General features: G+C 35.0%; 3 protein-coding genes across 7 annotated transcripts in view; all 3 read right to left on the bottom strand.

Annotated features, from left to right (window-relative positions):
- The window catches only part of LOC128548005 (uncharacterized), a 17,323-nt gene extending 2,640 nt beyond the window's left edge, over nt 1-14,683 (bottom strand). The window contains exon 1 of the mRNA XM_053522252.1: nt 14,360-14,683. Coding sequence (XP_053378227.1) covers nt 14,360-14,468 — 109 coding nt within the window. The 5' untranslated portion in view covers nt 14,469-14,683. The remainder of the gene's footprint in view (nt 1-14,359) is intronic.
- A 28,021-nt stretch (nt 14,684-42,704) lies between these two features.
- LOC123537963 (uncharacterized) lies at nt 42,705-51,722 on the bottom strand. Its single transcript, XM_053538326.1, has 2 exons — nt 51,507-51,722; nt 42,705-45,354 (listed from the first exon to the last, which is right to left on the bottom strand). The coding sequence occupies exons 1-2, from the start codon at nt 51,613-51,615 to the stop codon at nt 44,198-44,200; spliced, it is 1,266 nt and encodes a 421-aa protein (XP_053394301.1). The 5' UTR covers nt 51,616-51,722; the 3' UTR covers nt 42,705-44,197.
- Nucleotides 51,723-62,067: 10,345 nt separating this feature from the next.
- On the bottom strand, nt 62,068-71,607 carry LOC128555581 (protein unc-93 homolog A-like). 5 transcript variants are annotated; one of them, XR_008370189.1, is made up of 6 exons: nt 70,871-71,606; nt 70,045-70,185; nt 65,765-65,884; nt 64,628-64,844; nt 63,600-63,903; nt 62,068-63,566 (listed from the first exon to the last, which is right to left on the bottom strand). XR_008370189.1 is itself a non-coding variant. In XM_053538316.1 (3 exons), exons 1-3 carry the CDS (start codon nt 71,295-71,297, stop codon nt 63,851-63,853), a joined length of 621 nt encoding a protein of 206 aa, XP_053394291.1. In that variant the 5' UTR covers nt 71,298-71,607; the 3' UTR covers nt 62,068-63,850. The 5 variants fall into 5 exon arrangements, 1 of the variants encoding a protein (XP_053394291.1); XR_008370188.1 differs by having other exon boundaries at nt 62,068-63,903; XR_008370191.1 differs by lacking the exon at nt 65,765-65,884 and having other exon boundaries at nt 62,068-63,903; nt 70,871-71,607.
- Between the last annotated feature and the right edge of the window lie 482 nt (nt 71,608-72,089).

The raw sequence follows: 72,089 nt of genomic DNA, 5'->3' as shown, positions 1-72,089 counted from the left end.
ACCCTTTTCGATTACAACGTTTCAACGCATAATATTATCATCTAACCTCGCTATATGTACCAACGTTACATGTACTCTGTTTCAGGCAGGGTATTGTTTTACACAAATTACGATGGATGAGACACACAGGACACTATAAACAAATGAAACATTTGAAGCGATAAAGGTGGAATTATATCATATTTGCAAACAAATACACTGATTATCAGCATAGTTAAAACAAAGCGTAAATAACTGAAATTATTTTAATAATCACGTGTTGTACGAACTACAACATTGGAACACAGCTCTCGCATCATAACTAGGGCATCCAATTATAGTCAGTACCCCTGTGTTGAATGAGCCCTATTTGTCTAGCTTGAGAGAAAGTGTACAGTATAAAATTCATACTCGAACCAAAATGTTTAATATGTGATCACTCTTAAGCCTTATTATCAACAACATAATAGCAGTTTATAGACAGAACGTTATTTATTTCACGAATAATTATTCAGTGATTTATCTTGTGTTTCTTTACGCTGCACGTGGTGCGGTTACGATACTGTCATTAGTTTTCGCCACGATGGCCGAACCGGCAAAAGACCCAAAACCAGGAAAAGGAAGACATGGAAACATTAAAAACAAGTTAATTACTGGTTCCTCTTCTAGTGGAAAAGCACCTTCGAAGAAAGTGCCTGCAGCTGATAAAATGATAGTGTTTGCAGTGATATCGTCAAACAGAAAAATGTGCAAAATGAGGCAATTGCTGAATGCCCGAAATCTATGCAGTCCACTTGAAACGCATTGAAGAAATTGAAAAGTCAGATGATTATTCTGCGGACTATGATTATTCTGACGACAATAAAGACTTGAATAACTATAAGGATGCCCCACCGACCGAACGACCTCGGACGGAGTCCGAGAATGAACCTCAGTTATCAGTGGTAGTGACTATAACAACAACCCACCAGTCAGCTGATTTTCTAGCCTAGCAAACACATTTAATCTTACTGAATTAACCAGCCCAGATGTTGACTCTGTATTGGCAGACAATGTTTTTGAATTGTTCAGGAAAGGCAAGAGTGAGGAACATTTTGATAAAATGACCAAGGATGAGAGTTCAGTCTTAGCGTCAACCTGTGAGGCACTAACTGAAGTACTAGTGAATAAGTTATTTTGGGACGTAGTCTCAAGCAGGGCTCGAACCAATGACAAAAAAATATTCAAAATATAAATAGTCTATTGTGGAAGCTGATGTTTTTCTCACTAAGAATATGGATAAAGCTGCTAAATTAAGAATATTCTTAGTGAAAATGATGTTCATATACTGTGTTAATAGAAGGCTGCAATGATGCGCTAGCTTTGATAGGCCATGCAGATTACCAAGTCAGCATGGCACAAAGGGCATTTTTGAGACCTGAACTACGAGCAGAATAGACCCATTTATGTTCTTACTCACTGCCCTTTACATCAGAGTTATTTAGTGGTGACGTCTCAAAGACTGCCAAAGAAATTGAAGATTGCAACAAAATGGACAACAGAATGCACCACAGTCTGTTTGTAAGAGGCAGATAAGAGGACGTGGCAAGATTAGAGGCCATTTCTGTGGTGGCCGTCGACCAGTATATGGTTATAATGGTAGAGGTCAACCAAGATTTGGCCACACAGTTGGGCCAAAGAATTTGGTTTGCAGAGGAGCAAGGAAATACACACCAATCAGGTAAATACAGAAATTAGAGCTGAAAGATTAGATATTCTTTCTCTAAATGGGAACAAATAACAAATGACCCATTTATTCTAGACATAGTGAAGCAATGGCAATCATAAACTACTCAAGTTTAACAAAATCATTTAGTACTAGTGTAGATAATCGAATCTAAAATCGAAACATTATTACAGATATTAAGAAGTAGCTTATACAAAAAGGTCAATTTATTTCTCCAATATTTCTCAAGAAAAGAATGAATAATACAGACTAATTCTCAATCTAAAAGAATTGAACAAATTTATTCATACCATCATTTCAAAATGGACTGTATTTTGAAAGGGCTGTAAATCTAATCACAAAAGATATGCTGATGGCCAACATCGATATTCGTCATGCTTACTATAGTATAAAAATAGCCGAAGAGCATCAACAAATTTTACGGTTCACATTCAGAAACAAAATGTTCCGGTTTCGAACAATGCCAAATGGTTTTGACTCATGGACCATTGCTTTTCACACTCCTCTTAAAACGAGTGTATGTTTTCTTTTAAGGTAGTTCTGCACGTTTGAAAAACCGGAAGTGATGGCGTAACATCATTTATCCGGAAAACGTAGAATAAAGCCTGGATTCTGCGTATAGAAATGAAAATCAGTTTATGAATTAATCCTGTGAGTAAATTTATTACAATGGCACTTTTTCTATATTTCTGGAGTCAAAATATGATGTTAAAACATATGAGACGTTAAAAAATCAAAATAATGTCTTAAAATTAACGTGAAATGTCCGGTACCCTTTAATCATGGTCAAATATCTCAAAATAAGCACAAGGACGTATACATTTTATTTAACCAAATTATAGGCCATGTGTTTATTTATAACTGTGAGAAGTTTCATAAAAATCTGCAGAAAACATTCTATTCGAGAAAATGTTGTGAAAGTTATGATTTTCCCATAGACTTACATTATGAAATATTACGCGAGGTCCAAATTTTTCAAATCAGTCTAGCAAAAAATCAAGCACACGGCCCTACCTTTTTATTTGCTGAATTTTCTAGGTATATTCTGAAGTTTTGAAAAAAAGAGTTTAATCAAATTCTACATTGTAGAAATAATTTCGAACCAAACGTGCAGAATCACCTTAAGAAATCAAGGCCATATAAGTAGTGTCTTTATAGACGACAGTCTGTTGGGCGGAAAATTGGTGCAAGGATGCACTGACAACATTTCTGATACAAAAAGTCTTATGGTCAGTTTAGGATTCCTAAAAAACAAAGACAAATCAATATCAGTACCTACAAAATTTATCAGAAATTTAGGAAATACGATTGACTCGGAACAAATGATTGTGTACTTGCCTGATGACAAAAAAGATCAGATGTCAGTGAATGTCGTAAATTATATTTCAGTCATAGGGCTACTATCAGACAAGTAGAGAAGCTCATAGGCCTTATAGTGACATCCTTCTCAGCTGTTGGGTATGGCAAACTTTTTTTTTTATAGAAATCTTGAAAGAGCTAAAGCTAATACCCTTCGAGAAAATAGGGCGATTTTTATTATTATATGTATACATCAATTAGCATGAAACAAGACCTTCAGTGATTGTTTTATAATGTTCACAAACAAATTGGACAATTGCACAAAAGGAATCCTGACCTTGACATTCAGATTAATCGCTCACACTTAGGTTTGGGTCTTGTTTATGTAGAAATAAAATGAAATAGGAGGTAGATAGACAAACGAAGGAAGAGCTTTGGCTGATAAAATCTCAAACAAACACATAATTTTTTTATATAATTCTACTACTGCAGTTTGCTATGTCAATAACTTCGGATGTTGTAAGTCATTTGCCTGTAATGAAGTAAGCAGAGATATCTTGTTATGGTTTCTGGAATATAATGTAGTGACAATACTGAGTGAGTGATCAGAAGTGACTTATCTGTAGAATTTGCAAGATTGATTTATTTGTATCTAGACTTAATCATAAGGTCCAAAAAGGTACTGTTTGTTTAAACCAGACCGTTGTTCTAGCTTCATAGATGCATTCAGCTTTGATTGGAGTGTTTTTACATTGATATATATTTTTTTTCCTTTCTGTGTAATCGGTCGCTGCGTGTGGAAGATCCAACAAGACCAGGCACAAGCAATAATAATTTTACAACTATAGACAACCCAACCGTGATTTCCTGTTGTTATGAAAATGCTGACAGACAGACCAAGAGTAATTCCCAAAACAAACCTCTGCTGAAAATGGCACACTCGGACCAAATTCATCATGTGTAGAGAAAAATGAATATGATAGTTTGTCGTGAATCAGGGACTTTTTCCGAAGCAGAGGTCTTTCTAGCAACCTCTATACTCCTTGCATCATGGCGACAGTCAACTAGGAAAGGATATAAATCATACATCACTAAGTGGCTTATATTCTGTAGTAAACAAAAGATTAATGAAACATCTCCCTCTGTGAATTTTTGACATGACTATATGATAAGTTTTGGATATAGTGTTCTAAATACTGCCAAGTCAACTTCATCTGCATTTGGAATCAGCATATGATCTTTTTCTTCCGGTCAGCATTCTTTGGTGAAACGTTTCTAGAAGGGAATGTACAACATCAGGCCGCTAAAGGCACGTTATTCTAATATTAGGGATGTGAATTTGGTACTACAATATCTAAGAAAATGTTCTCTAGTAAGACCTTTTCCTCTCGAGGATTTAACACTAAAATTGGTTACCTTGATGGCCATTACAAACTCAGCTCGTATACATAGTTTACATTTACTGAGTATCAGCTCTCTAAGTAAGACGACCATTACTTAAGCAAAGTCGTCTGGGTGAACAGTTTTGGTTCATGCGTTTTAAAGCTTATCCATCAGATAGGCGAGTATGTGTTTACTTTGTTATAAAGAATATCTTAATCGTACAAGAACTTTAAGGAACTCTGGGGTACAAAGTTCTTAATAAATTATGTGAAGCAACATAAACAGTTTCAAAGGACACTATTGCAAGATGGATCAAGTCTGTAATGTACCGTGAATGAATTTGGGCTACACAGTATTTGCGCAGCAACAAATTCGAAAGCCCACTCAAAAGGTGTACCTGTAGAAGACATTATTAAATACAGTAAGCGGGATGGTCTAATGCGGGAACATTCCAGAACTTCTATAACAAATCAATTACAAAGAAGACAATTGAATCGGAGTTTTGCAGACATAATGGTAAGTAAAAAGAACACAGTTCTCAATAGTGTGACCAAACTGACGCGTGTCTCTGTGAACGAGTTAAATACCCGCCAAAAATGATAATTACATCAATATTATCTGACATGCATAATTAAAGAGAAATATACCGGTATATTTTTTATTACTTCATTTGCTCGTTTGTCTTAGTCCGAAATATTTTTATGATTTTCTGTGTTAAAGTCTCATTTTAAAGGAAATTTTATTTCTAAACGAAATAGAATTTAAAAATTAGACGAGACTTACCTGTAAGTTGAAGTATAATTTGAATGAGTTAGAAATAAAAGGAGGTCTGAAATCCCTCCACTCCTCACCCTAAACTCATAGAATCAACTTCTCAAAGAGAAAAAAACAACATTTCTTATTACTCTACCTTGTAGAATCACATAAAGTAATTCCTATTGCACTGTGTCCTACTTCCAGTTAAATAGCAATAGCTATTAGTCGGATATTAAACGTACATAGTTAGCTATTTGTTAGGAAAATCAGAAAATATTTTTAAAAACTGATTTCGCATGCGCATTTTAGACATTCTTTTATTTCTAACTCATTAAGTTTATAGGTAAGTCTCGTCTGATTTTATCATTATACTGAACAGCAAAAGAAACTATCCAGATGTATATCTGGAATATTTTGAAATAAAAATTATTCTTTTCAAATTTGAATTGTTTCTTCATACCAAAATTACACTTGAAGATCTTCATGTTATAATTTTTCAAAAATCAATCAACCATCAAGTCAGTAGTCCCACAATAGGCGTTTGAAAGGCTATATCTTCTGCGCGTCAATTGCATTGTAACATCCCAATTTGGCGAGCTAAATTTGATTCAGTCATGCAATGAAACCAACAATATTTTTTAAACTTTATGCTGTTTTTTGAGTTAGCCAATTATTAATATTTCCAATGACAATAAAATTTCACAAAGAAAATTGTTAATTACAGGCACACGTGAATTTCGTGCAAAACCGCTATTGTGGGACAACTGACTTCACGGTTGATTGATTTTTAAAATTTTTACATTCAAGTGTAATGTGAAATGAAAAACATAAGTGATTTTTGAATTGAAGTTATTAGATAAAAAAACCCCCAGTTATAAAACTGATTTCTTTTGCTGTTCAGTATATATAGTAAAGAAAAACAATAGATAGCTGAAATTGATAAATGTGAGTGTGTGTAATCGGTATATACGTAAAATTGATTAAAAACACAAATTTATTTAAAATAAAATTATTGAGGGTGTTTGTTCCATATATATCCTTTCGGCTACCATAGCAGACTAATACGTACCATAAAAAGGGGGTCGCTATTACCGCTATCATACACCGACTGACTACCGCAGACGCCTAAAACGTACCATCAAAACGGGGGTCCACATTACCGATATCGTACAGCGTAGGACTACCGGAAATTTTTAGTTTTTCTTTGTATCTGGGGGGAATTTGAATGCTTTTCATTTATTGCAGAATTTCATCTCGAGTGTAAACTTTCATTTATGTTATTAACAAAACGGTATGAAATCAGTTAATCTAATAAGTTAAGTCATTCATATAACATATAAATTAATATTACGCAACAAATTACAGGTGTCCACTAAATTTAAAAACAAAATCAAACGTCTCGTGCGCAATAATGTTCTAAAATCATTTCTATCGCAATCTGTTGATAAAAAAATCCTTTTCAGGCAATTAAGGGATTATTACTCACCAAAAATACCAATTAGTTTTGAAGGTTGCTCGTCGCGGTAATTACCAAACTCAGTTTTTAAAACTTAATTAATTACTCATTTCTACGCTGCGGTATTCAAAGCTATTTTAATGTGTCTGCATTATGCGGCTCCGGCATTCTAGGAGTCTGAAAACCACAGATCTGCCACTGATGCACACATCGCTTCTTCCAATTGCATACTAGACCTGTGTAAATTTATCCACTATAAAAGTATAGCACTTTTCAAATTTAAAACTCAAACATTATTTAAGAATGCATTTAAATTATCCCAAAGTACACAATGGTAATTTTGGCTTTGAGCTCCATGCATTATGCATTATAATGCATAGAGACTCTGGAATGCTTTATAAATGGTACAGTATTCAGTATTTACATGTGCCTTTGTATACTCCTTGTATTCATTTATAGTCCGGGCCAGTAGTGTAGGAGATACATTCGTGCACTTGTAATCTCTGAAACCTTTACTGACGGAGGGTCGCAGGTTCGAGCTCTGCTACCGACTAGGATTTTTTTATGTGAGAAAGTAGGCAGTTGCTTACGGACTTTGGCGTCTAGTACTGGTCTTTCCCAGGAATGATGGTTAGATGAACTGGCTGCCTGATATAACTGGAATAATGTTGAAAGTGGCCGTAAATCCAAACAAAAACAAAGTTGTTATTTATGTACTCTGATACTGTGGCAAATTGGCAATTGTCTTCAAGATGTAAAATCTTCATTGCGAAGTTTCAGCAATTCTACCCTATCGACACTATGTGTAGAGGAAATACTTTAAATATTAAAGTATAGTGATTATATACATTTGCAATATGGCCTGGCGACATGTGTGATTCCACTGGGGTCTAACACTCAATTTATTTATTTATTTATTTGGGTTTATACGGCGCACTAACACCCAATCTCCCATTTATGAGCAAGAAGTTCTAACCAACGAGCAACGGACTCGAGGTAGAATAAAACCTTTAACTCCAGAAGAGAGCCCATTACCGGAAAGTCCCATACATTATTCAATTAAAACCAAACAAAAGAAAAAAAAATTAAATTTATTTTACGTTTCTTTTGTCAAAAGTCGGTAATATCGCATGTTGATTTCAATGAAGCCAGCGCATGATATAATCAGATGTTCTTTTATAAGTCTTGTCCCGAAAAAAAAACAATCGAATTTCCTAAAAGAAAAAGTTTGTAATCATTTCAGTCCTAGAAATGTTAAAATGAACTGTTTCCAAAACCGTACATGAATGTGTTTTCGGTGAAATGAGATCTTACAATTCTTTAATTGTGACTTTAAAGATTATCAACGGAATACAGCTCGCAACTTGGATACGTTCTAATTAAATACAATGCTATTAATAAATTTAGTTAGCAATAAGGCATAACAAACTAAGAAAAAGACACTTCTAGCTACTACTATAAGTTTAACCACGAAGTGTCATTCGACATTTTTGAGTTTTGTTTTGGCACTTGCATCATATACACCACAAAAAAGATTATGAATATGTACAAATTAAAATGAACCTGAATAACATATAGTTGACGCGTTTACATGATAAACAGTCAAACTTATATGGTCCGATCCGCTGACAAAACTGGTAGGGGACTAAAAGTGAAATGCAGCAAAAACATTTTCTTTGTATTTACAAAAAAACTTATTAAGAGAAAAGAATAAAATTAACAACAGTACAGGCAATTCCCTATGAACGGGTATGAGTAAGGAAAATCATATATCAAATGCTACACAACCTGAACAACGTATTTTCGACTAAATTTCATGATTGACAGTCATACCTATAGTCCGATCCGGAGAAACCGGTAGTAGACTAAAAGTAAAACATCAAAAGCAAACAAAAACATATGACAGAAAATAACAAAAATTACAATTAAACGAAAGCAAGTTGTAAAAGCTATAACAGATGAGGATCATTTATTACTTACAGATCATCGCAAAAAGGTAACATAGAGCATAGGTAATGTTACAAAATCAGTTCACTAAAAGTAATGAAATAATTCCTGTTTCTTTGTTTTTGTTTTGTTGTTGTTGTTTTTTTTTTCTTTTTTGCTGAATTTGTACTGTCGTCCGCTTAAACTGAGTTAGAATGAAACAATTTTGTTAACAACTTACGACAATAACCGTCCATCTATATATACATGTATTTTCTGAATATCTGAATATAATCTTACACAACATATTAGATATGAGCCGTCTAAATGCAAGGGGTGTTTAGGGTAATTAGCATTGTTAATGACGAAAAGAAAGATAAAATGTCCACATTTAGTGATTTACAATGATGATATAATTTATCATACTGAAATAATCGATTTTCTGGAGTTCCCAATTTCGCTCTTGTTGCCATAAGTTTTGCGGGCGTTTCCGGATTGGAGGTCTGTATGGACTCCTCAGCCATCACGCAACATGATGATACGGAAGAAAGCATTCCCTGAAAGTATTATCTAAAAGATCGCGGGGATTAACACTGAAAATAGATGACAAATATTTTTATGTAAGCAAGACATTTTGATTTTCAACTGCAATTATTGCACAACATATCTAGACCTGGCTTTTGTGCTTAAGGGCTGGATTTCCCGTAACATTTAATCTTGTAATAAGAACATAAACATGTTATGAGCAGTCGAATATATAATGCAATAACAGATTTTTCCTCTTCTTAATGCTTAAATGTTTCGATAAAGGAGAAGGTTCACTTTTGCCTCAAAATGGCCTAAAAACTGAAAGTTTCTAAATGGAGCAAATAACACGTTTTCCTTCACCTATATTCTTTTATCAAACTGTACGAAACAATTTACAATATATTCATTATAGAAGAAAATATTTGACACAACTGAAAATGCGTTTACCATTATGGGTATCACCGTATGGGAAACCTTCAATTTTTAACAGAATTTTTAAACAAATCTGAAATTTTCAGTATGAGCACAGCTGTCGACCACAATGAAAAAAATGACCATAAATTCAGTGAAAAAAGCTGGACCTATGTTCAAAATATGTTTGTGGTCCTTGAGTGTGCTCACTATTAAAAATATTCCTATGTGACCTAAATATGGCAAAAAATGCCCATTTTCTTAAAAATCTGCGATTTCAGCAATATTCAGTGATATGTGTTGAACAAAATAATAAATCTGTTTATAAAAAAAACTTAATTCCTTACAGTAGATAAACATTCTGGTAGCAAACAATATATAGATTTTCAAATTTAGCCAATTTAAAAATTTTCAAAATTGCTTAGGCCATATAAGGCTTAAGTGAACTTTGTCCTTTGACCCAGAGGGATAATTTGAGTACATTTTTTTTATTTGAGCGAATTGTTATGTTATCAGCACTTCGTTTAACATAGTAATGACTCAATAACACCATAAAATCTTTAAAACTACTCATAAGATCAATATAACTTTCTAATAAGAAGAGTATTGTTATACCTGTGTAAATTGTCTTTACACTGCTTACAACCAAATGATGACGTTGATGTTCGGAGACCACCGGCGGTTTTTAGCTTCTTCATACTGCAAAACCGACAAGCTCTTGTTTGCCCTGGCATTGAGATAATTTAATGCGAGTCTGCAAACTCTCGGTCAATGGTGCCAACGACCTGCGTTTGTTTAGGTTTCCTAATTCTTGAACGGTAACCTCCAATTGGTCTTTGTACCTTGTAGCTACTTCGCAGGTTATCGTACCCATCCACGCCCTCAGGTACTTGCTGAATTAAACAATAGCGAGTGGACAAGGGTATACCCTGTCTTTCCATTTTCCTTCAGGATTGACGTGTATCCTGGTCTTTAGGAGCTGGATTGAAACATGTATTCAAGTTTTAGACATGCCTTGAATCCTTCCATACTATATCTACCATTTCTCCATCTTTGATTGGACGTGTCATATGCTGTCCTTTGTTCAATGACCTAACCGAATCATCCTTCTGTCGGACTCATTTCTGTGGTGTCAGTCATATGGCCAGAATTTCCCCCCAATATTTAAAGACCCACAAAGATGGGTTGAGCTGGCAAGGAACGCCTGTCCCAAAGGAATGTGTCTAGAAACACTATACGGTTCACCCAGATGTTCAACAACCTTCCTCGTTAGTCCTACTTCTTTTTTCCCTCTAATATAAACTTGAAACTTCCAAAGATATGCAGAAACGGCATCTGCTGACACGAATATTTTAAAGCCTGTCTTTAATAAATACTATTATCAAAATGTTTACTCCGCAAATAAGTACCAAAGCAGACGTTTGCAGGAAGAACGAATTTCAATGTAGTACCGCAGTGTAGTTTTACTCGACCCGTTACTATAAACTATAGTAGACTTTTGCGAGAAACTTGAATTTTAAGGCAGTGCCATAGTGTAGTTATACATATTAAATGAAATTAGGTGCACTTCCACAGTGCTGAGAAAGTAACTAGTAATCAAAACTTATCCTGTAGGCATTTTTTATTCCTCCGATTACCACAGTAGTTTAATGCAGGACATGCGAAACTCAAAACAGTGCCGCAGCGTATTAATACATATTCACACAAAATAGCTTGTACTGCCACAGTGATGCAGTGAGCGTTTAAATATGTGACTTTTAATAAATAACATTAACTGAATGTTGTATCTGCATATAAATACCATAGCAGACTATTGCAGGAAGCAAGAAATTATCAGTAGTGCCACAGTGTAGTTATACCAATAACCATACAATGGACATAACTAGCATAGCGTAGCACCCGTTTTACATAAAAGTTACCGCAGCGTAAAAATGTAGTATATTTTTGGTAACTCCTTCTATTTTCAATAGAGAAAAAATACGATTTTTACCTAGATACTGCATTATGCGCTATGGAAATGAGCAACCCCATTTTTCTGGTACGTATTAGTCGTCTCCGGTAGCCCGCCTGCAAAACAGTAGTGGTAATGGAGAACCCCAAAAATACAGTCTGCATTTAGCGGCTCAGGTAGTGCGTCGGTGTACGATAGCGGTAGTCGAAAGGATATATTTTCCTTCATATTTTTATGATTTCATGAATGGCGGCCATTTTTAATAATTTCAGCCATTTTAATTTTTTTCGAACTTCCTTTCACTTTGAATTTAAGACACTGTATCCCCACTTTGTACCAAGTTTGATGTGTTTTTTTCGACATAAAGCATGATTTATTTTATCACCATATGCTTGCACTATTAACCAATGTGATCTGTAAATAAACAATCGGTATATTTTGTAGACAATCAAAGTTTGAACATGTCTTGTTTCCTGAATGAAATCATCATTACTTTTTTTAACAGAACAAAGCTAGTTTGTATTGACTATTTTCCACATTAATGACGACATAAAGCGAAAATGAGATAAGAAATCTAAATCCATATGGAACAGCTGCTCGTATGTTGCACAAAAGCGTTTATACATGTAAACGCTTTACTGTAATAATTACAACAGAAGTAAACAATAGGTTAATGATGACCCTATATCGCCCACCTGTTAAACGTCAAACTTGGCTGGCCTTGGAATCAACAAGATAAACATTCTGACCAAGTTTAATAAAATAGTGTCATAATTGTGGCCTCTACAGTTTATAAAGCTTTTCCTTTGATTTGAGTTGTACGCTAGTTTTTGACCCCACACGACCCAGTTTCGAACTTGGCCTAGGACTCATAAAGAGGAACAGTTTTACCAAGTTTCATGAAGATAGTATCATAAATATGGCCTCTAGAGTGTTAGCTAGCCTTTCCTTTGATTTAAACGGGTGACCTAGTTTTGGACCCCGCATGACCAGCTTCAATCTGGGCCTAGGAATCATCAAGATAAACATTCTGACCAAGTTTCATGAAGACAGGTTCATAACTGGGTCTCAAGAGTGTTAACAAGCTTTTCCTTTGAGCAGGTGACCTAGTTTTTGACCCCATATGGCAAAGTTTTTAACTGGCATAGGAGTCATCAAGATAAACATTCTGACCAAATTTCATGAAGACCGGGGGACACAGTATCAAACTTGGCCTAAAGTCTTGGTGGAAACTTTTGCCCCATTCAGGGTCAGTAACTTTAAAACCTATGGTGGAATCTGGCAGGTTTTCAAAAGGAACCGATACCTTATTGTGACTTAAGTTGTGTTTAAGTGTGGTTAAAATCGAATTGAAAATGTCACTTCTATCGTGTTCACAAGGGAAAAATTTACAAATTTCGGCTCTTTCAGGGGTCATTTAGGGGCCGTAACTCCGGAAGAGTTCGCACAAGCTCACATTGAGCTAAAAATGAAAAAAAATGTTATGTGAACAAAACATTTGACACAAAATATGTCAGTTTATCTTTTTTTCCGTTGTTGATATTTAAGGAAAATGTATATGTTTTCCGAATAGTTGTTTTTCAATAATGCTCTTTGTCTAAGGCCTGGAATCACATTATTTTTGTTCCACACTTTTCATTTTGTTTATTTGTAAAGAAGTGTTACTTCTTGCACTATGGTTTATTTTTTGGAATAAGAATATCGTGGAGTGAAATTAAGGACAACGAAACAATAAAAAGTGCTACATGAAATTTGAAATAGGATTGCTAATAACCAAGTTTAGAGATGGCACCTAAAACCTCAAATGTGTCTGATATTACTTTCTGTTTCTGGCTTTCGTGTTAATCTTATATAGAAGTGAACAGAATATAATGAAAACCGGGAACAAGTTTTGACAGGTCAAATAAATAGTACAATACCTCAATTATATAATTGTTAAACTTTCATACTTCAGTTCCCATGCTGAAAGGCAATATTTAATCCAAACTATTTAGTCCTACTTGGAAAAGTGAACCCAGTGAAAGAAAACTCTTCTAGGACTATTTAGTTATCTGAACAAAGTATGCATAGACTCGGGTGTGTTTCCCAAAGGTATAGTTTACTTCAAGATCTATGAATAACATTCAAACAAAATAGTTTAGCATTTTCTTTAATTTTCAAACTAATTCAAAGACAATTGTTTTTATTTATTACTGCCGCCAATTTACAGATATGATATGATCATAGGAAAGAAAACATTATTCGTGAGAAAAATATAAACAAACAATATGAATTTTACACATTGCGTATTGACCGAGGCGTGCGGAATCGCATTTACCTTGCGGAATCTGCCGTTACAGAGTAGCCTGGGAATCCAGTCTGTCAATTTCTAACCTTTTATTTACCTGCAAATTGACAATATCAGAAACTCGATGAATGCCAATTAACACTAATTAGCGCAAATTAAATGGCATCTTTAATGCATAAATATTAGGTATGATTTCGCCTGACAAAGCATAAATATTATCAACGGCGTCCCAGGCTAGTTACAAAGGAGTCTGTTAATATAATGCAGACGTCCTTTGCTTGTGTTATTTAAAATGAAATGACAATCACCTTTCTTTAAATAATGTTTGGCGTGACTTGTTATGTTAACTGTCTGCCTTTCAACAGATTTTGTATGGCACTGATAGTGTACATTTGTAAGATGCAAATAATGGTCAAGCATGCATTAACACTGGGTTGATTAATGCTGACTCAAATGACCTATTATTGAAAACTTACATATAATAATAATAATATTTTTCCGTATCCGTGTTTATTCAGAAGCATTTAAACTCGCTAAATTTCATTTGATGAAAAAAGACTTTCCTATTTTAAAAGATTCATCTTCCACATACTGTGAAATTTTCTAATTATGGTTATTACTTCTAACCTAACTAATCTAAAATAAAATTAGCCATACCTTTACACCATATACATCTTTTCTTGAAAATCAAGTAAGCAAAACTTATTCCCAAACTGGCAAACATCAAACGAGTCGGAGAGAACTTTCGCTTTAAAACAAGCATCATTAGTTCAGTAGTTAAATGAAATTGAATATATAAAATTGTATAAGCTCATATAACATATAAGTTAAATTTCGATAGGAAAATTCTACTCCGTATCTATATCATGTATACGATATCCGATCTTTGCTAGGAGAAAAACCATGCAGGTGTCACATATGATTATAAAGATGTCAGCGAAAGAGAATTAGTGTTAGGTGCATGCAGTTAAATTTTATATGCCCGCAATTCCGGGATACTAAATCGAAATTATGAATTAAGTGTCTCGCAATGTTCATGAAGTAACTCAGTGGCAGTCAGTCCGCATGTCAAAAGCCAAAAATGTTTATGACTTATTTCTCTTAATCTCATGAGCTTGGAAGTAATTTTATTGACTCTTTGTAAAAATGTAAAGTGGATATATTTATCTACACGTCCATACATATTGAACATATATTAATATACACCAATATTTGACTTACCCTAGCTTCTACAGCAACTATTTCATACTTTATCAAGGATATATACAAACATTTGCATGTATATCAAGTTCCAGTGGTAAGGTCTCGAACCAGGACGCAAAAATAAAAGTAGTTTTAACACTACAATGTCATCTTATATGACTTCTCCTTAAAATCTTTGCCAGGTTCCATAACTACACGTTAGAATAGAGTATGTCTATATGTCCATGCTATTAGCTCAATCTGGGTCGAAAGCCTTCCAGGTGATACTTTTGAGAGCTATTACCTTTCATCTTATACTCTCCAGGTTATCCGAGGACTACACAAGGTACCTACTCAACAAATCTATATATACTGCAACAGTTAGTATCTCGAATGTTAAAATTAATTGATAACACCCACCTGACATTAACGCTCTGGAGTATAAGTCGATACCTGAATTCTAAATGTCATTACCTGGCGTAAAAACAATACGAAAACCACACCATATGTGATATCTATTGATGTGTTTTTTGTTACGTAAAGTGATTTTCTGATTGTCGCATATGTTTTCTCTTTTTCGGATACAATCTTTGTTTGCTTTATTTTTGTAACATTCTGTTACATTCTTATTGTCTCTATATTATATCCACTTTCACTGTCAATGTTGCCATTTTCGTGGTGTTGTAAAAGTTGATTTATGTCTATGTGCTATAAATGCCTAAGATTAAATATACTTTCTAATCTGTTCTGTAATGCAGAAGATCAAAATCCGTATCCAAATTAAATTTAATTCATATATTGCCGATTATCATATGTTGAAGTTTTCCATGGCCAACAAATTTATCGTCATTCTTTTTGCATTATTATTGTCATGATTATTATTTTTATTATTATTAGTTGCAGTGGTTGTGATGATGATGGTGGTGGTTTTTGCGGTGATAATGGTGGTTGGTATGAAAGTGGTAGTTTATGACAGCGGCGCCAGAAGCATGCATTTAATACTCTTTTGAAGCGCTACTATAGTTTTATAAATTCAGAGAGTTAACTTGTGTTTTGCTATCCACAAAAACAGCTTTTCAAAATAAATCAAATATTGTGTACAAATAACTTCATGATCATTGTCTCTCTTTGCATCATCACGGAGAATATAGTTATACATTGTTCTGAATTCTGTTTTGTTTGTACCTGAGATATATGCCATCAGTTGGGGTTAAAACGGATGCAACATCTTACGTGACTATTGATTGTATTTTACCTAGACATTGTGTCTTCAGTGATGTATAAATCATAAAAGTCTACATACAGATAACGAGGACGAAACATTCCGTCTTGGAACAGCCTGTGGCAAAAACACTACTGGTGAACTTAAACCGGTAAATTGATAGCATCGAAACTCACTTTTAATCTCATTCGGTATTTGGTTTACACAGGAAGGGACAGTAATTGTCGTGAAGACAAAGTGCAAACGTGATCAAATTGCTAGTATGCAAGCCAACACTAAGTGGAAACGCCAAAGATCGCTCAACAGGACAAAAACAAAAACGTTGCTTGCTCGGTTTGATTCAGCTTGTTCATGGACGGTAATGAAAATGCATGCTACCGTCCATGCTCTCTAGCCCCGGGTTGAGCAGACCTTGACATTCTGCAAGTATAAAAAACCTTGACATCCGCAGATATTCAATCTAGCCTTTAGTGTAAAACTTATACGTTGTCTAAAATTTGTATAATGCAAAATCTGACATATGTTTGATACAGTATGAGCTCCGTTGTATGACTGAGAATTATACAGATGTACACAATACGAAAACGCTGTATCAAATTATTCTGTTCGACAAGGATCTGTTGACTGTGAGCAAACACACAAACAACTGCTTGTGAAATGAGATTTGGCTCAAGCTGCATAATATATCAAAAATGCCAAGCTTCCACTGATTCTTTAGCTGAAGTATTTGAAAATTTCGTAAATTGTAGAGCATTTGTTGTTATATGTAGTAGGGTAATGTATAAGGGTGCACTTATAATTCCTTGCTATTAAGCTAGCTTTTATAGTGACGTGGTAGGGTACTCGCATTAGGTGTGAGAGGTCCCGGGTTCGATTTCCTTGCTAAAAAGCATTTTCATGTCAGCAGCCTATCAGAAACTGCTGAACCAAATGTTTCCGAACTCCACAAACATCTTTGGCATCGCATCACATAGCAGGTGGCACAAGTTTGGCATAAATCTTCAAAATTATGCTTCGTTTAAACTTTGGCATTTTACTGACAGTTTCGCATTTAACTTTGTAGTTTTTCAAGAACTAGTTTGCTGAATGCATTGAAACTCTTATTAGTCTTTAGTATCATTAAATGACCATTCTAAGCTAGGTTCCATAACTCCGACTTAGAGTTTACAAAATTATGCACCTTTGTATCATAGGTAAGTCAATTGAAATAGTCGAGCGCGGTCTCATTATACAGATTTTATATTATTCATTGTTCTAATGATTTATGATCCAAACGTGAACTATTACGTTGCTTGATTGTTTTTCTATGCTTTCAAGGGATGTTAATAAAAATTGTGTAATTGTGACAGGACTAACGAACCGGGGACAACATTACCAGAGCAATTTAACACTCCTTACAATATTTACAAGTTTATCTACAGAAAATGATTATTTACAATGAAAGAAGGAAAAAAACTAATTAGAAAAAAAGAACGAAAAAAAAAACTAAAAAAAATTCTGATCTCAGTATCTGTTTTCTAGAAGATGTGCAGTCCTATTAATTACAGTTCATTTCTATCTTGACGTATCACAGGTGTTTCATTTTACTTCTAACTTAAAGTAGCGCTAAACGAACTAAACATATAATAATGTCCCGCTAAACCACAAAAACGTTGACTCCTTTTTGACTCCCCATGTCCAGTGTTTGTAGGTGTTTATATCCCTGAGCTGTCTCAGTTGACTACAAAAATCAGCGTCTTGGCGGTTAAGGCACGGCCATGGGACGAAGGATCTCTGCGCTGGGAAATCACATTCTGGCGAGTAACGACCAATAAACCTCGGGTAAAATACTTCCGGGTCGTGACATCATCACCAGGTAAAAAGTCGTCTGGTGGAAGAAGCTAAAATATATAACATATGGTAAGCACCATAGCAAATACAAACTAGAGCTATCACTAAAGGTGATGAATGTACCCCCCGCATGCACTGACACAGTACATTGCAATTTGACGCACACAAGATTGCATAATTACGTGGACTATATGTATATAGACTGTATGTATACAGTAAAGTAACAAAAAACAAAGTCCCATAACTATGCAGAATATTTATCTAAAAGAATGTAACATGCACCATGCACAACTAGGGTTGGTACTGATCACTTGTGTGAAGTTTCATTAAATTGTGTGTAAGGGTTTGGTAGATTAGGCGTGCACAAGACTGCATGTGCAGACTGTATGTACATAGTATGTTAACAAGAAACAAAGTCCCATAACTCTGCAATTTTTGTCGCTGAAAGAACCTAACATGCCCCATGCACAACTACTGTTGATACTGATCACTTGTGTGAAGTTTCATCAAATTGTGTCAAGGGGATGAGGAGAGATGGTGCGCACAAGATTGTGTCTATGTATATAGTACAGTAACAAAAAAACAAAGTCCCATAACTCTGCAAATTTTTTTCTGAAAGAACCTAACAAGCCCCATGCACAACTACTGTTGTTACTGATCACTTGTGTGAAGTTTCATTAAATTGTGTCAAGGGGATCAGGAGAGATGGTGCGCACAAGATTGTGTCTATGTATATAGTATAGTAACAAAAAAACAAAGTCCCATAACTCTGCAATTTTTTTTTTCTAAAAGAACCTAACATGCCCAATGCACAACTACTGTTGGTACTGATCACTTGTGTGAAGTTTCATTAAATTGTGTCAAGGGGATGAGGAGAGATGGTGCGCACAAGATTGTGTCTATGTATATAGTATAGTAACAAAACAACAAAGTCCCATAACTCTGCAAATTTTTTTTCTAAAAGAACCTAACAAGCCCCCTGCACAACTACTGTTGGTACTGATCACTTGTGTGAAGTTTCATTAAATTCTGTCAAGGGGATAAGGAGAGATGGAGCGCACAAGATTGCGTCTACGGACAGACGGACAGACAGACAGACAGACGGACAGACGGACAGACAGACAGACAGACAACCTGAAACCAGTATACCCCCCCCCCCCCACCCTTACAACTTTGTTGTCGGGGGATACAATAAAGGCATAAAACTGCTCCTTTGGGTACACCATACCTCCGTAGGTTCCCATAAATAATACGTGCTACTTACACAAAATATACGTGCTACTAATTTCATATGTCACGTGATTACAATACGTCACTTATTACTTCCATTATTTCTCAAATTAATTACTTACAAGTCTAAAGTTAAGGTATGAAAAATATATAAAAAGATTATGATGAAAAGTTATAGATATGATGATAATAACTACAGCTATTATTTACAACCACAAATTAACAAAATGCAATGTAAATTAAACGTTATGCCATAGCTGATATGAATGTAATATCGACTGCCATACAACAAAACGGACATTGTATAGATATGCTATAGACTGGTACACAATAATTTAATACACGCTTCTATACTTGCCAACACATACATTTATACATTACAATGCAATACAGTACCGGCGTTTCATAATTTATAATGAAAAGATTGACATATACGTTTTATGACAAAGGTAACTTTCTAATTACTATATTACACAATTTCAAATATAAATTGTACAAATTATACTAACGAAACATTTTAGATTACTCTTTCGAAATGAATAATTTACAAAATCTAATAAATTAGCCTGACATACCGAAACTAGCTAATCTCTTGCCGAAAAGTAAATGTTTTACAAAATTCTGTAGAATGAACAAAAATTTACTTAATAAAAAACATAATTCAAAAACTATACAAAAATCTAACAAATAAATTTTTTACCTCGATCGAGCAAAATTTCTAGCAAGAAAATCAAAGTGACATAATTTCCTCTGACTGTCAAAAATGTTGTGCACTAAAGATATCTAGTCCAGTCTATTTGTTAGGTTATGTCCCGCCAAATATTGGAATTCACGGGACTCACGGCATATGCCTGAACTAATGCTATTTCGATTTTTACGGGAATCACGATATAGCCGTGAAATCCGAGTTCTTTGGCCCGTTGTAGTGGTTTTGGGGATAAGAACATAAATTACTGAAGTTTGAAAAATTTCAACTTTCTTATTACTGAACCGAATTTAAAAAACTTTCATTGAAATTTAAGTTGTGAAATACAGAAAAAACATGAGAGGTATTTTATGCGTAATATCTGACATTTACCTCAATAACTCAAAAATTTACAAAATGATGATGCAATACCTGCATTTAAACTACAGATACATTGAGGCCCGTATGTCAGTTTGTGACAGTAACTTTTAATACGAATTTATAATGCCCCGCCTATTGCACCAGCAGCAGTACAGTCTTACAGCAGCATCATCATCAACAGCAGCAGCAATCAAGCATCAAGCAAAGGTCGCGAACGAGGTGCACTGTCTTCCTTCAGGTCGTCATGAAGACGGTTTCTACGTTGTTCTGATTCTGTTGTATTTTTGACGCTTCTTTATAATTTTAATTGCATTAAATGCAAAATGTGCGGTCGCCACCATGCCTGTTAAAATAACCAGTCAACGGGTATTCAGTGAAGTGAAACATAAATACATAGCAAATGTCAAATCTATAATAAATGTTCCTTTTAAACACAATTTACTTTATTGAATGTCATTTTCACTTGTAGCCACCAGTTAAGATGAGAGCACATATTTACGGATCGCGGATATTGAGCTGGATCTTTGCGAGGGGCATATGTTCTCCATGACGATTCAATAAACAACACTGTGTCCGAAATCTTTTATCCGTCATATAGAAAAGTTGGCAGTTACTTGCGAAGAACTAATTTTACATGGTACAGAATCCGGAAACCAAAATTAAACCCAAATCAAACAGTTGCGAAAACCATTATTACCAGAGGAGGGTTGTTAGCATATACAGTTACAAAACCGGAGATATCAAAATTGGAATGTTTAACGTCTAATTTTACTCTGAGCCCAAGAGATAAGCGTAAAATGTTTTACTATACTGTGCTATATCTCCTTGTAAAACTAAATTTTAGGTAGAGGATCCGTAAGGTCAATCGCCGATTTTCCATTTCATTACGTATTTCCCCTGTGATTTTGGCATTTACCGACAGGTAAGAACATTTATGTGCTTCTGGCCGCCAATGAATACCGAAGTAAGATATGGAGAATACGTAAATCCCAAATTGCCGATTTTTTTACCTTAAAATCTACAAATTTCAGCAATATAGGAAAAAACATTTAGCTTGAGGTAATAATTTGTATATATTGTGATATCAATGGTTTTGTAAAACATTCGAGCGAAATAGGAGTCAGAAGTTGCAAATATAATTATATCTCGTGACAGTTACAAATTTCAGTGAATTAACATTCTAACACGACGGGCAAATAACCTACATACCTGTAGAGCAAAATCTATCTCGGGTTATTCTGCAATGAACCACACGCGTGCAATGACGTCATCCGATCCAGGTGCGTAGCACGGTCGTAAAAAGTAGTTTCCATTTTTTCTAACACTGTTGATACTATTATGTCTTGTTAGAATCGAAATAATAAGTTCCCAAGTGAGATTTATCGTAGAATAATCCGAGTTTTTCGTTCTTATGCGAAGCAACATATCCACGGCCTTGGTGATATATTTTTACGCATAAGAACTCAAAACTCGGGTTATTCTACGATAAACCACGTTTGGGAACTTATTATTTCTTAAATATTCGAGAAAATACCAATTTATTTACTGCCTAACGGAGCCTTAAGCTATTCATACAATTCCGTGATATTCATTTATAACACATGTTGCAGCTTAATTTGAGGTGAAATCAATCAACAACGTAGTTTGCTTAACATGTGAATCTAAAAAAGAAATTTAAACGTTCGCCGCATGTTATGGTCATAAAGAATGTTTCTATATAGACTTATAAGCATGTGTCTCTAAAAATTATCCGTAAAATTGAAAACAACTATTTGAAAAAAGCAATAATTAAAACGCTTAAAAACTGCTTAACTCAGTTCTGAGAACACATATCTACGGATTACGGGCTGTGAGCTCGATCCCAGGGCGAAGCATATATTTTCTATGACGATTTGATTTAGGACATTGTGTCCGAATTCATTCGCCTTCCACCTCAGAGGAGCGGAGAAGTGCGCGAGAAGCTGTAATAGTAATTTTTGCATCTTTCTTTCGGTGTAATTTTGCGAAGATCAATATATTCTAGGATATGCAAAATAGTCATACAACGATTTTGATTGGTATACTGCTTGTACAAGTATTTTTTTCGGAATCATGTGAACAAAGCACAATCACGCCACTTGGAGATTCGAATGTCTAAGTCTTGCGTTTTCCCATACACCAAAGTGCCCAACCTCTTATTTGGCTTGTTTGGTAGACTTTAACGCTAATATTTCAGTTATGTTTAACCTAAAATGCTTCGCACGAGTTGTCGGACAGACGGATATTAAGTATACCAGGCGGGTTTGAGCAGCCATTCTGCAAGAGTTGATTGTAAACGGCCAAAGACCACAGCTATTTTTTACTATAATTATGTTCTATATAGACAGCGAACAATATTGCAATCATTCCTGCATTCCAAACGAAAAATACACGCACTAAACAGAACAGCAGAACTATTCAAGAGAAAACAGCTACCATTAACTTGAGATTGACCGGCTGTTCTGTCGACCATCAGGAAACAGATTACATGCAATGACCGCAAAGATGCAAAACTTGCCATATTAAAACGTCATGTTATGAATATTCTGACATTCTCATTTTATCCAATTGTACATGTACTTGTTATAACATATGTCCTATATTAAACTGTGTCATTTATTCCAGGTCGTTCATTCAAAATTTTTACAGATTGTATTACTTACTATAACTGTGGTCTTGTGTCAACTTGATAGGTTCTGTGTACAAGGCTGCGGTACATAAGGCAGATCGTCATCAGATCTTCAGACTAACATCAGCATATGAATTATATGTCTCCATTCCTGACATGTCTTTATTGAAACTTTAGACTGGATCGTTATCAAACTAACAGCATCGGGTTCAGAACCAACGGCCTGGATACATTCCTGACATACCTAAACTGACACTTTAAACGCGACTTAAATCCAAACCAAACATAGTAAAAGACATATGTTGTTATGATTAGTCAAATTAGTACATTAAAATATGTATGTGTTTCGTTTCTTTAGAGTTATTCTAAGTGATAGTGATATTGAAATGTAAGCTTCACAATTACTTTTTAATATTAACATGCAAAAAGTAGGAAATATGCAGCTGTTTGCACATGTTATGTGTTAGTCTTATTGTACCTTCATGCATATTTGGACGTACTGTTATACCAGATATTTCGTGTTGAATTGTTTGATATACATTTTAATGGATAAGTTCAAATCTTGGTTGCAAAGCTTTCTATACTGCATATAGTTTTCTAGCTTTTTGGTAATTAAATTAATTTATCTGGTAAAAATGACAGTTATCTCGATATTTAGCTACGTATTGAACATCAAGAGGTCGTAACTATATGACGATTATTATTAACAGCTTGACGATATCTAAAGCAGTTCGATACATAGAAGCTTTTCTCTTTTTTTTGTTGGATTTATCGTCGAACCGACACATGATAGGTCATATGGCAACTTTCCAGCTTTAATGGTGGAGGAAGACCCCAGGTGCCCCTCCATGCATTATTTCATTACGGGCGGGCACCTAGGTAGAACCACCGACCTTCCGTAAGCCAGCTTGATGGTTCCTCACATGAAGAATTCAACGCCCCGAATGAGGCTCGAACCCTCATCGATGAGGGGCAAGTGATTTGAAGTATGTCAAAACTCATTTTTTACTGTTAATATCTATACATGTTTTAAAATGTAACTCTTAGTAAGAGTGTTGATTATTACATATCGATGCATATCTTTCACCCTTTTATATTAATGTAGATCATCACTTTTTTACAATATTTAGTTTGATTTAAAATTGGATTGAACTTTGAACCTGCCATATACGTTTGATTTGGTTGACATTCGTAACCTGCCTCCATTATAACTGCATACTTAAATAATGAACAACGGCGAAAGTTCAAAGCTTGAATAGCTCAAAAAATCTATTCCTAATAGTACATTTTTGTATATATATACTACAGCATCTGTTATTTAACTAAATAACTAAATGTTTATGGTCCAAACAATGATGATATCCAACTGTTTTCGAGGTTAGAGTGCAGTGGTTCGCCAGTAAAGTGCCTTCATGCAAAAAGTTTACATTGGCCACTGTGACCTTGACCTCTGATCTTGTGACCCTAAAGTCAGTAGGGGTCGTGTACTCAATAAGTACTATCAGCATGTGAAGTTTGAAGGTCCTGGATGCAGTGGTTCGCGGGTAAAGTGCCTTCATGCCAAAAGATAACATTGGCCCCTGTGACCTTGACTTTTGACCTGGTGGCTCCAAGCTCAGTAGGAGTCGTGTACGCAATAAGTACTATCAGCATGTGAAGTTTGTAGGTCCTGGGTGAAGTGGTTCGCGAGTAAAGTGCCTGCATGCAAAAAGTTATTGTTGTGACGAACGAACTAACTAACGAACGAACGGATGGACAGTTGAAAACTAATATGCCTCCCTTCGGGGGCATAAAAATATTAGAAAATAATAATAGGTGGAGATTTTAACACAATTATTGGTATAAATTATGATAAAAAAAATTGCCGACAAGACTCCCTGAAATGAAGACGTAAGCTTACCTCGATACAGCAACATCAACAACAACAATATTTGTATACAAAATGCATTTGGAGGCATTCAAATGAAACAAGTTATCAGTAAACATGGTATTCAGAAACAAATCTGTCAATATTCTATAAGATTGACTTTTGTTCTTCGAGTTTCAAGACCGACCGTTCCATAACAATACAAAACGTAAATTCCGGTAACGTAGACAGATGACCAGCTTATTTTAAATGTAACAACAGTCCTTTATTAGATAAAGACTTCCAAATTTTGTTAAAGAGAAGTATTGCCGAAATAATTGAATTTAATACGGAAGCACAGCCTGGTGTTCTATGACAATGATTAAAGAAATATAAGGAACACATCGATAAGAGATTCAACTTATAGAAAGAAAAAAGGACAAGAGCTTAAACTTACAATAGAAATAAAGAATTAGAAAATAAACTACAAAATCAGAACATAGATATAAAAAAAATAAATATTGAAGGTTATGAAAAAAAATATCTAGTACTTCACAAATCTCGCAAAAAGATATGCAGAAAAAAAGAATTTGTAACTAATTTGGTGATAAGCCGACAAGAAAAGAATAATTAAAATATTCCAATCGAAGAAGTAAAATTTTATAAAAGTGTGTATAAAATAAACAGTAGTCCATGATAATGTTCTTTGAAGTATCTGATAACAAAATATCTTATGAAGACAAATGTAAATGCAAAGGAAATCTTACAATAAAGTATGCACTAAAGCCCTCTTCGACAAGAAAAACAAAGGTACCGACGGTCTCACCATAGAATTTTAAAAACTATTTTGGACAAACATTAAGACATGTCATACACGCCTTTAATAATAGTATGAGAAAGGGGTGGGGGGGGGGGGGGGGAATGGCAGACCTTCTTAAGACAAAGTATTTAAACATCATTTCACAAACCTTGAAATGACCAAACATTACTAAGAAATTAATATAAGCTTCATGTTGATTACAAACCTGCAACAAAAATTATCTCTAACCGACTTAAAAGCCGTTCACTACTTATTTTAAGTTATGAACAAACTGGATTATTGAAGGGTAGATAAATTGGAGAAAACGTGCACCTTAATTTTGAAATCATAGAATACATGGACAAACAAAACACTTCAAATTTCGGCAGTCATTCATAAAAGGGCCAGAACTGTCTTATAGCGATATCACCAGTCTAACCATTAATGATGTTTTTATCAGAAAGAGTTCAAATTGAACGTGGTATTCGACAGGATTGTCCACTTTCATTTTCGCTATTGTTTGCACGGAGTTATTAACTAAAACTATAAGAACAGATAAACACATTTAGTTACAAGAATTTGAAAATAACAACAGTTTAAAGCAAAGGAAGCACTGGAAGCTCTTTTAGGTAAAGCGTATATAATAAAAACTTTTGCTCTGCAAAAACTCGTATATCTTTTTATTGTCCTGCCGAATCCATCAGAAAATATGATAACAGATATAGTTCAAACGAATTTTAATTTCATATGTTATAATAAATCTGAAAGGTAAAAACGTAATGTTTTAACTGACAACTACGAACTCGGAAGGTTAAAGTTAAGAGTTGTTAGACTGTTTCTCTATTCCATTAAAGCATGCTGGGTAAAGCGATATACGTGACGAGAATAAAGGTCCATGTGAACGTTTTTATGGAAATGATCTTAATAAACAATCCTATTCTTTTCGAATGTAACTTAAATAAAAATGACATAGATTTTATCTGTAACTAGAGATGCTTTTGAGAAAAGCGCATGTCTCCCACAACTGCTCCTATGAAAAATGTTTAGTTTCTCTAGATGGTTTAGACGAGTGGACTCAATTAGATGGCTTGAACAAGTGGACCCAATCAGTAATTCAGGGGCCATAATTCGCAGATTTGGCTAGTTATCGAACTTGGCCGAGGTCTTATAGTCAAACACATTTTGTTCAAGTTTGGTGAAGATCCGATGAGAAATGTTTGACTTAGAGTGCGGACAAGCTTTGTGACAGACAGACACACATACAGACAGACGCACACACAGATTGGAGTAAATCAATATGTCTCCCACACCATTGCGTGGTGGGAGACATAATAATAATGTACTTAAAATCAGATACGTCATGGATATAACAATATAAAAAACGCAACCGCCCATACAGCACTCTACATGGAAATATGTGTATGTGCAAATGTATACACCCACACAGTAACTGAGCAAATGAACACAAAAATACAAATACGTGAAGAAAGAGGAAACACAGTAGGGCACTACCTTGGAACGGTTACAGTAGGGCACCGCCTTAGAACGGTTTCTTCAAACTTGACTGCTAGATACACATCAGAACATTATTTAGGTGGTAGAACACCGACCTTAATAGCTTCTCATATAAGAGAATACAACGAGAGGTTATTGAACCTAAAGTAGTGAGTATCAATTCATCCAAAGTCAATGACTTCAACCATAAAGCCACGTGGGCCTATTTCTTCTTCACGTATGGGATAAGATCTGTCTATTTTAATATCAGGATAGTGAGAAAACAAAACTATCATGATGGCTTTTTCTATGGCTTTTCCTAAAGCTCAGTGCATGTTTTTGAACTAATAATGTGCTAAAATTAAATCGAAATATTAGAATGACTCACGGAAATGACAGAAAAGGGACTATGACACTGTATAAGTAATGCACTAAAATGTGACAGGAGTGACCCCATGTGTTATAGATCACATACGTACATGTCGAAAGAACTGTAGTATCACATATAGATTTCAACCATTATATAGAATACAGTTTGGAACAATATCACTTATATTGACCTTTTTGAGTCTATATACAGCTGAATGTTGCTTTGTCCATAAATGATACCAATGATGCACGGTAAATGTATATTTCTTTTTCTGTCTTATATCTTTCCGTCTGTATAACTCCGTACACGCTCTTTGTTTCAGATACGGTAACCTTTCAATACTTTTACAAAGTTTTGTGAATGCCCCATCTTCTCTAACGTGATAAGGATCTATATTGTCCATGAAGTACTGTGAGTTAGGTACGTATACGGAGTTATTATCATCCTCCCTCAGTTCTCCCTTATAGAAATAGGGAGAATTGCTGGTCCAATCAGTTTTGTTCCTATTCGCGCCTATAGTACCAATATGATTATACTGAATAAACTTTTTTGTAACATACCTAGGCCCTGTGGTGTCCACTGGATAACCACTTGAACTGGCCCATCGTAAGTCCGATAAAAGTAACTTGAAAAACGGATGCTTTGCACGGCAACTCATGATGGCGTTATTCATAAAAAAGTCCATATTGTATAACAAAGCACTGTGCTCAAACGGTTCAACTGGAACAATACAAGTGTTTTTTACTGTAGTTAAGTTTAGGGGACGCAGGTTTTGCACGTCAAAATCTGCATAAAATCCGCCAAATTCATAGAGCACTGCATAACGAAGTAGATCGGATCGCTTAACACTACTTCCAAAATTGTCATATACCTTAACAAGATATGGATGGTGTTTTTGAAGCAGTCTACGACCTGATTCGTCCGTCCAAAATCGATACTCCCAAGTTGGATTGTGTTTTATAAAAGATTTCACATGATTTATATACATTTCTGGTATCATTTCGTCTGCATACACTTGATGTATAATGTGAGGGATGCGTGTTAATTGTTCATCTATTGTCGGAAATTCCTCCTCTTCTACTGACTGGAACAGCGGATATTCCGGATTTGACTTTACGTCATCTAGAATTTTCGACTTAGACTTGTCATGTAATAATTTTGTTTCGTTGTTCTGATCATTCTCCTGCACCGAACTGTTAGAAATTATGATATGTCTGTCGTTAGAATGGCTCTCTGCTAACGGTGACAATGTGGTTGTCGGGCTTGCAAATAAGGAACTTTTTGTACTGTTTCGAATTAGAAACTCGCTTTTAAATAATGTCGTTACAGTCAGTTGCTTAACTTTATGCAGTGAGTTTTCAGTTACTGTTAGGTGTTTATCTTTTAAGAAACCTTCATCAGTTGAACATTCTAGAATAGAAAGAGAATTGTACTGTAACTGAAACGTTGGTATTTATCTTGCTATAAATACACATTAAACGATTTCTTGATATAAACGATGTAAACCACATTATATACACATGTTTCATAAGATGCATTTACGTTTTCAAGAAATGTAAACTACATGTTACAATGCGATCAACTAAATTGCCGTGTATGTTTTATAATTAATGTAATAATTAACAAACACATACGTATCTAAGACATGGCTTTAAGGAGGTAGGTTACCTTGCTACCAGGGTAAATTCAAATGAGTTGAAACGCAGCAATTTTCTGTATTTCGCGTAATTTAATGTTTTCTGCTATAATCTCAATTTCGTTTATCTCTGTCCCTTCAAGCACAGTTTTAATCCAGCTTTGAAGTACATGACCCTCCAAAGGTATTTTATACTTCTCAGTGTATTTTGGTTTCATTTTTATCCGTAGAAGTCTGCATAATTGATAATTTTACTAGTATGCGCGTTTGCTTTCTAATATAAGCTTAAAATGTATATGTAGCGGGGCTCGTGGTTCCAAGGTAACGCATTTTCTGTCATTTTTTTTTAAACAAATATGTATGAAAACGGGTTTTTCGACGGCTTAAGTGCCATTTTGTTAATGACCAACATGGATTATTTGGGTAATATCATTAGCAAAATACAAAGCACTTTACATGGTACCCTTTTTTAACGTTTAAAGTAACCATGGCAACAGAGATGTTTAAAATAACTTTTATCTTGCTTTTTATCGTAATTTCTTATAATAAAAATATAACTAAAATTATCTTTCTTGTTAATGTAGCTTTAAAACATCTTATTTCTAACGAAAGTAATGTTTTCGTGTTATTTGCATTTATTTAAACAAATTTTACAGTTTAAAATACACCAGTACCCCTTGTCTGACATTTTTTATGGAAAAATCATTCTGCATGCTGCAATTATTCTCATGGATATTGTTGAAATGCAAGTGAAAAGCCAAAGCTGTGTTCCTTAAATAGACCAGTGTCAACGCTTTTGAATTTGACATTTAGATATATATGTCATAGGCTTCGTTTTCATATTAACATCAATCTAATTAAAGAAACCACAATTTGCTACTGAAATTTGAACAATTTTAGAGCTTAGTTTTAGTATATAAGTAGCAAGTTATCAAAGGAAACTGAAAAATAAGTATACAAATCAAACTGCCCAATGTCTATTTGAAAATGGCCGTAATAAGTAACCTTTCACCCAGCTATATTCCCATTAACAATAAATTGGGGCGGGGGCGCCAGAACGACAGAACGACACTGGCAGAAATCAGCCACCATACTAAACAATGTTTTAGAGACATCCGCATGTGGTTAGTTCCCATTTAAAGCGTTGTCTCCGTTTTTAGCTTGCCTGAACAATGCTCAGGTGGGTTTTTGTGATCGCTCGATGTCCGGCGTCTGTCTGTTGTCTGTCGTCGGTCTGTCTGTCGTATGTCAACATTTAGCTTGTGTATGTGATAGAGACTGTATTTTTCAACTGATCTTTATAAAATTTGGCCAGAATGGTTGCCTTGATGAAATCTAGGCCGAGTTTGAAAATAGGTCATCTGAGGGCAAAAACTATGTCACTAGGTCAGATCAAAGAAAAACATTGTGTATGCGATAGAGGCTGTTTTTTTCAATTAATCTTCATGAATTTTGGTCAGACTGATTATCTAGATGAACTCTAGGTCGAGTTAGAAAATGCGTTATTTGGGGTCAAAAACTAGGTCAATAGGTCAACTCGAAGAAAAACATTGTGTATGCGATAGAGGCTGTATTTTTCAATTAATCTTCATGAATTTTGGTCAGAATGATTATCTTGATAAAATCTAGGTCGAGTTCGAAAATGTGTTATCGTGGATCAAAAATTAGGCCACTAGGTCAAATCAAAGTAAAACCTTGTGTATGTGATAGAGGGTGTATTTTTCAATTAATCTTCATGAATTTTGGTCAGAATGAATGCCTTGATGAAATTTAAGTCAAGTTCGAATATGGATCATCTGGGGTCAAAAAGTAGGTCACTAGATCTAATCAAAGGAAAACCTTGTGTATGCGATAGAGACTGTATTTTTCAATTGATCTTCATGAAATTAGGTCAAAATGATAATCTTGATGCAGTCTAGGCCGAGTTTGAAAATGGGCCATCTGAGGTAAAAAATTAGGTCACTAGGTCAAATCAAAGAAAAACCTTGTGTACATGGTAGAGACTGTATTTTTCAATTGAACATCATGAAATAAAATCTGAATGATTGCCTTGATGTAATCCAGGTAGAATTGGAATATGGGTCATCTAAGGTCAAAAAATAGGTCACTAGGTTAAATGAAAGAAAAACCTCGTGTATGCGATAGAAGCTGTATTTTTCAATTGATCTTCATGAAATTTTGTCAGAATGATAGCCTTGATAAAATCTAGGTCAAGTTTGAATAGGGGTCATCTGGGTTCAAAAACTATGTCACTAGGTCAAATCAAGGAAAAGCCTTGTGTATGCAATAGGGGCCGCATTGTACACTGGATTTTAGTAAAATTTGGTCAGATTGGTTGAAATCTAAGGGAAGTTCGAATATGGGTACTCTGGGGTAAAAAACTAGGTCACTAGGTCAAATCAAAGAAAAACCTTGTGTATGCGATATAGGCTGTATTTTCATCTTCATGAAATTTGGTAAGAATGATAGCCTTGATGAAATCTAGGTCAAGTTCGAATATGGGTCATCTGGGGTCAAAAACTAGGTCACTATGTCAAATCAAAGAAAATACTTGTTTATAATCAAGATGCTTGCTCAAATTTTAATAATAATTGGTCAGAATATTTATTTCCATAAAATCACTAGGTCAAACATGTTTACACTGTTATGGTGTGTTTCTCAGGTGAGCGATCTATCTTGGTCCTCTTGTTTAGATTAGTCGCGTTAAAACTTAATTAATGTATGTGAAATGTTGCAATATTCTAAAAGTTGATGTAATTGCTCGTCTGTCTGATATCTATACATTTGATGTTATCACATCAAAGAGTTATGTTAACTTGACAAAACAGTGTCTTATTATGATAAGCAATCATTGTATGGTGTCTACGATAGGTGTTAAGTTGTCGAAACTGTGTTATTATGTTAAAAAGCTATGTTTTCTGGTTACGGTGCCGTGTGATCTTGTCTAGCTGGCGTGTTATTATGTTTAAAACATATGTTATTTTGTTAAAGTATCAAGAGATCTTGTATACGGAGCACGCTATTATGCTCCGTAGACAATATAACACGGCATCTTAACAATATAACATGGCTTGTTTTCGGTGCTTCCGAGGGATCTACTTTTCAGATTTTATTTACTTCACAACAGCGGGTGTTAAGTGCTGTGTGGCGGCCGTATAAAGTCGCCCCGACTTCATCTCAGTGTTGTTATATTTTCTGGTCCTTCGGGATCATTGATTTCAACTCATTTAGATTTGAAGATTGAATACTGATTAAGCCGGTGCTAGGGGGCGTGGGCAGTGTTGCATTTTCCATTACTGCTCATGAACAGACTCAATCAAACCGAGTCTGCAATTTTCACTGTTTGCCTTGTTTTCGGTGCTTCCGAGGGATCTACTTTTCAGATTTTATTCTTAACATAAAAGTTTACTATTTGTGCAAGTTAACATCACACTTTGAAATATATAATCATTATTTATTATAGTTGCAAGGTACAGTGCAAAATTATATAACAATCAAATCAGATCATTACTAAGCCTTAAAAGGCTTATCAGTCTTTAAATTTCAAAAACATTGCATTAAAGAGAAATCATGCAATATACGATTGACAGTAAAAAGAAGTAAATATAATCTGGTGTATATGATAATATATATAAAATGAGAACACATCATGTCTTAACAAGTCAGCTAAAATGGCGGTTCCTAGCTTTAAAGCGTCTTTTATCAACTTCCCAACATAAACAGTATTTCTATCTGTTGATAAATATTATTTAACCACATCATTTTCTGACAAATTTGAAAAATCTATTCCATCAAAATTGTTTAAAAAAAAACAGAGCGAAAATTGTCATACCTATGACAGTGAAAAATGAAATGTACTAACAGTTTGTGCATTAAAATGCTTGCAGAGTCCATTAGAACGTACTTTGTCGAAATAGACATGATAACATGAAATATCCTGCCGAAAGACAGCTGCGGCGTTCCATAACAAATACTCAGTATTCATGACAATGTATATGGTAACCATCTGATCAATATGAACAAACGGTTGCTAGACTACACAAAATCAAATCGACTAGAGAGAATTGTGGCTGATTTCTGTCAGGCTGTTTCACGAGACGTCAATGCGACAGCTCGACAAATAAAAGGCGACCATATTTTATACCCGCTAACTCGAAAATGTGGAATTGGTAACCATAATTGTATCTTGTATTTTCTTGTTAAATCTACCGAGCTGTCATACTGTCGTGCTTTCACCTCGCGAACATGTCATTACGACAACCCGTCAAATACAGAAGTTGTCATTCTGTCGACGACAGCTCGACAGATTTAGGGCGTCAGAACAACATTTTTATATCCGCCAAAATCACGACAAAATATCTGTCGAGTTGGCAACTTTGAATGGTCATTATTCTGTCCACAGACACTTGGGGTTCGGACCTCCACACACCCCATTCTCCTACGCCCCTGGTTAAGTTTAGCCAATATATTTTAGCATTTTACCATGTATTGAGCATAGGTGACGATCATAAAACGCATTTTGTAACATTTCAGCGTGTTTTTAAAAAATGCATTTTTACCATCAATGCTCTCAATACTAGAAGATATGCAACTTCTCACGAACAATGGGAACACTTGCTTGCGCTGGACCCTCGCTTTGTGTAGTGCATGTCATAAACCGGGAACCAAAATTGTTACTCTAACGGCTATGTTAAACCAGATCATCACTTTTTTATGTAAACAAACCTCGTGTAACACGTGGTGAAGCGATAACCCGGTATAATGCGTCGAAACGGTATCAATTTTCACACCCTGGTACCGGCGCTCCCAAGTACAGGTGGCACACATACAGCGCTCGATAAGCAATTTAGGAGGAGCGGCGGTGTAAGTATTTCTTATTGTATCTCCGGTAATTCAAAACTTTTTGTAAAATGAAAGATATCTGAGCCCTGGCGAATAATTGATGACTATGTTCCGTGAGTGTCACAACATTTCATCTTAAAGTAAACAAAATACGGCGAGTTAAACGTGAACGTTTGACGTTTGACTCAAAAATGTCAAATGTAAAAAAAAAGCACGTAAAATGCTCAGTAAATACTCCAGATGTATTCATTTTGATACATCTTCATATAGTCATATCTTCCTACAATAACCAGTTCAAATTCCAAGTATTAATTTGTTATATTTAAAGAATGACTCGTGTTTAAAGAAGATAAGTGGTTTCAAAACGGCACTCACATTGCACTGGTGTGTATTTTTTTGACGCTCACCAAGTACAGCTAGAGAAAGTTCTTCAGAAATGTGGAGAAATCGTCAGCTCTAAGGCAACTACAACGGAAAAGAGATGAATCGGACTGGTTAGTTATGTGTGGTAGAGATTACACCACCAAGAACAGTTTCATGTTGGATTAAACAGTAGTTAGTGGAACTAGTCATTACGTCTCATGTCTGCTATTAAATCGGAATGACTCACATCGATTCCTGAGAGAGCCAAACAAGAACTCATTAATTGATAAATTCATTGAATTAATAAGATATTAAAATATGAGCGTCTTTTGTACCGAACAGACATTTTAACAAAATTCTTTGGTGGCTGATTTATGCCATTCCGCTAATTTTAGGCGCCGATTTATAACGTAAATATCGACTTTTCGCTCAGCGCCCCCCACTAATTATCATGTTTTCAATCTACGCTCCCGCCCTTTCTTATTCCTAGTATTTTCTGTATGGAGAATCGCAGACAAAAAGTTAAGATTTAATATGTAAATCGTCGGGGGGGAGTCGAGCGAAAACTGGCTGATCGGCGGGCTCCGAGCATGAAGTTGAGGTTTGAAAGGCATAACATTGGTGGGCACCAGGGCACCCAGCCGCTTTACATCTTGAATCTCACTCAACGCCAGCACCCACTCCCCCCTCCCTCCCCCATCCCCATAATCGTGTTTTCGCTCCGCGTCGCCACATGTTATCGAATTTTTGCTCGCTAACCACTCCGCGTTTAACTTTTTTTTTAATTCTCGTGTTTTCGCTCGACGGGGTCGCGTGACAAATTGATGAAATGGTATAAAACATCCACTGTAAAAACCTTCTATTTTTCTGTTATGAGTGTTTACTGAATCTTAAATCTAATGAAACAAGTAAAATATGTTTCGTAAAAAGTTCAACATTTATTATACATTCAATGTAGGCGTATGGTAAGTTGTTAAAATTAAAGAAAAGAATAGAAAACTTGTCAGTCCGTTATAAATGAGTTTTACTAACTCTATGATTAAACATTTATTCCACACCCCAACAAAAAAGTATCGACCTGGCTCTATATATATCATACGGATGCTCATGGCATTATACTGGTACTCAAAAACGTTGAGATTGACCTGAAATATTGTTTAGTAACGGCGTTTAACCAAACGCATACGCACGCACAAACGCACGCAAGCACACACATATCTTCTTGCAAACCTCACCGTCCACTGATCCCACTGAGTCATATGAATGTTTTGAAGCACGTTTTTAATTTTTCAACGAAATCCTAAGACATATCAAATTTTAGCATTAATCAGTTTTCAAGAAGCTTTTTAATAAAAAAAATAATGTTAAAATATTGTCGCCGTAAGTTTTAACATAGAAAGGTCGACTTCTACAGTCAGTTTTTTAACGGTATAAAGATTTATGATCATACAGGCACCACACTGAGAGTAAACAACAACAAGGTCTACGTTTCTGAAGACTTTTCTCTAGCTGTACTTGTTGAGCGCCAAAAAATTAACACCTGTGCCATGTGAGTGCCGTTTTGAAATCCCATACCATCTTTAAACACCAGTCATTCTTTAAATATAACAAATTAAGTCTTGGAATTTGAACTGGTTATTGAAGGAAGACATGGCTATACGATACTGTATCAAAAATGAATACATCTGGAGTATTTACTGAGTATTTTACGTGTTGTTTTGACATTTGACATTTTTGAGTCAAACGTTCACGTTTAACTCGCCGTATTGTGTTTATTTCAAGATGAAATGTTGTGACACTCACATAACATAGTCACCAATTATTCATCAGGGCGCAGATATCTTTCATTTTAAGAAGTTTTGAATTACCGGAGATACAATAAGAAATACTTACATCACCGCTCCTCTAAAATCACTTATTGAGCGCTGTATGTGTGAGTGCCACCTGTACTTGGGAGCGCCGGTACCAGGGTGTGATTTTGGTACCCGGCCATGATATGCGCAGTTCAAAGCAGGGATCTATTCGCAAGGAAGTGTTCCATAGAATTTAGATAGATTGATTTATATTATTTATTGATTTCTCGTCGGAATACAAAAGACAGTTGTCGGGACCGGTGTCATTTAACAGAATGGTAACAGATCTGACGATTGATACCAGTGATTCATTGCTAGGGGTTCCTTTAAACGTTTAACTGGCTATTGTTTCCCTAGTGTTCGTGAGAAGTTGCATATCTTCTAGTATTGAGAGCATTGATGGTAAAAATGCATTTTTTAAAAACACGCTGAAATGTTACAAAATGCGTTTTATGATCGTCACCTATGCTCAATACATGGTAAAATGCTAAAATATATTGGCTAAACTTAACCAGGGGCGTAGGAGAATGGGGTGTGTAGAGGTCCGAACACCAAGTGTCTGTGATTCTGTCGAGCTGTATACAGGTACGTACAAATATCAACTATATACAACTAAAATTTAGTCTTCATTTATAATCCATCACAAAGGCCAATCTTTTTCATTTTATTAATTCAAAACCGTTAAGGAAGATTGTGATATAAAAAACAATTATTTAAGCGCCGCAAAAAATACACGAAATATGCCAATTAATACGTGTTAGTTTATATACTGACGCGTCGCATGGGTGATTCACTGAGTGACAGTATCAGTATACAAAAATGTATCTTGAAATCGACTTGCAAAGTAGATAACCTATAAGCCTGTGGACAATTTCTGACGTTTAAAGGAAAATATTTTTTTTCCAAACAGTTGGTCTTCAATCTACATTCCAACCTAATTTCATTAATTAATGCTCGTTAATTTCTTTATTCTATACTTTTCTGGAATTAGGATATCATGTATTGACACTAAAGACAACCAAACAATAAAAAAGATGTTATTTAATGTTACATTGGAATACTCAAGAAGACTGCTATTAATTGAGAATTGGAGATTAGTGCAAGGTTTTTCCGGTTCTTTAGCGTGCCAGGTGTAAAACGCCCATACACGGAACTCTTATCCCAGTGTTAGTAAATAGAGTTTGAGGTGCGGAGCATAAACTCACGACAGCTGGTTTATTTGTTCGACAGTGTTACCACTCGCTCGACCGCTGCTTCCGTTCTTCAGGTCAGCTTCGTTTTCCCGGTGTCGCATGGCGTGAGCAAAACTCTTACATTGGTTGTAAATGGTAATTTCTAAAACATATTGAATTTGTAACAAAATAAAAAATAGAAAAGTGGAAAACTACAGGTCGCAAAACACGACATAAACGAAAATGTGGCAGGCTTGAATTGATTGAGCCTGTTCATGAACAGTAGTGGAAATGCAAGCCCCGGGTTGAGCAGAACTCAACATTTACACGTTCTGAGTACCAGAATACAATTCAGAAACATCCGCAGATGTATCCATACGGCGGTGCACATGGAACACAATTCAGAGACATCCGCAGATGTATCCATACGGCGGTGCACATGGAACCTCCAATGAAAACTGCAAAAAAAAAAATCAAAAAGCAGGCGTGATTAAACAATACCCTACGCCATTAAAGCGGGAGTATTGAACCAACCATTCGAAAAATTCAAGCTGAAAAACTAAACAGAACACTAGCACACTAGTCAGCATAAATGTCGTGATGTACGATCTGAAGGGATCGAAATATAACAGCTAAGATTGGAGGTACAGGGAGAGTTTTTACGGCCGCCACATGGCACAAACAATGATAAATGATAAAACACGAGCAACACACACTCACACAAAGCAAACACAGAGGACAAAACAAAAAAAACATAAAAGAACGAAGTGGGGCAACGCCTTGGAACGATCAGTGACAAAAAACGCTCCTTTGTAGCTTAAATCGGTTTATGGTGCGCATCTAACCTTACTCTTGCCCCTCTGTGTTCAAAAGTCACGGGTCAGTGTAAATATAAATGTAGTCTCTGCCAGGTGAGTCCTTGTCTCAAAACATTTGGGTTATGACCTATTTAAAATAAACGTTTAATAATTTTACCATATACAGTTGGAAAATTGTCATGACCCAAAATCTTACTAAGTTTGTAAAAACAAGAAAGAATATCCTAAAGGGAAAGGAACGCTCTAAAAACGCAGCCTCCCCAAACGCGCACACGATCAGCACACGCACACCGCACACATAAAGCAGACGCACAAGGACAAAACAAACAAATAAAAGAACGCAGTGGGGCCCCGCATTTGAACGGTCAGTGGCTAAACCACCACCGGGGAGCTTAAACCGTTTCATGGTGCACCTAACCTCACTCTTACCCCCACTGTTCCAAAGTCACAGGACTGTATAAATAAAAGTTATTCCCGCCAGGTGAAACCATAACATACGCAAAGGCAACAGAAGGCATGTAATGTAAAACAATGTAAACCACATCCTTATAAAAATCCGGTTTTGAAAAACCTGGCAGAAGTGTCTTTAAGTTACTATTTAAAAACAAATCTGAATTACAAAGTAACATTTAGCAAAATATTTGCGCATATTTATAACGGAAGCCTTACAAAGACGTTTATTTGTAATAATATTGATTACATTCATTAAAATCCTCAACATGACTATACACCATGGAAAACCAAATTGACTGAGAAATATATATCAAATTAGATGTAGCCTCGAGTACATCCAATCCAAATTGTGGAAATTTACAATACTAAAAATCCAAAGCATCCCTCAGTATGTATACAAGTGTCATAGAGAGACATAAATCCGAATTGTATGTTTACTTTAACTAGAGCTCCCGGGGATAAATAGTATCCACCAATTGAGTAAAAACGGATTCTATTGTCGGGATAACTTGATGCAATACTATTTGCAGGTAAAATGTCTGCCTGTGTATCTGGAGAAAGGCATAAAATTTCTTTCATAACAATATAAAAACAAATCTGCTACAAGGAGTGCTCACTTTGATCCCATGGGAATGCCAATTACTTGTCCCAAATCTGCGTTCCAAACCCTGACGTAAGTACAAATGTATTGTTGAATAGAAAAAAATGGGCTTAACGCACTCCCATTAATGGTCCGCACAGTACAATTAGTAACAATACAACTAGTTAAAAAAAAGCTTTACCGAAATTGCAAGCGAGAAATTTAGCATTCTCTCTGGCAAATCTTTTTAATGATCTAGACATGTGATCAATGTGTCAGTGTGTTGTTGAAAAAATGAAAAATGGGCTGAAATCTGGAAGAGGGTTTGAACTATAAGTGTTAATTAATATCAACTACAAGTGTCTGTGGTCTAGACATATTTGCAAATTAACATAAGATGGTACTTAATCAATGATGTCGCCTGATACCTACTGGTCAGCAAGGTTGTTGTTGGATGGTATTCTTAACACCGTATTCGATAACTTCACCATATGGGCTGGACCCGTATCTAGCTACGATTTGAATCGACAAATCCATACATGGTAGTTTTTTAAATTTGTTTTAAAAAATCGTACTCAGATAAAACACTAATATTTTCATACATTTTAATGAAAGATAACACTGTGTGTATGCATATCGGATCTCTGTCTGTGGAAAATGAGAAAACGGACCCTCTCTGTTCGCGCACAGGACACTCTTTGTGGTAAACAATGACATCCAACGTCGGCGCTTTGCCAGGGAGGTCGAAAAATCAACTTTTTCTTCCTGAACACAAGTTTATGCATAAAAATATATAAACCACGGGAAGACGTAGCGATCTAACATTGCTTTTTTATCGTTACATTTGTTTTATCAGTTTACACAAGTCCAAACGAAGATAGAATGTAGACCGATGGTACTTGCTCGGATGAACATCGTGCCGTGTTTATGAAACTTAAATACGACTTTCCTTCAATATAGCAAATATTTAGTACCTTAGATGTGAAGCCGTTGATCCCATCTTATCTGTAAATACACTTTATGTGGTTACTTTCATCATGTTTCCTTAAAAACGCTTTACTTTCGATTTCGTTAATGCACGGGATCCCTCTCGGTCGGCACAATTTTGCCTCACATGATCACTTTTGAATACCTGCAGCCGGCACGGGAACCCTCTCGGACAAATTTTCTATCGGCACCGGCGCCCTCTCAATTTAACGTTACTTCTTTGTAAGAGTAATATGAGATTGTATTCGTATATAAAAAAGCAGCACAATAATACAGACTTGTGTGCTCGGGCGGATGGGGGTTCCTATATTTGATATGATACAGATGTGCCGATGAAATGCCCCTTTGGTGTATTGGTAGCTGACATGGAGAACTACTAAGAATGATAAAACAAATGTAACGATAAAAAAGCAATGGTAGATCGCTACGTCTTCCCGTGGTTTATATATTTTTATGCATAAACTTGTGTTCAGGAAGAAAAAGTTGATTTTTCGACCTCCCTGGCAAAGCGCCGACGTTGGATGTCATTGTTTACCACAAAGAGTGTCCTGTGCGCGAACAGAGAGGGTCCGTTTTCTCATTTTCCACAGACAGAGATCCGATATGCATATACACCGTGGATAATGGTTGATAAGTTTCTTGTTTCCAGAAAGTACAAGTTTATCCGGGTTTTCTTTATCTAGGCCAATATGAAATCACTTGATTAATGACGATTTTATTTTACAACTTTAAAATATTGGCAGTAACACCATGAGACATCTTTGCACAAATAATCCACGCTATCAAAGAAGTCTCATCCTTGTAATTAATCTGAAGTTCGCATGTACATATATACATATATATTATCTCAATATTTCCTTGAAACATATCAGAATTTCTGATAGGAATTTGTTTGTACACAATACCGAATAAGCCGAAAGTGTCGTTATAATCTTCAAAGACGAACATCGGCATCGTACGCTCAGTTATACTTTGTTATTACATGAATGTGCTAAATAATAGTTTTGTCAAAAATATGAAAACTATTGTAATGTATAACTTTGTGTGAAACCAGATGGCGTCATTTAAAAATCTATCGAAAGTGACTTCTCCGTATTGGCCCTCTCTATTGAATCAATCGAAATGTTTGAATTCCGTATTGGCCCTGTTTTCTCGTATTGGCACTGCTTTTCTTATATTGACTCAATTATGCTTTGTATTAACTCTACCTTTTTCATACGATGTGCACAATTGACCTAATACAGTGTGTAATATATTGTAAAGTTGAATAATAAACACTGATTTAAGGCTTAGGTTCAGTGTACACATGACAAAATCATATAAAGAAATCGGTGTTATATATGAAAATTGTACAGTAAATAAGATATTGTAATTTTGTTGCTGAAGAATCATTTACTGACATGACTAATAGACTTCATGCCATGCCTTTTTGTTTCCATTCCGTGTGTTAGAGATTCACCTGGAGGGGATTACTTTTATTTACACTGTCCCATGTCTTTGGAACATGGTGGGGGTAAGAGTGAGGTTGGGTGCGCACCATATACCGGTTAAAGCTCCCCAGTGGTGTTTTTGCCACTGACCGTTCCAAGGCGGTGCCCCACTGTGTTCCTTTGTTTGTTCGTTTTGTCCTTGTGTGTTGACTTTGTGTGCGCGTGTGTGTGTGTATGCTTATTGTTCGTTTTGTCCTGATGTGTAAGCTTTGAGTGTGTGTGTGTGGTGCACGCGTTTGCGTGCTGGGGGATTCGTTTTGAGGAGGCTGCGCTTTTGGTGCGTGGCATTCCTTGTTTGATATTTTTCTTTGTTTTTCAGGAAGGAGTCACACTTCTATAATTCAGTTTTGAATACGACACTATAGTTTTAGAATTGTTAAACGTGCATATTTTATGTATTTGCAATGATGATTTCTAGCCCTAAAACTATCAGTAAGTAAGAGCTAAGATTATTTGATCTGTTTTTTTTCCCATTTTTGACAGACTTGCTAAAACAGGAAAACAACTAATGCAAACAAATTAATACACTTACTTTATGAAATCGGCATTATTTATCCATAAATAAGACAATATAAGTAAACTAACACCGTTTTACCAAATATTTATGTGTCCAATTTATGGTTACCATGCTGTCCCGCACTGTTCCGTACCACTATTGGTCATCTTCGGAATGAGTATTCTGCTTTAAAACAACTTCCACTTGTGTAGGAACGAAAATTAACAGTTTTCAAAATCGCTAAAATTTTCAGCAGGTACTAGCATCAAAATGGTTGAATTTTAAAAGCGTTGAATTATCCAGCAAAGTGTGGCCCTTTCTTGCAGTTTGTTTTCCGAAACCCAAGGCATATATCAGCTAAATGGCAATCGTTTATTAAAAAATATATAGACATTCTATATGCTGTTCAATGTTGTGACGCTTGTAATTAATGTAAAAATATATACCTAACTCTTAAATTTTTAATAAGCTGTAGTATTTTAGACGCTCTTATCGCACGGGAAGCAATAGGAAATGTTGCGCATGCGTTTACGCAATTTCTGCTGATCTCATCATGTTTGTAATGTGCACATTGACGGAATCTAACTCTCCTTTTGCTGGAAAACCCTTTTCAGAAATCAGAGACGAATGTTTTATTTCACATTTATTAAATTTGATGAACATGCATACTGATACTATCAAATATGTGAAACAAAGACGACCAGAATAAAACTGTTCACGTGTGGGTCTAAAATTAAGACTTTAGATCGGTAAATTTTCAGTTTGCCATAACGTTGCCTATTGCAAATTTGTACTCGTCAGATTTTGCTAGCATGTTTGTAGCAGCAAAATGTATATTCATGCAGTTTCATTCCGATCTGTATTTATTTAATAAATAATAAGTTCCCAAACCTGGTTTATCGCAGAATAACCCGAGTTTTGAGTTCTTATGCGTAAGAATATATCACGAAGGCCGTAGGCCTGAGTGATATACTGTTTCACATAAGAACGAAAAACTCGGGTTATTCTACGATAAATCTCACTTGGGAACTTTTTATTTCGATTCTAACACGACATACTAGTATCAACAGTGTTAGAAAAATGGTAACTACCTTTTACGACCGTGCTACGCAGCTGGATCGGATGACGTCATTGCACGCGAGTGGTTTATTGCAGAATAAGCCGAGATAGATTTCGCTCTACATGTATGTAGGTTATTTGCTGGTCGTGTTAGAATTAATAATAGCAAAGCACCAAGAAAATTTATCACTTTGAAGCCCATGACTCTATTCCAGGACAAACAATAATGAATACGGGCTTTGAACTTAAAACCCGAAAAACAGCATAACAAGCATACATACAAGATATTTGATATATACATATTGTTATGCTAGGTCATTAATTTCTAAATAATATTACTTATGAGTTAATAGAAGAGAGATGGTTCGGTCACCGTGTCTGTTTACAGTTCGAAACGTATTCTAAAGGTAAAATAAAAGCATTTTAAAATGGTAACCGCTGCAAATGAACACACATTAAGTATAGCATAAGAATTACACTGGCATGTCAAGTATATTTAAGCCACATAAAGTAATGTAATGAAAAAGGCAATGAGAGGGAAAATAGTTGCTAGATTTAATAATGGATTAGATTCTAGTTAGTATGTACAAAATAGCATGAACTTGTAATAAATAAATACATTTGTCTAGTATATAAATCTGTCTTTTATAATTGAGGATAATGAAGCACGTTTGCGATTGACCAAATGTTTAAAAGTACATGTTATGCACCTGAGATTCTGGATTTCTGTCAGTCAGATCATATTTATGGCCCTTGATTGTCCAAACATATGCATAAAGAGCATAGCCTAGTCATTAAATATTACGGGATTGTTATATGGCATATGGGATTTCATTCAGCTTGGCAGGAGTTATGGTATTTTACTTATTGAAAAATACTCATAGAGCTTAAACGTCTGTGCTTCATATATGAAATAGTATTTCATCTAGAACCATGAAACCATGTACAGTGACTGGAGTGGGCGAAGGCGGGGAGGCACCTGTGTAATATGGACACTCATCTAGTTTATATAATACTCCACATTTTGTTTGTTTTGAGAATAAAACATCACATCTAAATTTCATCCATTATAAAGAATACAATTTGAAACTATATCACTTATATTGATCTTTTTGAGCTCATTAACAGAGGATTTTTTCATCTCCCATAAATGGTACCAATGGTGTACAGTGAATGTGTATTTCTTGTTTATTCTTAAAGGTTCCCGTCTATAGAATTCCGAACAGGCTCTTTGATTCAGATATGATAAGGTTTCAATACCTTTACATAGTTGTGTAAACTTCCCGTCTTCTTTTACATGTATAGGATCCAATTTGTCCATGAAGTACTGTGAATTAGGTACGTATACAGAGTTATTATCATCCTCCCTCAGTTCTCCCTTATAGAAATAGGGAGAATTACTTGTCCAATCAGTTTTGTTCCTACCAGCGTCTGCAAGGCTAATATGATTGTACCTGATAAATTTTCTTGTAACATACCCAGGACCTGTGGTCCCCACTGGATAACCACTTGGATTGACCGATTGTAAGTCTGTTAAAAGTAGCTTGAAAAACGGATGCTTGGCACGGCAACTCATGATTGCGTTGTTCATAAGAAAGTTCATATTGTTTAACAAAGCACTGTGTTCAAACGGTTCAACTGGAACAATACAAGAGTATTTCATTGTTGTTATGTTAAGAGGACGTAGGTTATCCATGTCTAAATCTGCATAAAATCCACCAAATTCATATAGCACTGCATAACGAAGTAGATCGGATCGCTTGACACTACTTCCAAAATCGTCATATACCTTAACAAGGTATGGATGGTGTTTTTGAAGCAGTCTACGACCTGATTCGTCCGTCCAAAATCGATACTCCCAAGTTGGATTGTGTTTTATAAAAGATTTCACATGATTTATATACATTTCTGGTATCATTTCGTCCGCATACATTTGATGTATAATGTGAGGAATTCGTGGCAATTTCCCGTCTGCTGTCGGAAATTCCTCCTCTTCTGCTGACTGGAACAGCGGATATAATGGGTTAGACCGCATGACATTTGAATTGTTTGATCCAGACTTGTCATGTAATAATTCCAGTTTGCTGTTTTGATGATTCTTCTGTAGCGGATCGTTAGAAGTTGTAATGTGTTTGGCGTAAGGCTGGTCTACTGCTGGCCGAAACAGTGTGTTTTTATTGCTTGTTTCATTCATTTTGTCTTCGTGTGTGGACAGTTCTGTAATAGAAAGAGAATTATACCGTAATGTACACATTTGAATGGAGTGGTAGTTTCAGAACTGCTTGTCATTCTTTTGTTCAAGTCTATAAAAGCGCTCGAGGAACATCATAAAACGATACTAGCATTAACAATGTTATGTATCAATGTTTAAAAAGCACACATATATGTACCTAAATATGTTTAAATGTGTATTTCAAAAAAAAAACTGGAATATTGTTTTTATCAATTTACTGCGTAATAATTAGGGTACTTCTACATACACCATGAAATGGGAATTAGGTACATCTAAATATGTAGTTTGGCATTGTACATGTTATTTCCTACATTATTCATATTATAACGGTCATTGCACATTGTACTGCATATTATTTTAATGTCGTACGCTCTGGTGCACAACGACAAGATTTACACAAAATAGTAAACCTAGTAAAATCATCGATTTTATTTTGCTGGGTTAAACGTCGCACCGACACAATTATAGGTCATATGGTGACTTTCCAGCTTTGATGGCAGAAGACCCCACGTGCTCTCTGTGCACCTGGGTAGAACCACCGCCCTTCCGAAGCCATGGCTTCCTTACATGAAGAAGTCAACGCCCCGAGTGAGGCTCAAACTTACATCGAATAGGGGCAAGTGATTTAAAGTCAGCAACCTTAACCACTCGGCCACGAAGGCCCCAAAATCATCGAGATTAATGTTTCAATTAAAATAGTGAATAACCAGTTTGGGGGTTTTGAGTGACACATTCTGTTTTCAGGTGAAGCTCATTTACAAATACATACATGACTAAAGAAACATGTAGAGATAGTACGTAAAATGTTGAATTACAAAAAAAACTACAATTAAAAAACAACGATGAGTGCTTGTATACAACATTTAAGACCGAATTTAACATTAAAGTCTTTATTAGATCATTTTGAACCCCTTAATTTAAAATACATAAGTATATTATTTTCAATGCGTTATCTTTTAACTTTTGAACATTATGAATAGGATACATACACATTGTGGCACATAATGCAAATTGGCAATTGAAATGATATAAATATTGCGGGTATATATTAAAAAACAAAACAAATTGCTTATATATTTTGAATTTATAATTTAGGAATTTCCTTCAAATATACTAGTAAATAAAATTTTGACACAAATCTTCACGCTTCATGGGTCAATCAAGGCATCTAAATGACCATCCCTCAATCACAAGTGAGAGTTCGATTTGTTTCGTAAAAAGAGTATGACGGGTAAAACCAGCGTGTTTTACACTGTTGTGTTTTATTTTGGTAGTGAGTAAACGTTTCCGGGACCCATTCTCCCTACAAAAAAAAATATATTGAAAAATATTACTCCTCTAAGTTTTTTGTAGTATCCAGCCAAAGTTATTATACTTAATTAATTAATTATGTAAACTTTACCCTTGAAAAGAGGTGTAAACACAAAATTTTGTGACAGACAAAATGTACAAGAACAGTGTACCAAAGATAAACAAACAACAACATAGAAAAACGAACAAGCAACACATACGGAAACAGTAGGGCACCGTTATTGACTCACAAGCATACAAATGCACCCACACAAGTAGAAAAAAAAAACAATCGTGTACCGTCCTAGGATTCCGGCTGCCAAAACAAAGGGGAGCAACGTAAACCTACTCAAATTAAAGGGGGAAGGGATGCAATAGTAGCGTAAATGCAAGGGAAAGGAGGGCCAACAGGGGGAATGAGAAGGAGGAAAAAAAACGCTTACAACAAACAAGAAAATATACGCAACAGACAATACAAGACAGACAAAACAACAAGTTGAAAATAGGGGCACCGCCTTGGAACGGTCAGTACCTATTTAAAGGAAACTGGGGGTTACAAGAATTGAAAATTTCCCCATCAGAACCAAAGGGACTGGTCCCATTACCCCAAATAGAACGGAGGGTTCAGGGTATGACTATGACCCCTATTTTGCTAGTAGAGACCATGATCTCTAAACACTTTTTACATTTCAATAGTGTATAATTATTTCAGCCGCCTTGAAATTCAACGTCAAGTACTTTGTGGTCAGTTTGACTGAGGAGTGAGGTCAGGGTGAATGTATTAACTATCATTTAACATATATAAAACCAAATGTTAAATAATATAGAAATTTAAATTAAGGAAAAAATTGTTGAATGTATTTATCGATCGTACTTAATAACTGACAATTTGATAAATAACAAGCATGGGTTGTATTGATTGAAGTTCTTAGTTGTAAATAGATATCAAACAGAAAATATGGTAACTTAGGTATGAAAGATAAATAATCAAGCAAAACATGCATGTTTTTTGTAGTATTGATATGGGGATTTTGGGCCTGACGACCTTATTGTTGTATACTCTAAAAAGTATGGTGTGTGCGGGGGGGGGGGGGGTCAATATGTGTTTCCATAGAAACTTCATATTTAATTTCCATGTAGTATCTCTGGCAAATAGTCCTACCTACCAAACCATTGATAGAGATATAATCCCCAATTATAGTTGGATTATTGCGGGAAGAAATTTTCTGCCTGTGAAATAGTTGTCATATATGTTTATATTGTATAACATCAGTCGAATCTTGAAATAAATTCTATATTTCTTAAGAAGGCTTTAAAACTTGATTCTGACAAACTTTATGTTACGGAAACACATGAGAATTTGCTGTCAAGTTTTACTACTTTTTACGATGAAAATCGTTTGTCACGCTTTTACTCCAGGTAAACTGTCTCGATGATAAATATCTATAAGTCATTATTCGCTACTTCAGCTATAGCACTATTGGTTACGACGACGGAAAAATGTGTTTATTGCTGCGGCGGTCCGGGGTTCGATTCCCGACGCGGTCATCTTTTTGGGAACTGTTAAAATATTTTAGAAACAAAAAAGAATATTCTAATGTTCATAATATGACCGAACTTCAATTTGAAAGAAAAATTATTTTTTAGCCAAATCTGGAGGCATGCTGCTTTAATGTTATAAATATAATTTTACTAAAGTACATTTAAGCAATTTTATGTTTTATTGTTCCTTTTCTTGAGCACTTGAATGAGCAGGCAATGGATACAAGGGTACTGTCAAAGGCATCCGACAGTTCGGCGCCGCCATCTTGGACTCATGCATATTCATTACAAAGGCTGAACACAACTAAATCCAACTGTTCTTTATTTCATATAAAATCCACTTACTTCATAACGGGTTTTCGACATTTTCTAGCATGTCAGATTTTCAGAGACTTATATTTCCTCAAAGAACTAGATTGCTACTTTTTAGAAAAACAAAAAGAAAAGGGGGTGTTAACTTTTATATAAGAAAACTACAGTTCGTTAAATACAACCCGCTGAATTTACTACTTTCGCTTCTTTCAATTTCTCTTTTCGAGACATTAAATTCTCACGCCGCCATTTTTACCTAGCATGCAATAGGGTAGCAGGGTACACTTTCGAATTTTGGCCCCCGTCAATATTTGTTATAAAGAGAACGTCGTGATTTTGGATGTCTGTAAATTAAGGTGAGAGATAATGATTATTAATTCTTTAGAAAATTTATACAGCCGATACATGTAAAATTCTGATGTCAGTTGGAAAACTTACTGCTGGTAGCTTTGTATGATCAATGAGACACCATTTCGCGGAAAAATTCAATTCACGGAAGGGTTCTGTGCTTGTTGACTGATACTCGGGAACATTTTTGTTATTTTCCGAAAAAAACGAGCTGGATGGGTCCCCCATTCCGTTTATGTCCTGACGTTCAGTAAGGACTATTGAATTAAGAAATGCAATAAAATTGGACAGTGTTCTTGCAGCGGGATCATTGTAGACTGTTCAAAAGGTGCAAAATTGATGATTTTGGCACCCTATTTTTCATGGATGATGTAAACCTTTCGCTTTGATAACTTTCTTTATTCTTGTTTGAGAGTCCTGATCTTGCCATTAATTAAAAGCACAAAACATGCACGCAATTTATAAAATAGCCACCCAAATTTTGCTCATAGGGGAAGTGCAATATTGCGACTCGCTACATGTAAGACCGTCCGTGCCCAAAATTTTCGCATCTAAGTGTACCTTGCTACCTAGGAACATGCTGATTTCAAAAGAATGCAAAGTGATAAAGACTGAAACGCGGTAGGGTAAACGTAAGTACGTTGCTGTCGAGAAAATGCACTAGGAAAGGAAATGTGAAATGCATGTTATTAACAACAGACTGACAAGAAACAATAACTCGTATGTAGTACTTACCCATGCATTGGATATTTGATACTGTAGAACAGAGATTAATATAATAAATATGCATGATTTAAAAAAAAGACTCCTGCCAAATTATCATGTTATGGAACAGTCGCGTGATTACATGATGTTTTAAGTTTCAGACATATCTGTGCACTTTGCAAGTGCTGAAGTGCTTCTTTTTATTTTTAAATCTGTCTAGATCTTAATGGATATGTGCAATATATAGAGAATAATAGGTTAGTGCCGTAGATGAGGAGGTGGAGGAGGTTATCGGGTGAGCCGAAGGCGAACCTGATAACGTTCGGAGCCGAGATAGATAAACTTTCTCTATCTTAGGCACGAACCTATTATTCTATTTATCTTGTCATTACTTCATTTTCCGATATTTGGCAATTTATTTTACCAAAATTAGTGTGCGAAAACCGTTTTAATGACGTCATATTCGTAATGACGTCACTTATATAATGACGTAATCACCGACACAGTAATGTGGTTACAATTAAAAAATCGCAATAACTTCTTCGTTTTTTAATAAAAACTCATTATTTGACTAGATCTACTCATTTTCTTAGTTCGGACATTTCCAACACAATGATGAAGGTTTCGTTGCAAAATTTCTTATGACAACAATATCGATCATAAGGTCACATGATGAACTGACCGTATATCACTGGTCACATGATCAACTGACGGTATATCAAGAAAGATATACGGCACCCTGATATCAGGTCGAAAATACTGCAAGTGACAGGATAATACATAATATTCAGGTGCTCGCTTGTGTTATAATTAGATCTACGTGACGAAAATAACGGAGTAGTGCCACCTCTACAAAGAATTTCGAAGATTTTAATATTGAACATAAAGTAAACTAACATACTTTCATCACTGTCATATTAAACATCTGTAATATATTATGCTTTTAAAATCAGATTTTCTTAAAAGACTAATCATTGCATACATTTGCGCTAGAAGGGACCTTTTGGTCAGCTAAATCTTATTCAACTTATGTTTTAGTGAAACTACTACAAAATAAAACAGATTTCTTTTTTCGGATAGGACCCATATTTCACACAATTCTACTGATTGCAGTTCGGCCTAAAGCCTTTGTCATTTCCTAATTACTTTGTTCAAGTTCAAACTACATAATTTGTTACTTGCCATTAGAACAATATCAATTTTGTGTTCTGTAATTTTTAAATGAATAAAGATAATTCAGGTAAAACACTTCTGAAAAATAAACAAAAATGTTATTATTTCTACAATAACAAAAGAAATATAGAAAATCGTATTTGGTAAAAAAAAAAACATACATTTTGTTTTCAAATGCATGCTGAACTATATCAAAACTGTTCAGTTTTTCTGTAATAAAATCTTGTTTGCTCGTTCCATTCTTTAAAAGTTTAATTAAAATGAACATTTCAATTCATATGAAGAAATTTCTGAAAGTTTTAGCTCAGTGTTTAGAGAATTCGCGTCAAAACTTCATTAATGTAGTTGAAATAAGATAATATTCTTAAATTTGGTGTAACTGCTATTCTGTAAGGGATAGTGAAAATATCAGAACGCCTAGTGTTTCCACAGACACTAGTTCAACAGGTGAACTCGTACTGTATGGGTTGAGGGTCAATAGTCAAAACTATTGTCCGAGGTCCAAACTTGATTTATTGCATGACATCAGAAATGAATTTTCATATTTTCTTCAAGTTTTTTGTTTCGAAAATTAGACGGTCAATAGCGTAATCTATGGACCAGTAATTTATATAAAAAGTCATATAATAATAAATGTGATAGCTTACTTAAAGCCAGCTATTACTAACTCACTGTTTTTTATCACGGGAGAGTAGAGTGCCAGACCGTGAAAGTATAGATTAAGTGTTGTAAAATATAAAATACGAAGTTTAATGTTATCGTATACCTTTGTAATTAGGATAATCTATCCTAAAAACTAAGTAAATCCAGGCTCCTGCAACAATTGAGATTAAACACAGTGTATTTAGCCTGACACCACACGTTCTCAGTAACATCCTGAAATACGGTTTTTACACTTTGTTTAAATTAATGACTAAGCTTTCATAAAATACAGGTAAAATAGTAATCGTCGCGCTGTTCAAGGACACTTCCTTTGATAATGTATAAACATATTGGTTTACCCTATTGGTTTACCCATGAGCGCGTACTGCATACTTTATGCATTGATAAACATGTAGACAAAATACCCTATATTCATGACACCTGAACAGAATGAACTGTGTAGTGTATTTTTTAAAAAAAAAGCACAGCGAAACAGTAATTGTTTCCTGCACTACACACTAGTAGACGATTTCAAGCCCAGTTGTTTCGACATGTCAATACGACAGATAGACAAATACAAGACGATTCGCCAAAACGAAAACTCATCAAAAGTTCTGTCGAATAATGTTATTTCATTTAATTCATCCCGCTAACATGAGAGCTTGACAACACGACGAATAAAGGAAGTGTCGCTCTGCCGTACTGCCGTGTTGGAGGAGCAAAGACACGACAATATCTCGACAGATTTTAGGGCTAAAACTCAGAAATATATGTCGAGTTGGAAATTTTAAATTGTCGTTATTTCTGTTGACCTCACTGCTCTAGAATATTGCACTATTTACAACTAAAATTAGTCTTAACGTAAAGTCCAACGCGAACGCAAAGCGTTTCTCGTTACATCAGTTCAAAATCAAAAGCAAATATTCAAACTCCACAAAATATGCTGATTAATACGTGTTTTATGGAACTTATATACAGGTGCTCCGTAGGGTCGATTTCATCCAGTGGCTATTTCAATATATTTTGAAATTGTCTTGGTTTTATTTTGCAGCCAGCAAAGTGGATAACCTATAAGCCTGGGGATAACGGCAATACTAATTTTTTCGCTTTAGATATTAAAGGAAAATGTATACGTTTTCTAAATAGTTAGTCTTCAATCTACTTATTAATTAATGCACGTTATTTCATTATATTTCTTATTGTAAGGTATAGGATAATCTTCGTTTCATACTTTTCATTTTGTTTATTTGTAAAGAAGCGTTACCTTTCACACCATGGTTATAGTTTTGAGAATAGGATATTGTGTAGTGACACTAAGGACTACCAAACAATATTAATGCTGTGCTACACGAAATGTAAAACTGGAATACTTTAAAACAATAGATCAAGTCTGTGCTCCGTGCGTAATTACCTGTGTTTGAGAAACAGAGCGTATCTATAAGTACCAACAGTAAGACACATGCGTGATTCCTTCTGGAGAGACTGTTAGTAATTGGTAGTAGGAGCATAGTGTCAGATACAGAATAGACACGCTGTTGTTCCAGGGGCTGTTCTTTAGCTTATCAGGTGTAAAACACCCATATAATAAGAACTAGGGGAGCGGCGGATCGGTTCCATACCACTGATTTAGTTGTCAGACAGTGTTCGTGTTACCACTGGAACACTGATTCCGCTTCTTCGGTCAGTTCCGTGTCCCGGTCTTAATATGCACATATTTGCAAAACAACACCAAATGGTACTTTATAAATGGTGCCACCACATTTCTAACGGGCAGCAAAGTAACCTTTTGCAATGCGTAATAGGGTGGTATTCCTAACACCGTAGTGGAAAAATGCAACAGCAGCTTATATGATAACTAGGACTTCCCGCTACAGCAATATATGATTTGGGTATCGAAGAACCTCTACCGACTCCCAATGATATACAGAGTTCAATTCAAACTTCTGATCCATAACTTCAAGGCCTTTAAATTGCTTTTCCTGACAGTAAAATTAACTGAACTTTATATAATGTTTGGCATAGTTTATTCTGTTGAAGGTGCGGATGTTTGCCTGCGTGTCAACAGATGTTGAATGGCCCTGATGTACTAATTGGCCAGCATGCATATTGATCTTTGTTTGATAACTTACATAATAATATAATGATAAAGATACCTGTTTATTCACTTGCAGTTAACGTACTCAATTTAATTTGATAATCAGATTTTACTGTTATTTAAAAATGCCATATACTTTGAAATTTTTATAACTATAGATACTACTTCAAACTTATCTTAAATGAAATCAGCCATACCTTTGGACATCATATATTCTATCCTGAAAATCAAGTAAGCCAAAAATATTCCCAAAGTTGCAAACATCAAACGTGTCGCAGAGAATGTTCGTTTTAAAGCAAGCCTCATTAGTTCATTAGTTAAACTGAAATTGGATATAAATTATTGTGTTAGCTCTCAACACACAGTTATGTACATAAAAATGTTAAAATGGTATACTGAAGACACTGTAGCAATAGGAAATTCTGCTCGATAGTATATATTTAGTATATTCCAGTGGGTCTATTATTTATATGATATCTGATTGCTTCACTGGATCTGGGCATGTATTAACAGGTATTATTAAGTCAATTCACGTGCTGTTAATAGATGAACGCATAATTGTCCTTGCGTCACTAGTTACTAATGTACTCTCTTTTGAACTTGGCTTTAGGCAAAGGCTCGACAGCACCCGTGAGAGTATTGAATCGCATGTAACATTATGCGAATCATATCAGTCGGTATGTGCTTATATACCATTTCATTGAATTCATGGTGTCATGTTTGTAATTAAGAGAAATTAAATTTATAGTTCGAAGCAAACTTTGAATACATTCTTTTTATGCCCCCGAAGGGAGGCATATAGTTTTTGAACCGTCTGTCGGTCTGTCAGTCTGTCGGTCTGTCCGCAATTTTCGTGTCCGGTCCATATCTTTGTCATCGAAGGATGGATTTTCAAATAACTTGGCATGAATGTGTACCACAGTAAGACGACGTGTCGCGCGCAAGACCCAGGTCCGTAGCTCAAAGGTCAAGGTCACACTAAGACTTTAAAGGTCATTTTTCATGATAGTGCATTCGTGTCCGGTCCATATCTTTGTCATCCATGGATGGATTTTCAAATAACTTGGCATGAATGTGTACCACAGTAAGACGACGTGTCGCGCGCAAAGTCCAGGTCCGTAGCTCAAAGGTCAAGGTCAGACTTAGACGTTAAAGGTCATTTTTCATGATAGTGCATTCGTGTCCGGTCCATATCTTTGTCATCCATGGATGGATTTTCAAATAACTTGGCATGAATGTGTACCACAGTCAGACGACGTGTCGTGCGCAAGACCCAGGTCCATAGCTCAAAGGTCAAGGTCACACTTAGACGTTAAAGGTCATATTTCATGATAGTGCATTGATGGGCGTGTCCGGTCCATTTATTTGTCATTCATGCATGGATTTTAAAATTATTGGGCATGAATGTGTACCACAGTAAGACGACGTGTCGCGCGCAAGACCCAGGTCCGTAGGTCAAAGGTCCTAAACTCTAACATCGGCCATAACTATTCATTCAAAGTGCCATCGGGGGCATGTGTTATCCTATGGAGACTGCTCTTGTTGATAGTGTTTTTATTTTCTGCGCCCTGGTTATGGATGTTTAAGGCATGTTGTTGACCGTTTCCAGAACAGGATGGTAATTAGAATTGTAACAGAATCATAAAGTCATCACCGCTGAGAATAATAAATTTAGTCTTTGAGTTATGTTTTCCTTTATGAAAAAATAGCGACAATACACATTTGTTTTCTGTATTAATGCCTTAGGTCTGTATGTTTTACAGAAGTTAATACAAAAAAAGAACGTCTCCATATTCTTAGATTTATCTATGATTAAATGCATATGAACTGATTGTCAACTGGCTGTTTCAGCTGCTTGCTTGTTACAACTATTTTGCCGCATGAGAAAGCCCCCGGCCGCAGAACCCTATACTAGTTTGATACTTTTAGACAAAGCTGCGTTGCTTAGCAACAAAAATGCGCGCATTTCTGTATGATATAATCCCTGTTATTTTAAGCTAGCACAATGCTATCCAACAAATATGGAAATCAACATGCCGTTTGCTATTATTGTCACCAAAACTAATAAATACTCTTTGATCATTACTTATTATTCGTTAAATGTGAAACTATCGCGACTGTGGACCTAGTAGTGTTTGTGTTATGCCAAACAGTCTTGTTGAACTAGTAATACGTGGACATGGTTTCTACTGATTCCCTATCTTTCTTTAGAAGCATCCATGCAACGTGATGGTTAAGCTTTAAAAGATACAGATACCTGCATTATTTATTGATTGGCCCTCGGGCCTGTTACTCAGAAACAATGCAGGTGTTACAAACAATAATGATATGTCAACGGAAGATAATTGTTATTTTTATACACGAAATTAGAGTTTTGACATAGTAAATTAGTGACAGTCAGTCTGTCAATGGCCAAAAATGTTAATCGGCTACTTCTGATTGATTCTAAGTAAAACTATGAAGTAGAAACATGTACCTACACCTTCGTTTATAATGCATAACATGTAGGAAATGGAACATATATTAATATACATAAATTTTGGACTACTCTCGCTGATAGAGCTACTCTAGATTTCAAACTGTATCAAGGATATATACCTACATTTACATGTGTAGTATGTTCCAGTGCAAGGGTCGTGAACCAGCTGGTCGCTAAACTTCCAGTTATGATAAAAGTAGTTCGAACACTAACATGTCACCATCTATGACCTCTCCTCAATATCCGAGGCCCGTACCTACAGGTTGATATAGAGGATATTTTTTATATCCATGCTACAAACTCAAACCGGGTCGAAAAACATCCAGACTTAATTATGGTTAAGGATGTACGAGCGTTTTTTTTTCAGGAAATCCGCCATTTTGAAAAATGTTTCTTCGAATATTGCCTTCTAACAAAAGTTTTGCCAAATATTAACGCTAAATAATCAAGATATGACTAATAATGTACCATTTAACCAAAAATATTCTACATTTTTGCGAAAAAAAAAATTCACCCTTATTTTTGACTGGCATTTGCCTAAAATTGACGCAAGATTTACAATGGGGTAGGGGTAGGTAATGTCAAATATCTATTAAAGTAGATCAGGTTTGGTTTTGATAGCGAGCTCGAAGAGCAGGCCCGAAGGGCCTGCTCGAGAATCGAGCTTTACGGTAACGCAAGTATACTTTCACACTTGGTGATGGATTTGAAAAGTTTCGTCGGAAGTTTTAAAAAAGCGCACCCTAGCGGATTGGTGCTCACAGGAAGTACTTCTTTCCGGAGTGAATACAGAACTTGATTCAATTGCTAAAAATTATTCATCACTCAACAATAATGAAAGAATGATTTCCAGTTGTTTGAAAAAAATATTATTTGCATTTAAAAGATCAAGCATCGGCCAGAAAATGGAAAAAATGTCATTAATAAGCAGAAAGAAACGGGAACGCGGTAATGACGTCACCGTGACACCGGCTTCCCATAAATTTTGCAACGTATGATATTCACTGTTATAGGCATGGTGACACTAAATGTAGACTTCTTCATTATAGTGAACAGGTTCTACTGAATTCTTGTGACTAGTGAATAGTTTCTTTGTGACAAATAAATGATGTATAATATTTTTAGATAAATCCGATTTCTTTGAGCTCGCTTTGAGGCTTTGCCTTAGTTCATATTATTTTCCTGACTGATATATATAACAATAAGCTATATTTTGAAATAAAAGTTTTCAAGATAGCGCTTTATTTTTTCTAGAAAATAAAGATTAAAACAAAAAGAACAAAAAAAACCCCAAAATTCACCAGTTTTTAACAGTTTTTTCTTAATAAATCTTTTAGATGCGCGGTGACCCCAACCTTTTTTTCTATCCGTTTTAAAGCATTTTTGTGTGTCATTAAAGCTGCAAAATATTTTGAATATCTTACCGTCAGAATTTTTTTTTCTAGATCTAAATACATTTTTCTATTGATAATAAAGTGGGTGGGGTAATTATGTCAACCTGTAAAAATGAAAGAAATTTGTTAGTGACATTTATGCTTATATAATACTGACAACAACTTGTATTCATATTAGCCTTTAAGACATGAAATCCCTATAACATTAAGTGAGATATTATACGTTTTTATAAAGTACCACCATTTTTCCAATTTTACAAAATTTTAGAAATGCTTAAACGGTGGGCAAAGAAAATGCCCTATAAAAATAAAACGAGTTCGGTGACCTGTGTTTTTTCTTCTATTGTTTGTCTTAGAAACCAATGTTCTTCAAGCTCACAGAGTATGAAAACATTCTTAACATTAGAAAAGTACGGCTTATATGTTCCTATAACACTATCCGACAGCTGCAGACTCGACCAATCCATGTACGTAAACTGTAATAGTTAGTATTCAAAACTTGAAGTTAAATTAGCCTATGCTGTGGCGCTTGAATCAATACATGTATTATAATGTCATCATTGTTTTTGCTATGCCCTTCCATCAACAGAAGCATGACCCCCCTGGCAACACATCTCAAAACCCCGTCCCACGTTGCAACACTATAAGATCAGTGATCTTACATTATTAAAAGTCAGGCAAGCTGTGTTAATCCTACCATTGGTTTCATGGTTAAAAACTGCCATAAAAAAAGTACAGTACATTAGAACACTGTGTTGAAAAAAAGGACCATTATATGATATCTGTTTATCTGTGTTTCTTTGTTATTTAGAGTGATTCACTATCGTAATCATTGTCACAGTTTTTTTTTTATTCTAGTACATTCTGTTTGTTGTATCTTTGTATCAGCCATTACTGCCATTATCTTAGTATTATGATAAATAATGAATGTCAATTTGTTATAAATGCCTTAGACTGAGTTCTTTTCTGTACTGTGGAAGATAAAAATCCTTATCCAAACTGCAATTAATTCATATCCATCCCTATAGTTATATTTTGAAATTCTTCATAGCCAACAAGTTTATTGTCATGACCTAAAGTCAGTCTTATCATTATGTCTCCCCCTCCCCACTGGGGGAGACATATTGTTTTTCCCTGTCCGTCCGTCCTTCCGTCCGTCCGTCACACTTTATTTCCGATCAATAACTTGAAAACCACCTGACCCAGAACCTTCAAACTTGGGTCACTCGATATAAGGTCAAGGTCACAGGGGCCTGGACATGGAAAACCATTTCCGATCAATAACTTAAGAACCAACTTATCCAGAATATTGAAGCTTCATAGAATGATTGATCATGCAGAGTAGAAGACCTCTATTGATTTTGGGGTCACTCTATTAAGGGTCAAGGTCACAGAGGTCTGGACATACAAAACCATTTCCGATCAATAACTTGAGAGCCACTTGACCCAGAATGTTGAAACTTAATAGGATGATTTGACATGCAGAGTAGATGACCCGTATTGATTTTGGGGTCACTCTATTAAAGGTCAATATCAAAGGCGCCTTAACATGGAAAACTATTTCCGGTCAATAACTTGAGAACCACTTGACCCAGAATGTTGAAACTTCATAGGATGATTGGACATGCAGAGTAGGTGGCCCCTATTGATTCTGGGGCACTCTATTAAAGGTCAAGGTCACAGGGTCCTGGACATGTTAAACCATTTCCGGTCAGTAACTTAAGAACCACTTGACCCAGAATATTGAAACTTCAAAGGATGATGGGACATGCAATGTAGATGATATCTTTTGATTTTGGGGTCACTCTATCAAATGTCAAGGTCGCAGTGGACAGAACATATATCCCTAGTTTGCACCAACGGTTTAGTCGAAACTGGGTGAAAATTGATTATTATACCTTACTGCAACTTTAACAGAGCTGTACCTGTTTGGATGGCCTTTACAAACTTTACAACTTTGACCTCACGTTTTCTTGGATCAGCTTATGGACCATAAAGGAGTGTTCTTATTTGTCAAAGCACTTTTCAAAATCTATAAAAGCAACATATAACTTCATATTATTTGAAAACGTTTCAGCAATAATAGAGTGAAAGCAGTATTTGTTATCTAAATTATCTTTTCTTTGTGTTTTATTGACCATTCTGCTAGACGACTGAGTAAAACCTGTGAATAAACTTCTGTAATAATTAGTTGTGCCTCAGTCTGTAGTTCTTAGTGTCTTCCACCTTACTCACTGTAAAAATCGGTATAATTATTCTGAACCCCACGCACTGGAATAATCACCTGTAAGAAATATTCGCTTAAAAATAACTTCTATAAAATGAGATAGTTCATCAAATGACAGTGGACGTGTACACATATATAACAGAAGAAGTGTTAAGGAACGGCGTTAGACCTTACAATTCATACTTACAAAGAGACAACTTACACTGAGATATCATTTTGATTGAACTGAAGTGTGAAGGAAGCTTTAGGCTACCGTTGCTGAATACACTTCGTGCAACTGTGTCAGTGTGGCATAACATGGAACACCACCTTCCTAGCAATAATTGTGCAAAACAAAACAGTTATAGTTCTCTTATACAGTTAGTATTGTTATTGAACGTTTTTAAAGTGTCAAATTTCAACACTTCTTTATTCTTTATTAGAACTAAGTAAACATCCCGGATTCAATTTAAAATGCATTAACTAGCAATAAAAACAGTTCATGCAAAAATAAGAATGAAAATTTGACTCGTTTACGAGGTAATTTGTTTTTAAGAATAACGTAATATTCCTAGATCTAATTTAAACGGATCAGATTCAAATATTTGTGGATTTATTACTGAAAAGTTATTAATTCAGATAAAGGAACGAATAAAGTTGGAAACGAAAAAGACAACTTTTATTTAATTGAGGGAAAGCAATTATATATTACAATTAAAATAAAAAGTAAAATGTTATTGTTTCTGAAAACTAGCTTTGGCTTTATATTAGCTTTTCTTTCTGAATATGTAAACATGTTGCTAGACGTATAAACCTTTTTTTAATACAGATATTCTAGTAACATTACAGAAACACTTTTTATGTCAAATTCATCTGGACATAATTTTTCCATTTAAAATCACCAAGGCGGACATTGAATTTATTAATAAAACCTTTTGATAAAATATATAAAAGAAATCTTCTTGCAAATATTTTCCTTTCGTTCTTAATTTTGTCTTATCTTTTTCAATGTTTGATTGACATAACTGACACTGTTATATTAATATAAATGACAGAAGGTGAAAGCAACACCAAAAGAAGAAAGAGAGCACCACATTCTTTTTAGCATCGGAAGTATCATTAAATGCAATATTTATTTGAGCAACCTCTTCCGTTGTAAAGTACGTGTTAAAGCACGTGTTACAGAATTGTTTCCGAAGTAAAATTACATTAAAACTTGGTCGAGTAAAACATTCAACTACAAATTAACTAAAATGATTAATAACATTTCTGTAACATTTTGATCACGATGCTGCATGATCAGGTGTCATTATATATCTTCTGCATATGACGTTAAAACAGCTTTGCGCTGAAGTTAACTATTCTTCAAAATTAGTGAAAATAAACCGTATGTGGGTTCATCAACTTTTAATTTTACAAAAATGAAATACATGTGATAGCATCATAAATAGAGGCGTAGATCAGTCGAAATTAAAGATGAAATTTAATTTCAAAAATAGCATCTGATGAATCAGATGTTGAGAATGGATCCTTCTTTTTAGTATTTTGTTCAGTAAAATATGTACATGCCCTTTTTATTTTTATATAGAAAATCTGACCGCTATCGATTATTGGCCGGAGAAATATTCTGCGAAATGATATAACATACAATGGTAACAACAGAAAAACTGTCGTTCAAAATGGCAAAGCAACATGTGTCTGCAAAGTGAACAAATTAATTCATTGTAACTTCTGTCTTTAAAGTGTCAGGCACATTTTAATAACATTTAATGACATTTTTCAGTTTTTGAATATTCTGTGACAAATTTATTTACGGAACAAAAAGACACCTTTCATAGAGTTAGAAGTCTGTTTAAGAAATTTTGTAATTATTCCCCTTTGATATGAATGTTTCAAAATGTGGAGTATTGCTTTTGATTTCAATATAATTTCTAAATTTATACTTGCATTTGATAGATATCAATAATATAAACCAACAGACAAATTTTAAAACAGTGTGTAGCTTCGGAATTCATGTATCTACAATCTATCCTGGTTGCGTTACCAAGGTAGATAAATCGAGGTAATAAGAATTTTACAAACTTGCATTTCTATTGAATTTCGGCTGAATACATATTTATTTGTAAACGTAAGCACTTGACAATTACAATACAATAGTTCTCATATTCATATGATTTCTTCAACAAAGTATGTTTATTAAATCTATACACTTGCTAAAATAATCCACGGGGCCTCCGTGGCCGAGTGTTTAAGGTCCGTGACTTCAAATCACTTGCCCCTTATCGAGCCTCATATCCAGGTGGAAGGTCGGTGGTTCTACCAAGGTGCCTGCTCGTGTTGAAATAATGCACGGCGGGGCACCTGGGGTCTTCCTCCAGCATCAAAGCTGGTAAGTCGCCATATGACCTATAACACCCGTAAGGTAAGTCGCTATATGACCTATAACACCCGTAGGTACTAAGTCAGTAATGGCAGGCGGAAGAAATTAAAGTCAACACAGTTTTACGTTCATGGTTGTAATGAGCGATATAGATTTCTAGAAGTTATTAATAACTTTATAACTGATTCAGTAGTCCTTAACAATACATCACAAATTCATAATTCTGATGTAGATTCTAAAACAGCTCAAAATATCTATAGTAATCAGATGTATATTACTATTGAAACAACTTTTGATTCTTTTGAACCATGATATTATGGCACGACTAAGTTTTACTAGTCGCGTAGCAGTTTACAAAGAGTAGTCTAGTTTCAATATACTTTTTACGTAGGCGTGAAGGTTAAGGTTTTTCGAGTGACTCACTTATATTTATAGAGAAAAAGTCTGGCAAGAAAAGTATAACACCAATGAAATAACGCGGTCTAAACATGTCGACCAATGAAATGAGCCGTTACAGCCAGCATCTCTGGCAAATCTGTTAGAATGCCGCCATCTTGAAAGACATCATCCAGTTGAAATATCTTTAGTGATAAAATACATAAATGTAAATAGTTGGAAGTTATCTATCATGAAACAAATGGATGCTTTGGAATATAAGGAATTAATCCATACAAGTTAAGGTTGGTAGAACTGCTTATTTTATCAGGTAGAGGGCGAAAGACATATGTCTTTCACGAATGAAGTGAGCGAAAGACATTTCAAAATATGGCGCTTACTCAACTTTTGAGAAGAATCGATCTGAAAACAGCCTAAAGTATATGTTACAGTAAAAGTTAAATTGACAAAATGATGGTAAAAACCTTACTTAAAAATCTTGTTTACTTCAGATTTACTGTAGAATACTGTAAAAATTGCTGGAAAACTTAGCATTACAGACAACCGGAAGTGAAAGATTCCGCGTTAAATCTCAAAAAATTCTTGAGAAAATCTGAAGAAATCATGCATATATCAGTCTAACATCAAACTAACAGTGACTAAATTGTCACATAATGATAATGTGACTATTGAACTGAACTGTTTTTCAAATGGAACTTGATTTCAAGAAGATTGACAAAGTCTTTCAGTTCTATCAAATGTCTATCCAAATGTCTATCGGAATGTCTATCAGTTCTTTCAAGTTCAGATATTAGGATCTAGCTTTCTTGAGGTGTTAAAAAGTTTATAATAATAGAATTTCAGGTCTTATTGTATAATAAAAACACACATAAATAAATAACAACGGAAGGTTGTTATATAACTGTGTCGGTGCGACGTTAAACCCAACAAAATAAGAATAAAATAATCTACCTTGGTTTGGCTACAAGGATTGGAAAAATAAATTTTGTGAAATTGTAACATGTATTAAGCTGTCGGCAAGCACACATAAGTGTAAATGATCGTTTGTTAAACTTTCGACCAAATCCATTACTTGATCAGAATCTGGTTAACCATCTTTAAAAATGGGTAGGTGAAAATAGCGTTTTTGCGTATTAAATGTATAACATATTGTCATTGTCAAAATATTTTATGACGAACTTTTTAAATGATTTGTGTGAAACTGAATGTTGCACTTTTTACAACAGAAAAAAAACTGAATGTTGCACTTTTTACAACAGAAAAAAACTTATACTTATTTCCTTAAACATTTTGTTTTAAGTTTGCCATCAATTGGATACAAGTCTTCAAAATCTATACTGATCACTGAGTCAGATATTCACTTTGTTTTTTGTTTTGCTTCCTTTGCATCGCCTCTACCACACAATACAACAAAGTTCCAACAGTAGCATAAAACAGACACACGTAGATCTTGAAGTCTGTACATATATAACTGCTGTAACCAAAAGCTATAGTAAATCCCGCTGACTCACACAGTCTTTAGCTGGCAAAAGCTGACTCGGGCTTGTGTGTAAATAAATAACCATACAAGGCTGAAAGGTAAAATTAGAACAACTTGCAGTTGCAAGTAGACAACAGAAAAAAAACAAACTCTAAGTTAAACTAAGAGTTAAACAGAAAATTAGACACCACAAAATGACAATACTTTGTCGTACCTCTTCTGTTGGATAATCCTGTTTAAGATTTAAAAACTGATTTTTAAATTATCCAAAAGAAAAGTTGGGTTTTTAACGTCGCTTTGTCGAAAAAAAAAAAAAAGAATTCAGTGGTGAAGCTACATGTTCAGTTTTACCATTTACAAGCGTCTGTATGACTGCATCTCATATACCCCAGAATATTGCAAACAAATAGAACAGAATGGGATAATCAGGGTTCGGCTTCCACACCAACAAATTTATCAATGTCCCTCCATTAAGTACGAACGCTGGAAAAATACAAACAAACGTACTTCTTTGAATATAATGAGGTAATTTTAAGTTCAGTGAATTTTGATTAAATGTTTCTGAATAAAACAGCTCCATCTGACACAGTGCTAGGGAGCTTGATGGTACTGCACATTTAAGTACCGCTCATATGAACAGAGACAGTCGGACCGAGTCTGCTACTGTTTGCTTGGTTCCTTTCTGCGTTTCCAAATGATCCTTAATTTTAGATTTTATTCAAGTGAATTTTATATATATTTACCTGTATTTACAGGTGAATATTTATAATAACCAAAATATATCAAATTCAACTACTTTGCAAAACAAAAGTCACCTGCAATGAAAGCTAATTCAATTCCGCTGTACATGGTCAGTGTTATTAATAGATTTTGATACTTGGAATTGTAAAAATGTCGATCTATTGCCCCTAGAAACTGTTTGGTGCTCATTTGACTACCGTCTGTCTCATGATCTATCTTATCTAGGAAAATGGCAATTGTTACAATGGCTAAACACGCACAGCCAAGATATATACCGCAAACAGGATAAATCTGAAAAAGGAAAGAAATGTGCAGTGAAAACTATACTGTATGAACACATATGTTGTATTTAAATGTGGTACATCTAATTTCAACAACATTTTATGATATTTTTCAGTTTTCACATGTTGCGTTAGATATTTATTTAAGGAAAAAAGACACATTACATAGAGAAAGACCCCTGCTCGTAATATATATTTTATCATATATTATTAAATTTTGCAATAACCTCCCTTTAATACAAAAGTATTTCAAGTGGACTGTTTCTTTCGATTTCAATATATTTCTAGTTTTACATTTGCATTTGATACATATCGGGATATTTCAACTACCTGAAACAAAACACAAGCTTAAAATAGCATGTAGCTTTAGAATTAATCTATTTTCAATCTATCTTGGCTGTACACCGAGATAGGCAAAGGAAGGTAATAATAATAATATAAACTTGCATTTCTAATAACTTTTGGCAAAAATGCATCCTTTTCAATGCAAATCTTAGATAAATTTAATATAATAGTGCATACATTCTTATTATTCATTAGGCGAAATATGCTTATTAAATTTATACATATGCTAAAATAACGCTATCTTGGTTGGGAAACCAGGATAGGAAAAACAGATTTTAAAAATACTTCCAGTGACAATTTAACGTGTATTAAGACCTAAGTGAACAAAAGTAAGTGTAAATGATCAGTTGTTAGTCTTGAACAAATCCATTGGTTGACCAAATTCTGCTTAACATCTTTAAATCGTCAACGGTCACCTTATAGTATAGCTGTTTTATACCAATACTTTCAGAATACTATCCAAGAAATTCATGTGAGGGAAAAGTAAACTAGTTTGCGGTGGGTCTTTAAGTAAATAATCAAATTGTCTTACAAAGCACCATTATCATTACAACAAATGAATAATGTAATGTTCAATTCTCAAACCATCGTCATATCGGGTCTGTCTAGATTAGTGTTGTTTTGATAGTCAGACGGGCAGTACGCGGCACCACTGAATCTTTTGACTGAATACTGTTGATGAAATTAGGTTTCCCAAGACCTGACCTTTGGTAAAATTCAAAATAAATCATGATCCTTACTATTCAAAAATCATTATTCTTATCATAACTTCTTGTAAAATTTGATATTAAAAGAAACACAATCACTGAACGAAAGACATTCCAACAGAAAGTTTATTTGCTTCCATATATTTATGTAGCCATTTGAATCAAATCCTAAAATCCCAGTCCATGTACTGCTTTTCTATTTGATATCGCCTTGCCTGAATCCACGATTGTTGCTCATTGAGATCCCAGTTTCTTGATAAAATGCGGCCATGATGGCCCTATATCGCCCACTTGGCTCAAATGTTCAACAAGTGGTTTTAACATACGATATATGAAAGGTGAACTTGGATAATTTTACGCATTCAAAGATGAAACAGTATGCGCGGAGTTAAATCTCTGACTTATGCAATTAAAGGGGAATATGCAACATTTGTCGAAAGAACTAGGTGAAACATTAACACTGACGAAAAAAAGTATCAAAATCGGACCGAAAACAAAAAAGGTATAGCTATTTTGAATACCATCCGTGTATTTAAACGGCAGCCATTTTGGGCACAGTGACATCATCATTCTTTCCTCATATGTGTATTACCATATATGGAAAATCAGTGAATAACAACTAAGAGAAACAGATTTTATGGGTCATGATATAATATGAACCTTAGTTTGTGTATAAATGTGTATACCCTAACTTTAAGCTCAATGTTTAATTGTATTCAACATATTTTTGCCATAAATACAATATTTGGCAATGCCCATATTAGGAAAGAACAATGACGTCACTGTGTCCAAAACGGCAGACGTTTTATTAATTGAAGATATTTTAGTCCGATTTTCATAATTTTTCACCAGTTTATAGTATTCATTAAATTCTTTTTTAATATATTGTCAAATGTTGAATATTCCCCTTCAATGGTCATCTCAGAAAGCGAGCAAAATAGGTAGAGCAATATAACTGTTAAATTCCGTAATCTTTCGGTGATCAACGACTAAAATTCAACGTTACATTGGTTACAATGTAAGGTAGTAGATGGCTACTATTGCCGAATATACTACATATCCTGCACAATAATGCAATGGACCGTCGCGACACCCCGCCCAGTCAGGTCGATGAAAATGCACAATATCTAACTAAACTGTATTTGAGGTAGTAATCAGTAACATTTTAAACACCATGCATTGATTTTGTTTGTGAGCAACCTGCTTAGTAAGCCAAACTACAGTAGGACTAAACCGTAGGATGTTTTATGTGTTTAAATACTATTAGCCAACATCTTTAGATAAACATGCAAAAGTTGTGTCAAAAGTTTGACACAAAGAGTATGATTTCAACAAATTTTGAAGAGAATTACTAGATATCTAGGCTCAGGCCATTATGGTTTTACACTAGAGTAGCCTTCAAGTTAGTTTTATTTTAATCAATGTAAAACAAGTTAACTTCAGGGCAGGGGTAATTTTGACCTCATGGGCATGAACATTCCCTTTCAATGGTAATCTCAAAAAACGAGCAAAATAGGTAGAGCAATATAATTGTTAAATTCCGTAATCTTTCGGTAATCAACGACTAAAATTCAACGCTACATTGGTTACAATGTAAGGTAGTAGATGGCTACTATTGCCGAATATACTAAGTACTACACATCCTGCACACTAATGCAATGGACCGTCGCGACACCCCGCCCAGTCAGGTCGATTAAAACGCACAATTTCTAACTAAACTGTATCTGAGGTAGTAATCAGTAACATTATTAACACCACGCATTGATTGTGTTTGTGAGCGACCTGCTTAGTAAACCGAACTGGAGTAGGATTTTACCGTAGGATTTCTTCTGTGTTTAAATACTATTAGCCAACATCTTTAGATAAACATGCAAAAGTTGTGTGTCAAAAGTTTGACACAAAGATTATGATTTCAACAAATTTTGAAGAGAATTTCTAGATATCTAGGCTCAGGCCATTACGGTTTTACACTAGAGTATCATTCAATTTAGTTTTATTTTAGTCAATGTAAAATGAGTTAACTTCAGGGCAGGGGTAATTTTGACCTCATGTGCATGATTTTATCAAAGGTGGTAGAGGACCTCTAAACAATGTTACATGCCAATCTAAACTCCATACTAGAGGACCACTGGATAATGTTACATTACAAATATCTAAGCTCTGGGAGTTGCAGATTAAGACAAGAATATTTCAAAGTTTTATTGATATAAAAACTTACACCTGGGAGGGCCCAGTTTCTGCCTCAGATGCATGATTTGGAAAAAATGGGTAGCGGACCACTATACATGCTAAATGTCAAATATCTACGCTACAGGGCTTGAGGTTAAACGTGTTTCCTATGTAGGTATGTGTAAACGAGTGAACCTAAGGGTGGGGGCAATTTTGACTCCATGGTCATGACTTTGACAAACTTTGTGGAGGACCACTACACAATGCAATGTATACCAAATATCTAAGCTTCGAGCATTACGGGTTTTGACAAGAATGTTTCTAAAGTGTTTCCTATGTAAGTGTATGTAAAATAAATAGGGATGGGAACGAATACTGAAATCAATATTCGAATATTCGGTTTGCCATATTCGAATATATTCGAATATTCGGTTTGTTTTAATGGAAGCTTTAAATTCTTATTAAGTGATTGGCATATACACAACGTATTCATTTGTTTAAAGCGTGTATCATCGTACGTAATAAGGCCAAAACATGTTTTTTCGGGTAACCCAATCCTACCTAGCAAATCCCGCCGATCCTAGCGTTTTATTTCACGATTCTGTCAGTATAATCATGAACAGATTTAACTAATTCAGTGTTTTAGCTTCAAAATGATACAAAAAATCAAAACGATTATAATTTAGACCGTCGCAATTTTATCAAAAAATAGCAGGTCGTCCCATTTAAACACGTGACGCGCTGTTGTATTATCGCCGCCATTTTGAAAATTTTCAATCGGCGTGTAAAAATCGTCGTGTAAAAAGCAAGTACAGCAGACTTAAAACCTCCTTCAACATGAACTTATGATTCAGTCATATGTTATTTCTTGATTTTATTATAAAGTACTTCAAAATTTAATTCGAATACGGCCGATGGCGGATGAAAACCGATTCTGCGGATGGTCTGAAACGTCGTACAAAATATTGTGAAAAGATCGACAATATCTACAAGTTTGGTATTGTTTTCGAAAAAAAAGTTCTACAACTTGTTACATAAAACAGGCGCCAATAAAAATGAACGAAAGATAAAAAGATATCACATTTACGCCTAATACAAACTGTTAATCCGTAGCGATGACCCCAGGTAATTATGCATTGCAATTTTCTTGTTAATTGGACATCTTTTGACATGCATCTGGCACATTGATGCCTGTTGCAAACTGTTAATCCGTAACGATGGCCCCTGCCAATTATGCATTGATATTTTCTTGTTAATTGGACATCTTTTGATACGCGATAAACAAACATGACATGGTTTTATTCTGTAGAATTAACATGCTCATGTTGCCCAAAATCAATGATACTTATTTTGAAAAAAAAAAAAAATACAATAATTTACGAATATTCGAATTTGATTTTCATATTCGAATATTCGACCGATTTTCGAATATTCGAATATTCGAATATTCGTTCCCATCCCTAAAAATAAATGAACACCATGGCGGGGCTAACTTTGACCTCAGGAGCATGATTTGAACAAACAATGCTACCTGCTAAATATCTAAACTCAAGGCGTTGAGGTTTTAACAAGAAGAGTTTTACACTTTATTTCCCATACGTACAATGTATATGTAAATCAAGTGAACCCCAAGGCGGGGAAAATTTTGACTCCTGAGCATAATTTGAATTTATTTTGGAGAGGACCACTAAACAGTGATACATACCAAAATCTAAGCTCTGAGTCCTAAGGTTTTAGACAGTTTGGAGTTTATGTTTAATTTTACTATTTTAGCTCTGGTGGAAAAGTTCTTCAGCCAATCGGAATTATTTGGACAAATTTAAGAGAGGCTAATCCCAGGGTACCTCTGCCAAAATTTGGTGAAACTGCATCAAGCGGTTCACGAAAAAGTAGTTGGTTTGAAGCAAATTGTGAAAGGACGACGGACACAGCAATAAAAAGTCAGCAATGACCATGTACAGTTAAAAATAAAAACATTTCATTTCTTACTCGTTTGAAATATCATAAAGAACACTCCAAAGAAAACACTGATAGTTCCGTCTCTAGATGCATTGGTCATTTCAGCATACCAGGCACCAATGTTAGTGAGGTATGTACATTTGGCAGCCCACAGTGTTGCAGCTCCGGTACCTTAAAACAGATCAGTTATAGTTAACTATCGGAAACAGTATGGAATTATGAGGGTATCCGATTTGTTCGAAAATATGTCAGATACCAGAGTATTTACATTACTCTTACCGTTTTGTATGAAATAGAGGACTACTTGTTCATCACTGACGACATGGTCTGAAAATTAAATCTGCCAATGAAATACCCGCCTTGTTAGTTAGACCACAGCTCTTGTGTCTGTTTATCATAATATTTTAGGAAACGAGGTAACTGTAGTGTATACAATTTATTTCCATGAAATGGGTCTCTGTTAAAATCCTATGTAAATAAGACACAGTTAAATCAATGTTTACAAATATTTTGTTTTCTATTGATTTTAGTAAACATTTATATAATGCAATAGATGAAACTGTTTAATATTTCTCTGAAGCTTATACAACCGTCAATGCATCATAAAATATCTTGCAACAATTTGTGTTCGCACTTTCAGAAATGTTTAATAGGTAATGTACATTAACGTTAATAGGTAATGTACATTTACGTAAATCTGAATTATTTGAATAATGCTTCGAACCTCAATGAGAAATTCTCGTACAGTTTCCTCTGATGTTTTTAGCTGCAAGAATGATGTCTTTGATTTCAATTATAACTAACACATTTTTGGAAACGCTTCTTTATATTTGGCTCGTATGTCTTTCAAACTAACCTATGATAATAGAAGCTGGTATCATTGTTCCCCATACTGCATATAGATTAGCTGCAATAAACACAACGTAACAGAACATGCTGGCCGCCAATGTCCACTTACATCCTACAGTATTGATCACCAAGGGGGGTAAGAAGAGTCCCGCCACAATTCCAAACACGTAAATCACGGACAAGCTTACAGTGCCAAGACCTTCTTCTTTATTCAAACTGCTTTGAAGGTTTTGTAGAGACATGAAAGCCGTAAAGAGAAGTAAGAAAGCGATACTGATAACCAGTAAATTTTTCATAATCATTTTCTTTGACATGCGAAGTTTCTTTGGTAATTCAACGCCGTGGATTTCATTTGCACTTTCATCGAGTAAATCTGTGCTTTCCTTATCTTGCAAAACGAATGCATCCTCCTTGTTGCAATCAGATGCTCCCATTGTTGTTCTTCACTCAGCTCTTGAACTTAAAAACGTTAAAACAGTTGCTTTTATCTTCACCTAAATGTTCAATTTCTTGTTAAGTTACTATTACTTCAGTTGCAAAATAAGACAGCTTTAACAGAACACTTCATATGTTGTTTTGAAGGACGTTCGCTTACTGTCTTAAAATGTTTGTTAACATATCAATACTTAAACTCATTAATATCATCCAGCATTTTACGACTTCTAAATTACACCTTCGACCTGTGTAAACATGTACAGATGTATAATAGAATCGAAGTAGTTTACTTAGTATGTAAATATCTAACTTATAAATAATAAAGTTACTTTATGCAAGTACATAACAGAGTATCCTACTACCATATTATTGTGTTGTATTCTGTGTCACGTTTCGTATCATATATATCGCAGGGATCTTCTCCGTCGTCCAAGGGAGGTCAAAATGCATATCTGCCTTTTCAGTTTTGCTGCATAATCTGCACCATGCAAAGCATGTACTTGAATATTAATCAGTGTTGAAATAAATTTACTTTTGTTACTCGCAATTCCGAATCGATTTCGTATTAGACCATTCTTTCAATTTGTCGCGTTACTTTTCACAGTTTTCCAAATGTATGATAAGTTTCTTTTTCGCAGTAATAAATCGGTAATTGGTTGCACCTGTACTTGTCCTTTTAACGATTAAACACAGCAAAAAAATAAAGAAATTAAATAATTCATTAACATTACTTGACATGACTTTTTGTACTTTTAGCATGTGTAAATGTTGAGTTCTGCTCAACCCGGGGC

Source organism: Mercenaria mercenaria, chromosome 1 (assembly GCF_021730395.1).
Source record: "Mercenaria mercenaria strain notata chromosome 1, MADL_Memer_1, whole genome shotgun sequence".
NCBI classification, from domain to species: domain Eukaryota; kingdom Metazoa; phylum Mollusca; class Bivalvia; order Venerida; family Veneridae; genus Mercenaria; species Mercenaria mercenaria.
Note: the sequence above shows the minus strand (reverse complement) of the source record. Positions and strands in the feature narration are given on the sequence as shown.

Excerpts from the sequence above, each read along its gene's own strand:
- LOC123537963 (XM_053538326.1), bottom strand. The coding sequence starts at position 51,615 with ATGTTACTGAGAACGTGTGGTGTCAGGCTAAATACACTGTGTTTAATC. Across the intron at positions 45,355-51,506 it reads AGATTATCCTAATTACAAAG|AACTGTCCACACACGAAGAC; the intron begins GTATACGATAAC and ends TTTCTATTACAG.
- LOC128555581 (XM_053538316.1), bottom strand. The coding sequence starts at position 71,297 with ATGGGAGCATCTGATTGCAACAAGGAGGATGCATTCGTTTTGCAAGAT. Across the intron at positions 70,186-70,870 it reads ACCAGCTTCTATTATCATAG|GTACCGGAGCTGCAACACTG; the intron begins GTTAGTTTGAAA and ends ATCTGTTTTAAG. Across the intron at positions 63,904-70,044 it reads CTTTATGATATTTCAAACGA|CCTTGTATGGTTATTTATTT; the intron begins GTAAGAAATGAA and ends TTTACCTTTCAG.